This window comes from Chelmon rostratus, chromosome 9 (assembly GCF_017976325.1).
Source record: "Chelmon rostratus isolate fCheRos1 chromosome 9, fCheRos1.pri, whole genome shotgun sequence".
Lineage (NCBI taxonomy): Eukaryota > Metazoa > Chordata > Actinopteri > Chaetodontiformes > Chaetodontidae > Chelmon > Chelmon rostratus.
In genome coordinates, this window is record NC_055666.1 from 13,352,143 (window position 1) to 13,421,367 (window position 69,225).

Sequence of the window (69,225 nt, forward strand, 5' to 3'; positions counted from 1 at the left end):
CTGAGGCTTCTGCTGATGCGTTATGTTCCTATGTGGCACACTGTGACATTAGCTTCTGCTCATTTATAATCATATTTGTATTTCATATTCATTTATAGGCTATTTGCTGCCCTGAAACTGTTTTGTAAAAGCCAAGTATCAGTTTTTGTGCAATTCAAGATGCCATAAATATTATTATGGTATATTCTAATAGAGATATTCCATTCAAAAGATAATGAAAATATCCAATAAAAGTACAGTTTCATAGAATATCATAGCAGTACCCTAAGTATTGTGGGTCTCTACTTATAACATTGTACTATTAATATTATAGCAACAGTGGAGTGATTGTTCTCATTAGGAGACAGATTTAATTTACAGGATAATTCCCTTTTGGTCCAACACTGATTATGCATTAAAAATGTCTTGTTGCTTAATCAGCATGGTGTGGTGACTAATCATCACGACTAACCCTGAGCCCTTGTTCCTACATCATAAAAACTTTCGGAGTAATCCCACTATCACAGCGCAACTAATATATTTCCACACACGACATCAAGGCCACTAGAATGTCACCGCTGCAGAGCAGGGACGCAGGAGTATGATGGCATCGTGATTTCTTTTGAGGAGTTGTGTAGTTTGCATGTATGCGCATATCAAGAGACAAAAAAGTGCGGTGCTGGCGCCTCCTGTCGACAGTTATGGGCCACTGCCGGTGCACGGAGCCGCAGAAAGAGAGGGGCATTCTCAGATTTCCCGATTTCTCCCAGCCGAGTCCGCTGTGCCGCTTCCACATCACGGCCGACAGCAAGCCGAGACGACGACGACGACGACGACATGCGCCCAGCGTGCCTCAATCCCGCATTCGTTTCAGCGAGCCAGCGTTGTCTCAAATCCGCCTAGACCCAGACGAGGTGAGTACATCGACACAACACAAGTCTCGTCGCCGTGTTTTCGCACATGTTTGATACACGACCGAGAGCCTCGCCGCTCGGTCTCCCAGGCCAGGCTAGTGAACGCTGTCTGGCGCAGACGGAGAATGAGGCCAGTTTTTCGGCCTGACTCCCTCCTGGCTGGAAACAGAAAAGCCCCGGCGGTGGAGCGGAGGCTCGGTGTAGCTTTCAGCTCGCCCGTATGGCAGCACAGAAAGGAGGCTAACGTTATGTGTGTGTGTTTTTAAAGCGGGTCAGGTCGAAGTTTGCGCTCAGGAAGGCGAGCCGTGTCCCGGCTGCTGTGCCCTGTGATTTAATATCGGAATTCCTTCATCCAGCCGGATACCATAATGCAGCCCGGCACCAGCGACCCGCCAGCAACTTGTTTTTGTAACTTTGTGGCGGCTGCGGCGTGCGGAGTTTCATCAAATGCTCAGCCTCAAGTTAGCTTCAACAAATTTGCAACAACCTAGCGACTCACCCACAAACGGTGCTCTGTATGTGACGAGCCTCCCGCGGCGGAAAGGCCAAGCGATTTTGCGTGCAAATACGAATTAAAGCTCGAGACCAGTGTCTGCCACCGAGTCTAATAGCGCTGCGCGTGACAGAGGTGCAGAAGAGACCACCGCGGGAATGCAGCGGCCGCTTTCACGTTACTCAATTTGTCCGAATGATTTCTGGGAACTTGGGTTAATCATGAGCACTGATTGCAGGCTCTCTGTCATGACAGGCTGACAGAACGTCTGACTCTTATGTGGCTACCTGTAGGAATCATCTGCAGGCTCGTTTTTGCAAACACAGTGAGGTTTCAAAACTATTTTATCCCAAGCTTAAACTCAACCATGAATATAAACAGAAAGGGTACAGCTGACTGCACTGTCTCATTCTCAAGTTTGAGTTTTGGACGTTTAAGATTGCACTGACAACAAATATATGCAAGTGTTTCTTCTTTTAAGTGTTTTAATGTGATGTTTATATGTGCCCTAACGCCTGTTAACACAATGCACCAGTGATGCAGTGTCTTCTCTTCAGTAAGATCTGCCTTCACGGTGTGAGGCTGCTTTGTTGTTGCACTTGTTGTGTAAGATGGAGCAAACCTCTGTCTCCACCGAGATGGCAGCATCTATTAAATACTATAAACACTTCGCTCTGGAGCAAAAAAGGGGCAGTCCAGACCTGCCTGAAATCTGTGGCCTCGGGGTGTGTGCGCGTGCAAGCGTGCGCCTATAGTGAGTAAGAGATTACTAAAGGAGAATGACTCACGCTCCGAATGTATTTGGCAAAGTCATAAGGACTTTCCCTGCATTTCGCCTCAGCTGCAGAAGACATTCCTGTGACTGAAAAGTGCTGTCCGTCTGGTTTTATGTGTCATGAGATTTATTTGACCAATGCTTCGCACTTTTTGCTATTTCCAAGCCATGTGTTGTTTATCACATGCTCCATCCATCATTTGTAAAAAAAAAAAAAAAATGTAGGGCTTATTCCATTTGCAGATTAGATTAAAAAAATGTGTGGTTGCTGTCATTTGTTTGTCAAATTCGAGGAGAGCTGAATCTTAAGTTGCGTTCTGTTTATCTGTGCCAACTGTTTGTCTGGTTGTTCTAACCCTCCATCTGACTGCTCCCACTGGCTGCCAAACATGCTGTGATCTAGCGCTTTCAGTTGATGAAGGCTGCCACTGCTGCCGCAGCCATTTGATCATATATCAGCATCTCTTCGCTTAGATATATGCCTGTGAAATGCTGCGACTGGGTTACAATGCCTGCACGCGGAGGTTGCTAAAATACTGTCGGCATCACGGAGTATGACAGATCACGTCACCGAGCGGAGTTTGGCCGTTTATCAAGAATGAGACATGATCACAGGCGATTCGTCATTTTAGATTTTAGGCTTGAATGGGGACGAAGAGGAAGAATGTTGCTAGTTATCAATCATAGCGCTGACTGCTTTATTGCTACTTATCTCCACCTAGAGGAGGATGTAAGTGTAATTGTACTGCAGTAAATATACCATCACATTTAATTCAGCACAAGTTAACTGTTGGGAACTGCAGTGCCCAACAACATGCCAGCTCTTGTATTTTTCCATGTCAGTGCCCCTTGTATCCACACTCAGTGTGTGGGGTGCAGACATCTCTTTAGAGTGGGGCTGAAGCCAGGCATCTTTCCAAAACTCAAGTCCCCCCAGCCCTCTCTGCTGGGTATAAGCACTGCTTTGTGCCACAGTGCTGCTCCCTATGGTTCTTATTCATACATTACTACAACACAGCTGGCTGTGCTGGAATCTACAATTGGACGTGCACCCGAAATAGCGTGCTGTTTGACAGACAAACTCAGATGCTTCCTCATTAAATCAAGCTTTTTGATTAATATGCCAGAACGCAAGAGGCAGACTCCACCGTCGAAACCTGCAGAGTAGTTTATATTGAAGCGCCTTTTTCTGCCTGGAATGTGGCTGTGGCATTTTCTGGCTTAGGCCCTGATATCGTGAGGGGTATTGGAGAGCGGGAGCAGAGTAAATACATTTCAAACAGCACAGCACAACCGAGTATTAGCAAATGATCCGATAGCATCTGTAATCCTCAGGAAAACCTGGAGAGTTGTTTTTGAATAGTGCTAGCCTCCATCAGATAGTTGGCAGGCACTGGGGGTGTCCACATGTGTGACTGGCTGGCTAGGCTAGCGGTGCGGCTGACTACAGTATGCAGGCAGATCAGATTACTGAACGATTAGCCATGGCCTCCTGTCCCCGGCCCAGGGAAATGATTTTCCACTGTCATAATTCCCTAGACTGAATTACGCAGGCCAGTGACTCAGAGATACTCAATACAGGCCTGAGTACTGCACGGCGTAACTGTTGCTCTCTGGAGAGGGGAGATAGGTTGAGAGTGGTTGTACCATTGAGGACAAAATAGTTTTCTAATTTGAATTTCTAGTTGAGCTCCAGTGCTCGCTCTCAAGCATGGAAGGTATTGCAACTGAGCATCATTTGTGGAAAATGCCAGAATTCATTGTGGTTTTTACCCCTCGGTCGGGAGTCTGACACAAAGGAGGCAGCAGGCGGCTGGAAAACAGTCCCGAAACTCTAAACTGTCCCTCACATGTCCTTCTATTGTGAAGCTGTACGTCAAAAATGTGAGCACATGTCAAATGGGCAATGAGGCAGTGTAAATCAAGCAGGCCTCCAGTGGAATTCTGCTGAATGGAAAGATAGACGACGGGGGAGAGAAAGAGAGAGGGGAGGGAGGAAAAGTGGGAGAGGCTAGCCGGTGGAGGTAGGACCATGTTTCCAAGGTGCTTACCCCCTGAGGCAGGAATCCGATACATTCCAGAGGCTCCTGTGTCCAGACGAATAATGGTGACTAGGGTGTAGCGTTTCATCAGATGACACATGATTGGAGAGTAAGTGCTGGGAAAGTAAGAGCTATGTCATAGGCTCAGAGGTAGCCAGCTCTGGTTGCCTGAGGGATCGGGAAGTATGCCAGAGGAGCAGGACAGGTTATGTGAGATATGGATTTGTGCCCGGCCGAGGATGGCGTGGTTTTTATAGCTCCTCTCCTTATCACACCCCCCATGCCCACTCGCCACCGTTTAAATACAGACATTTACATAATTTTAGGCATTTAGGTGACACTCTGAGGAAACCGCTCAATTGTCTTTGTAAATTATACTCCGCTGTATGCTGATAAGACCCGTAAAGGCAGTTGAATTGAATAAGGACAGGCACTTAAATGGCTTCTGACAAATAACCAAAAAGTCAGTAGATCCTGCTTAGCCGCTCTCTAGACAAGTTATGGCATGAAGCCGTTTTCTTAGCTCCATGGGTTTCCGAGAACTGTGCGACATTACGCTGCATAAGGGGATTTCACAGCCTCACCTGAGCCTCGATGGACACCTGTGACGACCCAGTGTCAAGCAGCCCGGTCCATGAGCTTGATTTAATCCTATGGAGTGGAGTTTTCAACTCCAGAAATTTGTGCTCAGCAGCTCTTCAGCTAAAGGCTATTTATACTGCAGACACAGAAAAATACCCTGTTTTATTTAGTGGTCAAAAAACAAGCTGTCGAGTGTTAATGGACTTCACCTCAGCCATTCCGGCGGACCCTCGGGGTACAGAGCATTCATACACTCGGCTAGGGAGCTCTCGGCACTAGGCTGTTAATGAAGCCATTTCAAGAGATGGAGAGATGCAGTAATGGGAACGCACTACTTCTCTGCGGGATATTCTAACCCCGTCCTCATCATAAGTGCTATCAGTCATCGGATACGATTAGATTTTTTTTTCCTCCTTTGTCCATTTAGCCACTCGTAAGGCTCTTTTTCAGACGTACGTGGAGGTAGACACATACATGTGTGTTGTTTTGGCATTGACATATGTAGCATTTATACTGAGAAACGTGGAGCACGCGGTATTGGGGTCAAGGTTTTGTACTATTACTACTGGAGAACAAGAAATCTTCGTTGAAGACGGTGTATGTGTGAATTACACTGTCAGTTTGTCTAAATGTTAGACGTTAGCCTTACATCATTGGACCTGGGGCTCGGTGGTAAAAGCTCACTGATGTGAGCGTGGAGCGCAGACAGGTGGAGGCGAGGGAGGGGGGAGGGGGTCTGTATGTTTACCCAGTTGTCTGGTGGCCTCAGCCGGGTCTGGCTGCACTACAGATACCACACACATACTCTCACCTACTGCAGAAATTGATGTTTACCACCACACTCATGCACGCCTCAAGTTGTGTACCATGATGCTGTACATTGTATACAACATGTGTATAGTATATAAGTGGAAAGTATAAACTGTTTACATATTTTCCATTGAGAAACACACAGATTACGTATGGATTCAGGTTGAAATGGAAGGTTTCTCTGTAATATTTACAGATGTTATTACAGGCATATGTAATGTCAAATGCAACATATTCCAATCATTATTACGCAGTGTGTGCGGTGTATCAACACGTGTCAAAATAATGCTCTCTGTTGTAAGTTTATTGGGTACATGAGGAAATGATATAAATGGGATGGACAGAAAACTGGAAACACCTTTCTATATTCAGCAGCAGCACAGACTGCAGCCTCTGAAGGGACCATAAAGTTAAATCAGCGTCTCTCGAAAAGAGTTGAAACTGAACGTTATAACCTTCATGGAGGTAGGAGTCAGTGCAGGGCTGTTGTATTAAAATGCATTAGTTTTAGTTATGTGTACCCATTAACAGACAACTGAGTCAATAGTCCATGTCCTTATCTTGTTAACAGTTGCAGCTGTCTGTGCCTGCACTGTTTGACTGTTCTTCCTGAAGCTTAAACGAGGTCACAGCTGTGACCCGATGCCGTCAGGAAGACCGTGTTCGGTGTTTACCGACCAGAGTTTGTGTTTACAGTGCTGTCATGATGAGCGCTGATATTGTAGGAGAGTGAGGAGCGAACACCTACACAAGGTCACAGAGGTTTTGGTTTTCCTTTGTTAGCCTGTGATGATAGCGACTGTTGTTAGCCAGGACAGCAGTGCAACATCAGAACAGGAGCATCTGAGATGCCGTCGCCGCCGCCGCTCTGTTCACCGTCCTGATGCTTGATCAGACCAGGCCGGAGCATCGTGACATCCCACCAGGACAGCAGGGCCTAGTAAACTTTAGAAGGGCATCTGGTGCCCAGTGCCCCTGCTCCCTCCTCCTCCCCCGTCTCTTAGCCCCAGAGCAGCCCACGCCACCACACCACAGCAAGTCATCTGGTGTCCAGTCGGCTCCCATCTGTGAGTGCATTTGGCTCCACTGCAAACAAAGCATTGCGGCATGCGGACGTTCCCCGCTACATCTGACCAGCTCAGCCCAGCTATCGAGCTTAATCTTTGGGTGGAAACTATGAGTACATTGCCAGGGCTATGGGTCATCTCCATTTCAATTCATTAAATTGTATCGCGGCATTTAGAATCCACCGTAACAAACTGGCCACAGCTGATGGCATACCTCTTCTCCATTTTAAATTGGTGAGGTGGAAAGAATTGTAATGGTGCCGACCCGAGGTTTAGCTGCTGGCAGCTCCAAGTGTACCCCTCCACTGATCCGAGGCGGTGCCGTGTCTGCCCAGCCTGCTGTCTCTCATCCATCCTGGGTGGTGTGTGTGTGTGCATATATGTGTGTGTTTGTGTGTGTGCTCCCGTCCCTGTCTGTGCAGGACAGGTGTTGGCAACCCCGAGGTCAGTCCAGATGCAGCTGGGGCGCCTAGACAGAGGGACGGCTGGAGACTGCAAATGGCAGCAGGATGAATGAGCTTTGTTTTGTCAGGTTTTGGCCAGTTTTATTCAGAGGGTGCAGCTTTGAACGGGGTCAGTGGTGACGGTCAGGTGGTGTAACGGCTGGCTGCTCTCAGCGGGATGTGCTACAGCCGCAAGCAATTGGTCCTCGCAGAGAGGCTCCGGGGCTGTTTGGGTAAAGAAGCTAAACTAAAGGAACCATAGTGGGGCGTGCAAGCCTGCAAACACAAACACCCCCCTGCCCCTTCTGTGAAGTGTTAAGTGGCCGGATATGTTTGGTGAATGGGACACAGGTGTCGGGGCCGGGTTGTGTGTGCGCCTGGCCAGAGGTCTGTGTTTGTTTGCTTTCCGTAATGGCCCCCAACTCTTTGCTGCAGCTCGACCAGAGCTCATTGGGTCTCAATGGGCCAGGGTGGAGGCCCCCCCCCCCCCCCCCCCCCACACCTTTTTTTTTTTCTACTACTGTGGGACTGAGCAGCGGATGAACTAGAGTCAAGAATCTGATAATGAAATTCAAGACATCCCACGACACAATGTTGAGGCTACATGGTGAGCAGGCCTGGTGCTTTTCAGATTCCTCTTTCTTCCTTTATTCTTCCCTTTATCCCTCCGTTGCCTCTGATCTACCCCAGCAAAGCAGCCGTTTGAAGTTGTCAAGACTCTGGCTTTTACTGTTGAGTCCTCAAAGTGCTTATGTGACAGGTAGAGAAGAGCTGGAGGGGAGTAATGTGACTCCCACATAGTCCACAGCCTCCCCAGTCTCCATCCTCCACGCCCTTGTCTCCCACTCGCCTCCCGCGCTCAGGCTTCGTCTCTGTGGTGATGTCACTCCTCTGAGCTCCCTTTTGTTGAGCAGCAGCCCAAAGGTGCACTGTGGGCTCTGAAGAAGACACACACACACACACACACACACACACACTGCCACCGCAGCCCCCATGCTGTGTCTCCCCAGGGAGCACACTAGGGTGAAGTAATGGGTTGTTAACCCCCCAGCCACCTCCACGTTCAGACGTTGTGCAGTCAGCAGTGGCTGCTATCGGCACCGTGATCTGATTGTTTGAGTAACCCTGTGGCCTCCCCAGATGGCCAGGCCTCTGAGCTGGTTTATGATAACCATACAGTTAATATCTGGCCCACATAACGCTCTCCCAGCTTCCTGCCCCCCCTCCCCGCCCATCAGACTCTGCTCTCATTTCTCCCTGCCACCCTCTGTGCTATTGTCTCTGACGGCTTCTCCTGAGTGCCCTGTTTTATTTCTTTATTTCACTCGTCTTTTTAAATTCCAGAATCCATTTCGTTTGTCCCCAGGCACAAAGGGTGATGGCTAGAGACGGTGTCGCAAATTAAATTTGCTCCCCTTGGACGTGGGCACGATGGAACAGTACTAGGAGAGCAGGAGCAAAGAAAGCTGGAGGAAAAAGCCCATTTCCTATGCATTACTGTCTCTTTCCTCAGGGTCTATAGAGGAGTAACACCAACACCTCTGTCGTTTTTTTAATTTGCTTTTTCTTGCTCTCTCCACGTCTCGCTCTCGCCGCCGCTGTTCTCTGTTCTCACGCAGCCTAACCTGAAGGTCTCTCTGCTCTCTTGCTACCACTGCTAACACAATCTGACCCAGTTTATTAGTTTGGGTCTAGTGAATCATTAATCGAGGTTATCTAACTGTTCCTGTAATGATTCCGCCGTGACTCGTGTGTCAGAGGCGTTCGTTACCGATCAAGCTGTACCCTCACGCTTCTTGTTTTGCACATTTGTACTCGATCATAACCATCTTGCAGAAGAAGCATCGTCCCTCAAGCTAGACTTTATGTTTAATAGGTGTGCTATGCACTGTAATATGTCATTGTGTCAGAGCACAATATGAGGACTAAGTGCACTGAATGCAAATTAATCTTGTGGGATGGCAACAGCTGAATAGAGTGTGGTTTTGGGGAAAGGAGGGGAGCGAAGGGAGGGACAGAAGGAGGGCTAATAGTGGCGACAGAGAAGAGAGGGAGAGAAAAGAGCATGTGAGGAGGAGGAGGAGGAGGAGGGATGTGGGATGTAGGATGTAGTCATCGCCAGGCCCATTCATCATGCAATGCCTGCTGGGATGCGCTGGGGTCAGTCCCGCACAACACAATTACAGCCTGTTCTGGTGTGTTGTGCTCGGCTCCACTGTGTTCCGACTATGTTCTGTTGTCTTTTGTTAGATTTCCTCTGTTCTGGCTCTCTTGTTTTCCCCTCCGCGTGTTTTCTTCTCCGCTTGTGTTCAGTGGCAGATTTCTCATCTCCTTTTTCTTCTCTTTCTTCTTCTTTTGCATTATTTTTGAACTTGCTGCTCAAGCTATCACTAAATGATCTGCTACAGCACTTTGAGCAAAACATCTCAATTAGCCGAGCATTTGTTGTGTTTTTCTTTGTTTCTTTCAGTCTTAAACCCTCTACTTTGTCTTTTGCAATTAATTGCCATATTTTCAGTTTTTATTTATTTATTTTTTCTTCATGTGGCGCTGCCGCTTGCCGGGCTATTGTACCAGCAGCCTCCTTTCATCCACATCTGACTCGCAGCCACTAGCTTGATTCGTGTGATTGACAGGCTTGGTTAGCATGGGGGTGTGAGATGCTAGTAAGCATGTTGTTTACCCTGCCTTCCTGACAGTCCTCTGTGAGCCCACAGATGTTTCCAGAAAGCTGTAAATATCTGCTGTGTGCTCTAATGTCAACTGACAGCATATATCCAGTCATGAGGATGTCTCTTGTCTTCCTGTCCGTGTCTATTCTTCACGCGGCGAGGAAGAGTTTTCCCTGCCAGGAACCCTTTTCAGGTGGTCTGAAGGCCTAAATGAAAACGTCACGCAAGGTTTAGGCAGCGTCAACTTTTGAAGGCCGATCCGGATATTTTTGTTTACATCATAGCACACGGCGGGGCTTTATGTTGTCATGGTGACTTTGCTGAAAAACAATACATGGGAGAAAGCGTAGATTTCCCATATAGACGGATGGATGATTTGATTTGACTTTGGATTCCCTTGCTGCATATATTTAGATTTAACTCTTTGGTGCTTTAAGGAACAAACTTTTACTCAGTCTGCCGTTTTCTTAAAGACGCAGTAAGTCTTTTATTTTAGATAGTATACTCTACAAGTGTAATCACTAGGTCAGAAGTATTGGATGCTTTTTCCATCCCACATGGTTGAAACGATCCACTCTCCCTTAATTATTCAGTCCATAGTATCAAAAGGACCAAAGTTTTAAAAAAGTAGATCTACAATCAGATTTTCAACTCAAGGCTGCACGGATGGAACATCGGGGAAGAAAATCAACTGGTCCTCAACCATTATTAATAACATCATCGCAGATGTGTTGGTTTGTGTTCAGGCTTTTTCTGTAGCAGCACTGAGTGCAGCTTGTTAATAATAATAACAATAATAATAATATTAATTTTGTCTTTGTGCTGTGGAAATAGGTTTCAAGTTTAAAATTGTGATATCGGGACAACATTAGCAATAACAATATAAACTATTAGAGTTTTCTAACATTTGAAAGGGGGAAAAAAAAACATTTTTATGTTTCTTTCATGATTATAATTTTAAGGATATTATACTATGGCTACAAGTAACAGTTATATTCATTGCTTATTAATGTGATCATTTTTCGATTTAATCAGTTATTCATTTAGATTATGAAATTATATGTTTGGTAATGTCCAATCAACAGTCCAAAACATCAAAATGTTCAATTTACTTTGTGTGTGTCAGAGAAAAGCAGAAAATCTTGACATTTAAAAAGCTGAAAGTAGCAAAAGTTTGGCGATTTTTCTTTAGAAATGACGTTTTAAAAAACGATCATAAAGGCAGTTGCCATTATCAGCTATTAACTGATCATTCCAGCTTTTTATAACACAATAAGTAATATATTCTTTGTGATGATGAAAACAAAATGGTATCAGCAAATATTAATCGGTTAGACTGAGCTGCTGTCTACTATAGTTTATGTACGTCTTGTTAGTTAATGAGTTTTAATAGTTTAATGATGGGCTGCAGCTCTTTGGTTTACATTTAGATGACAAATTAGGCCCTTAATTAATGACATCATTAGTACAACTGGTCATATTTTGTAATACATCATGTTGATTATGGTGGAATATTTATGCAGCTAAAGATCTTTTCTGTGTTTTCAGATTTTAGTTTCTAAGCCTCATATGTAATTTTGATGATTAATCTGCCAAAAAAAAAAAAAATCATTGAAATGACAAATACTCAGTGTTCTGGTAGAAATGTATTCTTGGCATAAACAAACTGTTTATTAAACAGCATGTGGACCGTGGGGAGTTGTGGATTCTTCCTCGGTTGTGTATATGAGCAATAATTTCCGGTAGTTGATGAAAGATTTCTTGTAACAAAACAGAAGACAAACGCACCCAAAAGTCCCAGAGGTTCACTTGCTCACTAACGATGTATTTGGGTGGTGGCCTGGCTGACGGGAACTAATAGGAAGCTCCAAGATTGACTAAAAGAATGACAAACCAGGGCCAGAAAATGCAGCAGCTTAAAGTACGGACTAAAGCATCTGGAAACTATTTGAAACAATGGATTGTCTTCAGCAGGCTCCATGTTAGACTGTATGGATGCTTCTTTCTCGAGTTTCAGCCTCCTGAGACAGCTTGGGAAGGATTTGGATGACATGGATAGACTGACATTCTGATTTGACACTCACCTTAAAAGTCATACCTGAAAGCTCGCACATGCTCAAAAACTTCCGGATTGGCAGGACGTTGAAGCACAATGAGTTTTGTGAAGACTCCCACCTCTAAACCAAATCTTCATTCCAGTCATGTCAGCTGTGGCTAGCATCGGCATAATCTTATTGGACTTTCACTGACTGATCTAATCTAATCACTTGCATACAGCGTAAAGGTCTAACCCTGATCTAAAAGATTCATGCACCCTTACAAAGGTTATCAGAACTTGGCTAAATTAAATGAAAAATATGTATGAGAAAGTAGACTTTTTATCATTTTGAGACATTCTGGTAGTCATTGCTCTGCTCTAATCAACAGGAGTCCGTCTTTAATTGGAAGTGGCCCTTTAGCTCCTTTTATAACGTCTGTCTCCAATAATAGACCTGGCCATATTGTATTATCTAGGACAAGTTCTACCCACATCCCCGGGCGACAGTCAGGGTTGCTAAGTACACCTGCCCAGCGCGTCCCCGACCTGCAGACGCAGCGGCCTGTCCGTCGTCAACTCGTATGCCCTAATGAAGCCGGGGAGACGCGATGACACGCCTTACATTTCACTCCTCACCTAATTGTGTTGACGCGGAGGCCGATATTGGTGTTGTGGTGGTTAATCTTCCCAGCGAGAGGAAATGGCGGAGTCATCAAGGGATACGACACAGCTAATTAGACTTGTGTAGACTTCCATGTGTGGAGGGGAGAGGTGGGGTGGAAGTGAGGTGGAGCGAGATGTAGTGCCAAAAAGACAATAGCCTTTTGTTTTTTCTTTACCCCATTCAAGTTTTTTTTTAAGGTACTGAAAGTTGCTTCAAACAGCCGTCTTGAATATGTGGCGTGTTCTTTGAATGTTGTGCCGTTTAATGACAGCACTTTCTGACGAGGGACAACTAGGGGAAGCCTCAGCATTCATTACTGCCTGACATTTTGCCCGCTCCACAAATCACCATCTTTGGAGAGTCTGAAATTAAAGTAATTTGAAGTTGCACACATAGCAAATGACCTCCCGGTACAATAACGCTGTTTTTGCCTTCATTCTCCCCCGAGGAGAGCTGTTAGTAGGTTTGACTGATTGGGGCCTGAAGCCACTGGCTCTCAATTAGGCAGAAGACAAAGCTTCAACCCTTGCTGCTGGAAAATCAGAAGTAATGAATTAGTGATAAAGGTTTTAAAGACAACACCATTAGCGGGGCTGTCGGGGGGAGGTGGACTGCTTTTGCCTTGCGATTTGCAGAGTAGGTAATTTGGAGTCTGAAGGAATATGAGTGAAATGCTTTGGACGTCTTTTTCCGTTTTCTCTCCTTTACTCCTCTGCTCCTCCGTCTCTCTCCCTCTGGCAACCGCTGACAGTAATATTAACCTCATCTACACGGCGCCGTCCTCATCTGACCTGGGAGCCATCTCTTGTGAGGAGTGGTCAACTGCTCTGCCGCTCGGGGTCTCAAGTCTCGCTGGAGCTCGTAATGCAGCACGGCTCCCATCGCTCGGGGATGGGAGGGTCAAATAATACATTAAGATTATGTTGCGAGCTGTCACACACCACTTGAGAAGTACTATGCCAGCAAAAAATTTTTGCAGAGTCATACTTTGAAAAGTTTTTTTTTTCTTTTCAAAGGCTGCCCGGGGCCTCGTTTGATTTAGCTTTGGATTCTGACCTATTGCCAATGACATCCACACCGCTCACCCCCCCCTCATATTGACCGCCATTAGCACACACACACACATACACACATACACACACACACACACACACACACACACACACACACACACACACACACACAGTGCCCATATCCATCAGGCTGATGGTGTCACTGTTGCCACCGCCCAGTCCGCCTGAGTCCGTCCGTGTCGGTGGAAACTTGTATCCTCTGAGGTATGCGGGGCAGATGCAGACCCTCCGTTGGTTCAGCTGTTGTGCCCCGTGCCGACAGGGAGGGCCCAGCATGTCTCCGTCTTTGTTATTGGAGGAGTTATAGAGCTGGGTGAGATATTTACTGGTTTTCTTTCCTCTTTAAATCTGAATTTAGAGTCACGGTGGTCCTCGTGCCAGGGTGATTTTAGTTAACTATGCATTTACTCATTTGTGTTGATTATTGGTTTGTAAACATCCAATTTCGACCTGAAGGATTTATTGCATCATCTGTTCTGCAGCACAAAGAGGGAAAAAAAAGCACATTTCCCTCAAACAGCCTGTCTTTAACCTCCTGTGTGACAGTGGTTCGTGGTTATGGTTTGGTTGGACGTGGTGGCTTGAGGTCAGCCCACTTGCACTGCTGGCGGCAGGGCGCCAGTTTTCTTCCACTGCGTAAAGCTCTTCAGTTGGTTATTTTCTGACCAAAAACTAATTAACAAAATGTTTTTTTTTGCCCACACACATTGGACAAAATCAGCCAATGATGAGCTCCCTGGAGTCTCAGTAATCCAATTCATGCTGTGCATAAACAGTTTGACAATATGAAATAAACAGGATGAGATGAAGTAAATGAATCCACCAGTTATTGCTGCATTTGTAATTTCACCGGTATTTTAGGAACATCTTTTTTTTACCTGATTCCTGTTCATGTCGGACCACACAGAGAAAAGGAAACTTTTAGCGTCTGCTAATGTGTGAAGTGTTTGCCTCACATTGCTGCAGAGGCAGTACGTTGTCGTTGTACCTTGTCTCAGAGGTCACTTAGCCTCGTCACGTGGTACGGACCCGGAGGCCCGGTGAGGACGTCCCGGTGACCTTGGCGTGACTCTCACAGCTCCTAACCTGCTTTCGTTGCACTGGCAAAACGCAGTCACGGCGAGCAAAGTGATGGGATCTTCCAAGTTCCAGTGAGTTTGACAGTGAGAGCGTCGTTTCGTGACAGCTTGCTAACGAACGCCATGCCGTCTCTCCCACAGCTGTCGCCTCACCTTTCTGCGGCCCATTCAGTTGAAACGGCGGTGACTTCACCCTCGCGTAATGGAATCCAGCCTTCCTCACCATCCCTCTCTGCTCTCATCAGCTGCTCGCTCTAATTAGATGAGGGTGATTTCAATAAAGTTACTGTCGTCCTCCTCACTCCATTAGTTATATTAACACTCGGATTCCTGCCCTGGAGTCGTCTATCTATCCTCTGCCTTTCACTGGGGGGGCCAGTCCTCTTCTTTTCATGGATCTGTGTAACCTAGTTACTGAGGCCCAGCAGGGGAGGCCAATCAATTAATGAACAAAGGAGCCCGCTCACTGAGCAGCGGCGCGAGTCTGGGACTATAAACAGGGCACTCCCAAAACATGGTCGCTGTCAGTTTGGCGCTCATCTGATGGATGTTGGTTCGCTTTGTTGTCTTGCGTTCGTGTCTGCAAGTACAATTTCTGAAGAGTCTAAAACCAGTGGATGCTGCAGCCTTACCTGTTTGAACACACTCCCAGCCAGTGTTCAGGTGTCTCTTATAGAGAATGTCGAGTGAAAGAAGCTGGATCAGAACATTTTTGTCTGAAAAGCACAAAACGCCTTCCAACCACCATTATGTGTCATCATATGTGAGGTGTAAGTAAATGGACTGCAGCGATTTCTGCCATTGTGCTGTGAAAAGATATTGTATAAAACCTCAGACAAAATGTAGGTCTCAGCTAACAAGTGAGATGCGTGGTCAAAGGTTAAACGTCCATATTCAGCGATTCTGATCAGTCTCCCGTGGCAACAGGCAGATTTGGACGGGTAGCCCTCCTCCTCTGTCCACCTGTGCGCTCTCGCCATCTTTCACCACTTTCTCATCCTTCCCTTTTCTCAATACCTCTTTTCATCCTATTGAGTCCCTTGTTTTTTCCACGCCTCGCTTTTTTCCACGTCCCTCAGGTCCACCCCTCATTCTATTCCTATCTTTCTTCTCTCCCGCCGCCCGGTCTCTCTGTCATCCCCTTTTCTTAATCCGGCTATTCGTCCCTAGCGTTCCCCTCCCTGAGGTTTCCAGCTCTGTCTCCCTGTGTGTGAGATCAGGGAGCAGGCTGTTGTAACAAGCTGTTGAATAATGTAAGCACAGGGCTATAGGACAGAGTTTCAGTTAACCCTTTGATCTCTGATCACATAGTGGGCGAGGCGGACACATCATAAATGACAGCTTGACAGCAGGCCAAAGCAGCCTGAAGGCCTTTTTCTCTTCCATCGTCCTCCAACCTCTACCTAAAGGCTAAAGTTTCCCATCCGGTTTCATTGTCATGGCCTTTGTAAGCAGGAACAAACTGAGCGTCCCTCGTCTTTGTTATTCTAACATTGATGTATAATTAAAGGGTTAGAAAAGGCGATGCTGAATAATTGATATTGGAGCAAAGATGTCATGGCATCCTGAACCTTATCGTACTCAGTATTTTTACTTGCAGCGCAGATAAAAGATTTACCAGTATGCTTTCTTTCTGGTCATCTGGTTCAGTCTGCACTGATTCACTGTGGCAAGGCGCTCCCCTCTGACTGAGGAGCTATTATCATTATTTCATTCAGCCTGATTTCACCTTTGTGTACATTCTGAAGTGTCAAAACACAAGGCCACGGACTGCAGACTAGTCGCATTAAATCCTCGACAGCAGTCAAGTTTGTACGTTTCTTACCAATTTGTATCAATTAACCGACCGAGTCACGCATTTCTAATCTCAAAAAAAAGCACAGCCAGCACACAAGGTCCCATTAACCCTTTGTAATCAATACAGATTCCCCTCTCCTTAAGTGCTTCTAGTTAGCTTTAGAGCCTCATATCCTGAGGCTAGGGTGTATTGATCTGCTGGACTGATTGGAAGTTACCCTTCAGGAGGTGAAGGATAGCAGTGGGACAGGGGATGTTTTGGCAAGAGAGGGGAAGGAGTGGGTCTTCATGGCTGGATCACCTTACCACTTCCTACCCCCACACACCTGTTACAGCCGGCGGGAGGGAAAGCACACCACCAAATCTGTGTGTGTGTGTGTGTGTAATTTTTTTTGTTGTTGTTTGAATTTCTAAAATATACTTATTTTGTTTCATCGATTCTTGATGCTTTGGCAGTATTGTTGTTGTGAGATTCATGCCAATAAAGCCATTTTTAATTTGTGTGTGTGTGTGTCTGAGAGAGTGAAAATGACTGTTTGTGTGCTGAGAGAGAGAGAGCAAATGGCTGAGAGGCGTAGCAAATGAGAAATGTGTTACATAGGGTTTATGGTGACGACGTGCGCCTGAACCGCAGTGACTCTGGCAGCTGCTGGCCTTTAATGGATGGGTGGCAGGAGACAGATTTTAGATTTTACATGGCTAACACGCTGCGTGACAGTCTGCTTTTCAGATTGGGTGTTTGGACCTGCAACCCACCGGCGAGCCACATGTGCACGGCGGCGCGTATACGTGCACATATGAGCAGCACACGCATATGCATCATTAAACTGTCATGCACGCGTGTGTGAATGTGTGTGTGTTTAACTGTATACGATGCAACACAGTGGCATTTAATCCATAACTCTGACAGGCTTTCCTTGAACTGACAGGGAAAAGCATAGCTTTCTTCCCACGTAAATACACATACACCTCTCTCTGTCTCGCGCTCTCTCCCCTGCACCCCCCCGGCCTGTTTCCCCCTCTAAAAAAATAATGAAAAATCGCTTTGATTTCAAAGTGTTGTGTTCCGGGACATCCACCATGCATGCAACCCCGTGGAGGCTTGACCCTGCGCACAGGCCGCAGCTACCCCCTTCTGTAAACTGATACTGTGTGTGTGTGTGTGTGTGGGTGTCACGGTAGGATACACAGCAGCTGTAGAGGCGGCATTGAAGAGGGGAAATGGGAAGAGCCGGCACAGTAGACAGAGCCCAGATAGACCTGTCAGCTCCGTGACACCCACACATGCCTCACCCTCTGGTCCAGAACGAGAACAGGGGGAAGGGAACACAGCTCGGCCGTGGACAGGTAGAGCCGAAGAGACACGAGTCTCGACCAGTGGCAGAGTTAAGACCAAAGCTGTGAAAGGGATATGGGTGAGCTGCGGCAGTGCTGTGTTTATTTTGGGGAAGCTTGAGGGAGAGAGGATAAGAGACATGGCAGGTAGAATGTCAAAAAAGTGTTCAACGCTTGACGCGTACAGAAGTGCGGAATTGCACAGGCCCCGTCAAGTTTCATGAAGTGCAAGTTTGAAGTCCAGCAGCTAATTCTGGATCGGATTGAGGTCTGGACTTCAGGACATAAACAGTGCTGTGTTAATGCAGTTCCTGTGTAGCTTTTGGCCAATGTTTGGGTTGATGTCTTGCTGAACCATAAATCTTCTAAGTCTTCTGTTAAACTTCAGCAGTTTGCCTCCATAAGTCCTCCAGGTCCTGCTGCAAAGAAACATCTCCAAATCATCAGACTGCAACCTTCATGGTGGCGATGATGAGTTTCTTGGCTTACACCAAACATAGCATTTAGTTTGATGGCCAAAAAGCTACATTTATGTCTCATCACGCTAGAAAGCCTACTTCAACTTTGTTTCAAATTCTCCCACATGCCTTCTGGCGAAGAATAGCTTAGATGTCATGTGAGTTTTTTTCAACATTGGCTTCCTCTTTGCCGGCGTGCTATAAAACTGCAACTGGTGAATACCCCAGGCAGCAGTCACTGAATGCACGGTGTCTCCCATCTCTCAGCCGTGAAACCTTGTAAATTCTTCAGAAGTGCTACAGGGCTCTCGGTGGCTCTCACGCTGCTGTCCTTCAGTGCAGAGACGCTCAGTTTTTGAGAGCGGCCTTCTCTTAGCAAATGCACAGCTGTGCCGGATTTGATCCCTCTTTAATGGCTGACCTCACTGCACTGCAAGGGATATTTCTCTTCCATTTCCCTTGTATTTGTTTAGAATGTCTTCATAATGTAGTTTCTGACGGGAAAGTGGTGGCTGTATCATCCACATGTATGTCGGCTTCACCCTTTCATTACATGTTGCTCTCTGTGCAGATTTGTTATCTAATTAATATTAACATACCACATATGGAGTTAATATTTAAGCAGTGCCTCCCCGCCAAAGCTCATCATGGAATTGCATGCAGTCTTATGCTTGATGGTAATTTTGTAGAATTCCGCTGGAATTAATGGCGAAGAAACAGACTTGGGAGGGGGGGTTGCACACTGCCACGTTGGAAAACCAGGGAGTATCACGGACCTCAGCTGTGGATTCTGCTTTAAAAACCGTGACCAAAGCAGAAAGTGTGAGAGAGGGAGAAGAGAAAACTGGAGCTAAGCTTCAAAAAACACAGGATTTGTAATAGGCCGGGGCTACAATTGGGAACGTAATTATTGTTATTGCGATAAGCCAATCATGAGGCTGGGTGTTTCTCTGCAGTCGGAGCCTTTGCACATTTAGAGCCTGAAATTACCACGATGGGGGCACGTGTCGAGTGTGTACTGTTTGTTTATGCAAAACATACTGTACACAGCCCTCCAGACAAATTTCCACTTCCCTCCATTTATCTGCTCTTGATTGTGCTTTGAAAGCAAGCTGATGATTAGGAGTGCGTTTTCATGCAGGAGGAAAAATCCTATCCGTTTGATCTGGCGGGCAAAAATATGGGCAGCACAACAGAATCTCATCTCTTGTGTCAGCTATTCTTCCGCGCCGCGATATTCCCATGGGAACGCATTTCTGCTGCGCGAATCACAGTCAGATCAGTGCGGGCCGTTTCTTATCTGGACATGAAAGAAGGGAAGATGGAAGAGGGAGGTGTAAAAAGGGGGAGAGAGGAGGGGAGAGGCAGGGCTCCCCTGGGAATGATAATACCTGAAATTCACTGGGCGGCCTCGTGAATCTAGCTCATCATCATTTCATGAGCAGGTATTGTACTTATCCCTATTACACTCCAAGATACATCCTCTGCTCGGCTGTTTTCCCTCAGTCTCTCCCAGATTGACTGAGCAGATAAGACAGTTATATTGTTTATGTGTGTGCCAAAGCCCGTGCTGCAGCGTGCCCGGGGATTTTATTATTAGTTTGATCGCTTTCCTTTATTCATCGGCGGTCATCGTGAGCGTTGTTGTTGTTTGATAGCATCTCTGGTTCACGCCAGGTCAGCAGATCTGTTATTGCTGTTCCGCTGCAGGTGTAAAAGTCTTAATAAGTCTGTTGTGCTTCAGTCAGAGATGCCGTGAAGCTCGGGATAGCTTTTCTCAGCTGAATAGGCAGTTGATTTGATCGGCGGACCCGGCAGCATGAAACCGCACTGACAAGTGCTGTTATCTCTCCTTGCCCCCTTCTACTCCGAACCCCCCGACTCCCACGCTTAGTCACACACTCGCACCCGGACGTGCCTTATCCTCGAGCAGTATGACTTTCACCTCTGAGTGATGTCCATTGTTTGTATAAGGAGGGGCCCATTACGAATCCTCGGTCCCAATGGAGACATTGCGCTGCCCGCCATGCTCCCCTGTCCTTCAGCGGCGTCCTGAGATGACAGTAGATAAACAATGAGAACAAACAGTCACTCCCACCAGCATTGATCTGGCTCCCTCGCACCCCCCTGCTCTCACCAACAACGCCACATTGATTCCACCTACACTCAATTTATATGAAAGCCCCCCTGCCCCACCTCCCTTCCCTACCAGGACTGACAAAAATGATAAATGACCAGCCCCTTCCTCCCTCTGCCGCCACCTCCCCGTGCCTCGCATTGGCTGTCCGAGGCACTACAAGACTATTTCTCCCATCAGAAATCGAATAGAGTGAGCTCCCTCTTTTCTCCAAAGTGTACATTTCTAATTTTTTCATGAGCGTGTGTGTGTGTGTGTGCAAGGAATTGCGGGTTATTCGCTGCTTCAGGTCCTTCATATAATTTCCACACATAAACATGTCACTGGCGTAATTTCCACCCTGCAGGACATCCATATGCATGATGTCAAACCATCAAAAGAGACCAGCGAAGGAAATTATTATGCATTTCAATGACATACACCGTAGGATCTCCTCTCCTGTCGCTGCTGGCTCAAAGTCTGCAGTGTCACTCAAAGATCAAATCATATGCAGTGCCTCCGAAGTGGGGTCAATTATTTCCCTCTCTCATTGGCTTAATCAGTCCATTCTCTCGTTATGTATCTCATTAATCTGTCCACCATGTAATCATATGAATTAGATTGCAGTTAATTCAGACATGGCACCTTGGCTGTTCGGATCTGTTGTCGTTTGTGGGCCATAATGGTTCGACTGCCCGTCTAAATGGAGAGTTTCAGCTCGCTGCGGAATTTTCTGGATGCATCTTGGTTCCGTCTCGGCTGCTAATAACGGTCCGCAGGATACAAATGATGTCTTCCATAGTCTCAACTGTTTTTATTGTACAGATCCAGTGTCCCCATGCCTGTAAATGGGGCACAGAGTGTCTATAAATAGATATACTGTGGTAGCGAGCTGCCGGTGGTTATCAGCAGGGGTGGAGGGAGGGGGCGGTGTATATGTGTGCACGGTGCTTTTTATGTGCTACGTGGAGGTGATCGAGGCTATCGATCAAGGTGTTGCTTCCATTCTGCCCCATCGCCCAGGGGAGTAATACTGTACCTCTGAGGAAAGTCTCCATTTCACATCCCTGCTCCACTGTTCCCTAATGACCCTTTCCCCGCTCTGTCTCCGGCCCGCCACAGTTTTCCCATGGCTCCCACTGCTCATCCACACTGCTTCACACTGTGAGGTAATCCATTTTACACTTCCTGCTTCTCTTAGATCCCTCCTGCCTGAGATCCCAGATCTAAAAGAAGATGGGAGATTTGGGAACTGAGTCTTAAGATGAAAAAGACTCGGAGAGCGGCATGTATATTTAATCTTCTGCCCTCTGTGTTTTTATTCATCTTGATCCTAATCGGCCCCACATAATATGAATGAGTAATCATGCCATTATGCCTGTGCCTGCTCAGGTTATCTTCATGGAGGATGATATCTGTGTTGATGGAATCTGACATGATCCCTCTAAGGGAAGTCTAAGGGGAGGTGGATGTACACTACTGTATAGAAATGCCCCAATTCTCGCTAATTGTCATTGAACACACTTTAGTTTTCTTCCCATTCTGCTCATAATTGGTCTTAGGAAAAGATTGCACTCCCGTGTCTGGATTCGAAGATGAGTCTGCCTGTTTCTCCCATTACTGTGTCAACGAATAGCATTGCAATCATTTCAATTACGACAACGCTGGGACCAAGGTCTTCAAGTAGGGCCTTGAGATGTAATTGGAGGGGCACCGGCGAATTGAGGGAAGGCATTTTTCTTCTGTGAAATTGCCTCAGTCTTGGGGACAGTAAATTGAGGTGCTGAAAAATGATGTGATAATTCAGCCGCATGGTTTGGTGGGGGAAATGGTCTGAAAGTCACTTGCTGGAGAATTAGAAGGCAAAAACTACATTTCCCTCCCGAGTCCTCTGTCCTTCACGCAGTGGCATGAAATGAATTGATGAGACAGAGGGAGAGGGAAGTGTCGGTGTAAATGTTTGCAGCTGAAATGAAGCTGCCTGCTTGTGCATTCAGACTGGCTGAAGGGTGGGAGGCGGAAGCCGGAGCGAGAATCCGGCGCCGCGCTCCACGCTATTTCACGGCCTAAGCCTTTAATCGCTGCAGCCACAATGGATGCATAAAATGGAATTCAAATTTCAGATTGATTGATTCTATATTGATGAATGCCAAGGCTGGCTGAAAGAAAAAAGAAAAAAAAAGAGACCCTGCGACTGTGGCTTTTAAATGTAACCTCTCTCCTTGCTCCTCTCATGTGCTGTTTGTTGCTTTAGATGTGCTTCAAAAGAAATATGAAAATTTTCGCTTTTTGAAGTTTAATCTCTAGCAAAAAAAAAAAAAAAAGGGTAGGAGGCTGAATGCAAATACAGAAATTTGCTTTAGCTTTGCTTCGTGCTGCTTGTGATGGAGAATCCAACCGCAGTGGTCGCAGCACCTCTAAAACCGCAGATTCTAAATTTGTCGCTTCTGGATTTAGGTTAAGTCCTCTAAATGAGTAACACGTGCGCCATTTTCTGACGAGGCTAGAAGGAACGATACATAGCATTAAGACCTCTCTCTCAATAACGTTCACTCCTCGCTTCCATCACTCCATTGTGTCTCATTTCTTAATCTCTTCAAGGCATGTCGCACAGTAACGGAGCCGGCATAAGCACATTTGGTACTGTTTGCAGTGTCGAGATTAACAGGATTACAGATTAGGGATTACATTGGCGTCATTCTTACCCGTTTAACCTTGACCCATGCCCTGGCGTACGATTCATCCGGCCAGACCAAACTTGTTTTTGTCTTTGTGAGGCCCGAGTGTTTGCACAAAGGCTCAGTAATATTTGTTCAGGAATAGATACAAACAAAACACTTGTGCTTTGTAGTGAGATAATTTGGATTGTAGATCTTCTAATGAGTCTCTGGGGTCCGTCTCTGCTGTGATTGTGCATTGATGTGCATGCACCAAAGTGGCTCCGGCGAAGACCGAAAAAGTGACAACAACAGTAGCCTTTTGATGAGCGTTGTATGGATTACTGCCCTCTCTCTTAGTTCCCTCTGCAGACTTTCCAAGCCTCTGAACTCAACGTAACTCCGACGTTTCCATGGAGAACGTGCAGTTGCCAAGGCCTGTGGTGATTGAACACAGAGGGTCATCATTTATTTCTGTCAGTCAGGGGTGAGGGAACGGATTGGCGAGGGGGGCAGCAGGGGGAGAACGGGGGACACTGTTTGGTCCCGAGGGCCTCAGAGGATTCAGCTCCCCTTTTAAAAGTTTATTTGTTGAAGGGATCACCTACGGCTAGTCCAGCTCTGGTCGACGGTGTTAATGTACTGACTCTCCTCACAAGCCCCTGGACACTTAGTCTCATTCGCACCTCAAAAGAACTGCAACAGCAGTGTCGGGGAGGAAGGGAGGGTGGGAGGGGTGGAGGGAACAGGACATGCAAGGCTACATATGGCCAACCTTAGCGTTGTTTATCCAGAGAGTTGTTACAGCTGAGGAGCAGGCTCCAGCCCCCTGTTCCTCATCGTCTCTCATTAATCCAGCAGTATGGTTCTGGCCTGCCTCCCATGATGGAAAGGGGGCAGATTTGAGTGACCACCCACCCTGAGGAAAAGCATTAGTCTGTCTCCTCCGCCATCACCTGCTATTGTTTATGCCTCCACTTCATTCTGTCGCCATCTTTCAGCCGCTATGAAATAACGAGGGGAATATTTTAATTGATGTTTTTCAAAGCCGTGAGATTGATGGTCGCCTTAGGGGTGAATGTCTCGCTCCTTTCTCCCTCCAATCTGTTTCTTTGTTTTGCTTCTCTTTTTTTCTAAAGGTTTTGTAGTTGATCATCTTGTCCTTTTCTCTGCTTTTGTCCCCCTTTCCACTCTTGTTCTCTACTGCCTCTGCAGCTCTTTTTTCCTCTTATTCGTCCATTTATGGATACTATTAGGCCACATGTGCAGTTACAGAGCTCATATTCAGTCCGAGCTCTTGCCATCAAGGAGAATGAAAAGGTTAGCTATCAGGTACACATTAGTCTCCATCTGCCTCTGTTAAACGCTGGTTCTTTTCTGCAGACTGAAAAACTTTGGTCTCTCTGCACCTTCGGCTGCTCTGCACCTTATGGATACGTCTGCTGACTCTACCGTTCGTCAGCTCCTGCTGAACATGAAATATTTATGTTCTCTTTTCTTCTTCCTCTCCATTTTTGTGTCTCTTGCTTTGAAGGAAGGAGGATGGAGATGTTTGCAGTTGTATTCTTCTTCTAAGGTATGAGCTGCACACAAAGTAGAAGGCACATTAGGTGAGATGGGTGTGCAGACATTTGAGATCCATTAGCCGTTATTCAGTCAGTGCTATATCCTCATCTCCATTATAGTCTAATGTATTGTATACTCCGTTTAGCTGATCTCAAAGCTGTGGCTTCACACTCGGGGCCTTGAGCCTTACCTCTCTCTGTGCCAGCTGCTCTCTCATTCCCCCACTCAGGCCATCACCCTCTCCCTCTCCCTTCCTGCCTTCAGTTGTAGCTCTTTGTATCTCAGTCTGAAGGTCAACATTGGGAGGCGGTCATCACCGCTGCGAATTGGGCAAGAAGTGAGGTTTTCTGTGGCCCAACTCTGTTTGCGTTGTGTCACCATTTATTCGGCTTCCAAGCCATGTCAACAGTGTCATTAGAGCCATGCCAGAGCTTGTTGTGTCCCTGCGGACAAAGATAACATGTCTTCATTCGGATTAATATAAGCAAATGTCTGTCTTAAAGATCGGAGCAGGATGTTGTGTTTGAAATCATTACTGCATTATTAATATCCGTTTTCCTGTGTCAGTATACAACACAAAGGGGTAAAGTGTTAAACTGATGTTCAGCAACTCAACACTATGAACATATTCTTATGATGCTGGTGCAGATACAAGTCCTTTCACTAGTGGGTACTAGAGCTGCAGCGATTAGTCGATTAATCGTTCATCCAATACTCGATTACTGGTTCCAGCTTCCTAAATGTTGGTGCTTGTCTCTGTCATTTATGGCAGCAAATGAAGAATCTTTGGATTTTTGACTGTTGCTTTGCCAAACGAAGCAATTTGAAGACATCATTTTGGGCTCTGGGAAGTTGTGATCAGCATTTTTCACAATTGTTTTGACTTTTTGGATGAATTCATTAATCGAGAAAATAATCAGCAATAATCGTTAGTGGCAGCCCGAGTGCTTACCTGTTTCGCTTGTCTCAACACGATGCACATAGGTAGCAGTGCAGCATTGCACCGGCAAAGGCAGAGATAAACAAGACTGCTACCACGTTAACAATGCATGGCTTTGAATAATAATAACAAAAAAGAAAAATCAGCAAACAAGGAAGAAAAATGCGTTCGACCCGTTTGTGAGACGTGAAGAATGCATACAAGGGCTTTGGTGAGAAGCACAGAGCGTAAACACGAACTTTGTTTATTTACAAGAAAAATCCACAGGGCACCTTTAATGATAGAAGATTGCTGGTTGAACAAAACAGGCACTTTGAAGATGTCATTTTGGTTTTTGGAAACTTCTGATGGGGTTTTTTTCATTATTGTCAGACACTTTCTAGACTAAACTAATCAATGAGTCAAGAAAAAAAAGCAGGTTACTCAATAGATGAAAGAATCATTAGTCGCAGCCCTCGGCTTTGAAAGTCAGTGAATGATGGCGCTGGATTGTTTCTCAGCCCTGATAACTAGAATATGGCGACGGTTTCTCGGCACTGGAAGTTGTCATTTATTTTTATTTTGTAAGTGCCAACACAAGCCCTTCATCCAAAAGGCCTGAAAAGAGTGTTAGGCCTGGGTGTCATGTTAAGAGTTGTCTCTCTGCTCCTCTCTTCTGCCTTTACTGTTTTCAGCAGCAGTCACTTCCTGTGGCTAATCATACTTTGATATGCCGTGGCACGAACCCTGGCTTCCTCAGAAACGAACAAACAAGCTACTGGGGGGGCGGGGGGGGATCTTCAAGCGACCAGAGCTGTTGGTTTTTGTCTGCACTGCTGCGATACATTCTCTGAACGCCCACCGTTTTTTCACGGCCTGTCTTTACATTAGACTCTGCCTCACTGCGAAGAGGAAATTTGGACACGACTCACAGAAAAAAGAAGTGTGATTTCTTCCACCGCACTCGCAGGGAGATTTAAGGCATCCTGTTAAGCTTAGCTCGAAGGCTGGAGGGGGCAGAGCTACTTGCCGGAATGCTGACCTTGATAACATTAAAGGGACAATATATGGGCTTGATTTTTTTGCCCCTGTGTAACACTGTGTGTGCGTGAATGGTGAGGTCAACGATCAAAGGATTATCTTTATAGAGTTCTGTTAGAAATAATGTATGGAATGATCTGAAGTTTATATCCTATCAGGCTTTGAAGAATCAATAATTTATTGATTCTGATGCTATTGGATGGAAGATTGTAGCCCAGAGGATTCACTGTGCTAAGCATAGTACGGCCACTCTTGTATTTTTAATGTTCCTCACCTTTAATTAAGCCTTGGTTTATAGTGTTGCTGATAAACCCTTTGATGGCATCAAATCCATTTTATGTCTGATTTGCGTCTGATGAGTCTTGATGGGGTTGGCGGTCGCCGTTTATTGTCCTCGGCTTGAGGGGGCGGTGACTCTGCTCTAATGGTTATCTAGGGTTTTATAAAGGGTTGTGTGTGCGCACACCTCGATAGCTCTCCGGCTTAATGGTCGGAGCATTTCCATGCAAAGGTGGTGATGCCCTGTCTCAGTTCTCCACCAGGCCCCTAAATGGAGAAACGATGTTTTTGTAAGAGACTAGCTCACACCGTCCTCACGCCGCATATTGTACTTTTCGCACTTGGCTTGATGGAGGCTGGCTAAAGAATCGGTATATTATGATAGGTATGTGGGGGTGCGTAGTGAGTGAGATAAGGGGCTTTCTCCCAGAGTAAAGGGTCCGACTGTTGCCAGGCCTGTCTGTCACTGTCATCCACTCCTCTGCTCTTGGATCGCTTCCCCTCCGTCAGCTTTCCTCTCTCCCCTCTCCTGTGCTCGGTTTTGGTCTCGATACTGTTGTGGATTTGAGAGAAATAGACGGCGAGCGTCCCTGCGGGTGACGGCTTCACTTGTATGCAGTCATGCAGTCCTGCTGGACGGAGTCGTGAATTGGCTCGCCTCGAGGCTTTGTTGTCACTCACATTCTGACTATTGATCGTGTGGAGGCTGCGTGAGCAAGTGATTGTGTGTGTGTGTTCACGTTTGTGCACACAGGGGTTAGGTGTGTGTGTGTGTGCGTGTGTGTGTAGGGGAAAATTGGCAGCTCTCACTTCGTGTAGGTGAATGCAAGGACTACTTTGGAGTGAACTTGTGGATTGTTGGCACTAGCAGTATACACACTCTCCCACACACGGCTAAACCCACACAACAAAAGAATATGTTGTTTGTTCTATAGGAGCAGATGCGGTGCGCTCAGATTTTAACATTACTTTCTTCTGTTTGCTGTTTTTCTAGGTCATGAGAGTCCATCCTGAGGGAACGGTGCTGCTGAGATGACCTGCGTGACCTTACTTTTCTCAAGAGATCATTCTCCAATCAAAAGAGCGGAGCGAAATCTAGCCGGGACATGGTTGGCAGGTTCACATGATGGACAGGTGATGGGGTCTTCCATCATCTTTCTCCACCAGTGACTTGGCCTGCCAGCCCTCCCTCTGAGACATAAGTGTGTACCAGCAGTCCAAGGCCCCCTATTCCTCTGCCATGGTGACATAAGCAGCGCTGCAATATGAGGGAGAGCCAACGTGAGACCGTCTCATTTCTTTCTCCAGTAGCTGCTGCAGCTGCTACCTTGACGCCGTTTGTATTTAGCTTCATCACAGGAGTGACTGTGTTGTGAAGAACCCTTGCTTGCCGTTTTCTACCCACACTGAGAGAGACTGTCCCCGAGGCGCGTTGCTGGGCCGGTGGGGCGGAGCGGCGCGGTGTGAGACGATGCTGGGATGCGTGACACGAGTCCGTCGGCTGGTCCGTCTCCTCCCCCTGCAGACCTCCCTCCTCCTCCTCTTCCTCTTCTGCACCATCAGCGTCTTCATCTCTGCCTACTTCCTCTATGGCGTCAAGCGGGAGCTGGAGCCGTCGGGAGGGGGAGTGTCCGGGGCCGAGGGAGCATCCGCCGACTCCGACGACCCGAGGGTTACTCCGTCCCGGCTGCTGCCTCTGCGGAGCGTATCAGGGGGCCCCGGGGCGGATCCCGGAGGGGCCAGGACAGATCCTGTGGTTCTGGTGTTTGTGGAAAGCCAGTATTCTCAACTGGGTCAGGAAATCGTGGCCATCTTAGAGTCTGGCCGGTTCAGGTACCGGACTGAGATCTCTCCCGGTAAAGGGGACATGCCCACACTGACGGACAAAGAGAGAGGCCGTTTCACACTAGTGATTTATGAGAACATTCTCAAGTATGTAAACTTGGACGCCTGGAACCGAGAGCTGCTGGACAAATACTGTGTGGAATATGGAGTGGGCATCATTGGATTCTTCAAGGTTAGGACAACACCACACTCCCTCTACCTCCCCTCCCTCCTCTCACTCACACCTTCTGCCCTGTCCATCTGGCTCCACCGTCTCTAAGGAGATGGGATTCGCAGGGTTGGAAAGACCTGCCTGGTTCAATATCATTCAGTCCCACTGCTCTGTTTCTCTTATGTTCTCTCTCGTTCTTGTTTTTCTTTATTCTGCAATCTGGCCTCCTTCACTCTTCGCGCTCTCCTTTCTCTCTTCTTGTTTTCTCCTCAGACTCTTTGCTTCTTTCTTCCTGTATATCTTTCCCTCTCTCTCTCTTAGTGTCTCTCTGTCTCTCCCCCAGTAATCCCTAGTTGAGCCTGTTTGCCCAAGGCCTGTTTTCAGGTCTTATGGTTTTAATCACCATCTCTGAGCCATGGAAAGAATATAGAAAGAGATGTGGAGGCATGGACGGTGCAGTGATGTTAGGCGGTGTAGGTGAAGGTTAGGAAAGAAAGCCTGGTGGGATTTACTGGCTATTGGGAGAGGAGGAAGTGGAGCGAGGGTGTGCATCCCAATGACCTGGACAAACAGTGCTGCCCTGCTATCTGAACCAAGCTGTTTGCAGGAAGTGATATCTGTGTGTCAGATCCTGCCTGATTACAAACATCTGTATCGGCCTTTGTGTTTGCTGATGAGGAGGAGATTGCAGTGCTAAAATGCAGGAGATGTTTTTGAGGAAATTGATAAACATGTGGCCATTACAAGTATATTTCTCTGCTGTAACTTGTTGCTGTGACTGCATAGCCTGGTCACAATTCTCTAAAAGCCACATTTAAGGATCCATATGAATGAATGAGTATTTGTTTATTTTGTACAGTATTTACTTAAATTGAATATTCAGTTTGGTTGTAGCTCAGAAGACATACTTAACGTTGTTTTATCAGCTTGAAAAGATTTTTCTTTTTTTGTGAGAATTGGTTATAAACATGATTTTGAACTGATTACATGGTTCAGAAGGCCACTACAGAAAATGACAGATTGCGTCTGTTTGAGATCTGAGACCTGTGATATAGATTTTCATTTGCTCTCTACCTGTGGTCGGTGTCGACACGGGTATTTATGCAGCACTGCCTCCCTAAAGCCCCGCTACGTCTATCTGGATTTCAGTTACAACAGATTGGTGTTTTATGACAGTTTGTTAGTAGGAGTTAGAACTGTCTTGTCTCTAGTGACCCCACATTTGGTTGATTTCTTGGTCTGTTAATGACCTTTTGGGGATCAAAAGGAATATACATGCATAGCCCACAAAATATATAAAAAAAAAGAATGCATTTGTATGTATGTATTCTCTGATTTGGTCGAATAATACTTTTACTTTTCACCTTCATCAAATATCCAAACCCAATTTGTGGCCAAAGGGCTGTAAATAAAGTGAAGCACTATGTGGACACCACACACACTGCAAGTTAGTGTTAACTTTATGATCCTGTATCTAACACACACACACACGCTGGTGAAATTTTAAGTAAGACTCAAGTAAAACTGCAGGAGGAAGCGGGGGTTGTGTATCCATGGCGGCAGAGATATGAGCGAATTGGAGAAATGACAAATTTAGGAGGAGGTATTTCACTGAATAATCACTGAACCCTCAGTCTTTGAATCTTAGAGGACACAGCAGGAGGTTATTTCATTTTGACTGCAGTCTCAGAACATAACATATGGAGCATAGCAGGTAGAAGCTGCCTCATGCCTTCACGTTTGAGTAGGCCTGACATTCCTTATTTCCCACATGATTGGAGAGATGGGGGAATTATATCCAATATACTTCTGTCTTCATCACTCTGGGTTATGATGAATCTGTGTGACTTCTCTCTCTTGTCTCTGCCTCTCTGTTGATCAGGCTAATGAAAACAGTCTGCTCAGTGCACAGCTGAAAGGCTTCCCCCTCTTTCTTCACTCCAACTTGGGTCTGAAGGACTGCACAGTCAACCCCAAGTCCCCCCTGCTCTTCATCACTCGATCCGGGCAGCCCCTGCCAGGTCCCCTCCCTGGGGACGACTGGACCGTTTTCCAGTCCAACCACTCGACATACGAGCCCGTGTTGCTGGCCAAGACCCAATCGGCGGAGAGCATCGCGTCGATGGGGCAGAACGCTGCTCTGCTCCCGTCGGTGGTGCAGGACCTGGGGCTCCACGATGGCATCCAGAGGGTCTTGTTCGGCAACAACTTGGTCTTCTGGCTGCACAAGCTGGTGTTTGTGGACGCTGTGGCCTTTCTGACAGGGAAGAGGCTCTCGTTGTCCCTGGAGCGCTACATCCTGGTGGATATAGACGACATCTTCGTGGGCAAAGAGGGCACGCGCATGAAGGTGCCTGACGTAAAGGTGAGTTTGTGCATGTGTTTCAGAGTGGAAAAACTTTACCAGAATAGAGACTGAACCCACTTCCATATTCATCAACCAGTGTTTTCAACGGCCCTTTGCTCAGATATAAAAATTGCCTCACATATAGCATGTGCTATCCTCTGCCAGTCATACAGAAACCCCTTCTTCTCGCTCCTCTTCTCCTTTTGAATGCGTTCGTCCCAGTAGGCCGCTCAAAGCTGACAGGCCCCACTGCTCACACTGTCACAGAAGCTCCACAGCAATGAATATTTCAGGGGCCCAGAGACATACAAAGAATGTTGAAAAGCTCCTTGCTTGCGTCCCCTCAGAGCAGAACAGACCACCCTCGCATGTGGAGGCAGAGGGTATAAGAAAACATTATGGAAGAAGCATCAAGGCCTCCTCACTGGCAGCGCAACGGCAAGCTTTTAGGAACAAATCACACCCCGACAAGACGGAGAAATCTGAGAGAGTGAGAGAGGGTGTGTGCTGGGAGTCTCATCCAGCGTGGAGATCAAATGAAACAAACACCCCGAATCAGAGGAGAGAAAAATATCAAACAGAATGACGGAGAAGGAGTGAGGCAACTGGGAGTGGATGTTGGATGTTTACCGAAAGAAACTTGCAGGATGAAATATGTATGTGGGCACGCGTGCGCCGGGGCGTTCACGCTTCCTCATTAATGCACTCGTGCACCAGTATGAGCGCAACGTGCATTGACTCACCCTCCTCTCCTCCCACTGTTTCAGGCCCTGCTGGAGACACAAAGGGAGCTGCGCACTCATGTGCCCAACTTCACCTTCAATCTGGGCTTCTCAGGGAAATTCTTCCACGCCGGTAAGACGCAGCCTGCGAAGACGACCCCTGCTCCCGTTAACTCGAGCGGAGATGAGAGCATGCACTAAACTGAGAAAGATTGCGAAGTTTTGATTCACATTATTTTAACTTCGCTACTCCCTCCCATGCCCTGACTTTATTTCTCCCTGTTTGTCTCCCACATGCTTCACTCTAATATTTGGCCTTTTTCTGCCTTTGCCTCTCTGACTTTCATTTCCTCCCCTCCTTATCGCTGACCCCATTTCACCTTTGCCTTTGTCCATTTTTATCTCCTCAATTTCCTCTTCACTCATCACCCCTTGTTCTTCTACTGTCCTCCCTCGTCTCCCCCCGTCTCCTCCCTCCTCTCCGGATCTGACTGTCCTCCCCTCTCTGTCATGTCCAGGATCTGACGAGGAGGACCTGGGAGACGACCTGCTGCTTTCCTATGTGAAGGAGTTCTGGTGGTTCCCTCACATGTGGAGCCACATGCAGCCCCATCTCTTCCACAACCAATCCGTGCTGGCCGAGCAGATGTTGCTCAACAAGAAATTTGCCATGGTGAGTCATGGGGGGCGAGAAGGTCGGATCACAGCTTCGGGCGAGCGCTGTGATCACAGCTATCCTCGCTTTACTCCTCGTTCCTTGTTCAAATAGACACTCCTAGGCAAGATGTTAATGCTGAAGTTGTAATCTGTAGGATTTCTGTCCTGCTTTGGCAACAACCGTGGTTACCAAGGTAACAGCAAGTGTGGCTTAATACTGCGGCAAACACTGGTTTCGTACTGGTGTGTCTGTTTACAGTGCAGCCAAACAAATTCACATTGTTCTGATTAAGAGGTCAAAAACAATTCGCGCTGCACACAACACAAGAAGGTTTCCACACACCAATGAGGACACAGTGGAGTTGGTTACCTTGCTGAGGACTTGGAGGTGTGTGTCGCCTGCGGCGCCTCATCTAACAGCTCACTGTGGCTATTAAAAATGATCCGCTGACAGAAAAACACTGAAAGTGACTGTCAGTACGGCATTTTTGATGAAACGTTGCCATCGGCTCAGGGACGAGCATGTTAAATTTATGGGGTTTGTTTCACAATAAAAGCCACCCTGTGTTTCACCTGTTAACACCTGTAGTGTGAGGCTGTGGCAGCCGGATGTCCTGTTTGCATTATCCGTAATTTAATACATGCCTCTTGTGCAAAACATGCTCACATAAGTAGAATCAAAAATGTTTTCTTCTTCTTTACACACCTTCTCCTTCTGTCATTTCTTGCCTCCTAACGCCCACTCATGTATTTCCAACCTCTAGGAGCATGGGATCCCCACTAACATGGGCTATGCTGTGGCGCCCCACCACTCGGGCGTCTACCCTGTGCACATGCAGCTGTACGACGCCTGGAAGAAGGTGTGGGGCATCAAGGTGACCAGCACAGAGGAATACCCACACCTGAAGCCTGCCCGCTTCCGGCGAGGTTTCATCCACAGCGGCATTAGCGTAAGACCGCTTCTCATACACACCCGGCATCCACAAGGCCTCATTATCTTGTTACCTCTGGCCTGTTGCTTTCCCTCTACATCCATTACATTTCCAGCCAATAATCCCTTTCAGGGTTCTCTTTGTCCTCTACATATGCTATCCTTCATTCAATAATTATCACTCCATATGCACCTCCTCCAGTTCTTTTGTGTTCATCCTTCTCTCATGGCTGACGGTTACTCTCTCTCCTCTGTGCCCATCATCCTCCTCTCCTCTCTGCCTCTGCAGAATCTTATTTATATTTATACTGTATGTCACAGAGGCAGCTGAAGTCCTGAGAAAGGCAATCATCTAATTAGTTTTGTCGGGCTGTTGTATTCCTCTGCACAGTGGGAGATGATAACGTAGTCAAGTGAACCAGTCCTGCATCAGACACCTGTCTGAGTAGTGCTGCCTAACAGGCCTCAGCACCATAACGAAGACTGACATCTCTGGCACATTACCAATCCCTGAAATGTCAACATCCAGAAAAACTCCTCTTTATTCAGCTTCACAGCGCTAGCCGGTGCCGAATAACATAGTTATGAGAGCAGAATTAAAGTTGAATAGATTACATTCAAGAGGTTCAAAAGAAGGGGGGAAAGTCTATCTGTGTGTTTCCCAGGTTGACCTTCAGCGCTGATAGGAAACAGTGCAGCCTCAGTCCAGTTCCTTTGTAGTTTTGGCATTCAGTCAGCCTGTGTGGTCTCAGAGCTATACTCCCGTCCTTGAGATAGTGCCGTCTGAATGGACAGTCTCCACTGCTTACTGATGATTGATATTCAGTTCCCCAGACACTCCAAACTGTAAACGCATTTCCATGAATTTCCATATAGACTCAGAGTGAATAAGAGGTTTGCTTTGGCTAGATGAGCTGCATAATATGAATGTTATTGAAAGCAAACAATGTGTGGGGTAACTGCCTGGAGTACTGACAGCTCCGCTCTCAGTGGAGGGCCAGTGGTGTGTGTTCATTTGTGTGAATGCTTATCTTTTTTTTTATTTGAGTGTGCGAGTGTGAGAGATCCTTCTTTCTTGTTTTTGCCCTTTCGGTATGGTGACTCTGTGTTTGTTTATATCACAGGTGCTGCCCAGGCAGACGTGTGGTCTTTTCACACACACCATCTTCTACAAAGACTATCCAGGCAGTCCGAACGAACTGGACAAGCTCATCAATGGAGGAGAGCTCTTCCTCACTGTTCTACTGAACCCTGTGAGTCAAGTACACATCTGCACATCCCAGCATTTGTCTTGCACAATTGGAAACACATTTAACTGGTGGTGTAAATTGAAATATCAACGAGGGAGAGGACAATGACTGGTCAGTGACTCACGCGGTGATGTCTGCATCATGCCTTCTCTTTTTACACCACTGTGAAAGCTTCTTTCATTTGAGCCGAAATGCAATGTTGAAAATTTCTCGTATTTGTCAACATGTGTTGTTCTGAGATGATAAAAAAAGGTTACTTTTATTACCATATCTGCAACAAATGTCACCCGCCGTAGGCTGCAGATAATTGTGTCCGTCTCAGTGTCTCACTTTTTAAAACGGGGCCCTGTCCAAATTATTAAAGCAGTTTCATGACTATGTTTCAGTGCACACTGATATTCCACTGTTATTCCGAATGTGACAATATTCCAGATTTGATACGGGTCATGTAAACAGTGTATTTCCATTTTGATTTTCCAAATTAGCCGTTATTTCTAATGGAACATGTTCTGATATGTTGACATCGTTCAGGTTTTAGGAGCACTGTTTGGACATGCACGCAGCACATTCAGAATATGCGTCTCAGTTGGGGTTTTTACCGCAGTTTGCGTCTGCCTGTTTACAGTCAGCTCAGTGCGTTGCCTAGCAACGGTTTGCAAGGCTGGGGTAGAGAAGCATGCACAAAAGAAAAGCCCACATTTCTGGTTGGAAGGAGAAACACCTACTTTTAAACATTATGAAAGACTTGGATATCAACAGGTTTTTGGATATGAACAAATATCTCAACGCTGACCTTTTCAAGAAGAAGGCGGTCGAACACATGAAAGAGGGAGGCTGTGTTTGTTCATCAGAATATGCACAGCTGCATGTAAACAGGAATATTAGTGCATTATTTGTTTTCATTAGCCATGTCAGCAGCTAAGTAGGAATATTGTCTTTTTCAGAAAAAGGGCAAAAAACTTTTTGTGAAAGTGCGTGTGTTTAAGGCAGAAAAGGGAAACATTCTCTCATGTTTTGGAGACTTACCAGTGGCACAAAAAGGAGTCGAGTCTGTCTTGAAACAATAGTCTGGTGCCCATATGAAAGTTGCAACAGGTTTTGCTTGCTGTGATCATTCTTCATGTTCATTCTGGCCCTGAAGGGATCTGTCCCCAAAACAATCTCAGTGTAGGTGATGGGGGACAAAGTCCAGGCCTCAGTCTGTGCAGAAATGCATTCAGAAGTGTAACTGAAGTTAGTATCAGGCTTCAGCAGTCTGAGTTAGACAAATCGAGTTTTTTTTCTTTTTAGTATGAAATTCCCTCTTTATTTTTATTTTCCCTCCGCCGCAGCTCATCAGGGAAAGACAAAGGGGAACAGAAAGGGGGACATTTGTATTAAAGAGACTTAAACTTTGGAAGATATCCACCTGATTTGTCTTACTCAGATGACTGCTGAAGCCTCATATTGACTTCAGATAAACTGGAATATATTTTTGCACAGAACGAGGACTGTGGATGTTCTCCGCCGTTGAAAGACTTTCCATTGAAAGTGCATCAGGACGGGATCTTTTTTATGAACACGAGGAGCAAGCAAATCCTGTTGCGATGTTCACATTAGCGCCTGACTATTGTTTTAAAACAGACTTGACCTTTAACAGCTGTGCTGCCCTGATGCTGATGAAACCATTAAAATCCATTATTTAGTGATGCAAATGGTCAAGTCAAATTTAAGGCTGCAACTAATTTTGTTTTGGCAGTTAATGCGCATACTGATTAATCAAGTCATTGTTTAGTCTGCAAAGTGTCAGAATATAATGGAAAATATTGACAATTACCTTCACGAGTTCACCCTCATCCCCTTTAGTAAATGGTTCCTTCTCGTTCACAGATAAGTATCTTCATGACCCACCTGTCCAACTATGGGAACGATCGTCTCGGCCTGTACACCTTTAAAAGCCTGATGATGTTCGTCCAGACGTGGACCAACATGAAGGTGCAGACCCTGCCACCAGTACAGCTGGCTCAGAAATACTTCAGCCTGTTCCCCTCTGAGAGAGACCCACTGTGGCAGGTAGGAAGAAGATGTTGATGAAGATATGAATGATTTATGTATTTATTACATTTTTGTTTGTTTGGCAGTCGAGGCAAAATTTGCATTAATTAGAAATGGCTTGAATCCTTTGCAGTACATACTGTATGCAGACACAGCATGTGTATGACGTTGGTTATGAGTCATTGTTTTATCAGTGGCTGGAGACCAATGTGTTACGTATGTGAACATATTTTATTAAATGCATGTCCTTTGTTAGCTGTAGTGCCTGACCAACGTTTGATTAAACAAAGGTTAAGCTGCATTTCCTCCTGTTTTCAAATTGACGTATTTGTTGTAATTCTGTTGGAACCATGCTAAAAACAAAGGATTGTTTATCTTTTTCTGGCTCCATCAGAATTCTAACAAATACGTCAATTTGAGTAAGCAAAGGTTAACCTGCTTTCTCTCCTATTTTCCCCAAATTGAGATATTTGTTGGAGCTCTGTCAGAACGGCGCTTAAAACAAAGGATCGTTTATCTTTTTGTGGCTACAGGATCCTTGTGAGGACAAAAGGCACAAGGACATCTGGTCCAAAGAGAAAACATGTGACCGCTTCCCCAAACTGCTTGTCATCGGGCCTCAGAAGACAGGTGAGACGCAGTACTTCAGCACCCCCTACAGGGTGAATCAGGAAATTATTAAATCTGAAGCGTGTCATTCAGTTCCAAGCAGACGTGTCGTGTTCTCAGTGGTTTGAATGAGGTTTTGGTTATTTCTTTGAAAATCAGACATGGTGGCAGTAGAGTAGATTGTGATTTGTTTTTAAGGGGTTCCTGTGGTTTTACATTGTGTGTTCATCCTCACTCATCCTTTCTCCAATCACTTGTTCTTTCATTGCTCTCTCAGGGACGACAGCGCTGTACTTGTTTCTTGGCATGCACCCTGACCTGACCAGTAACTATCCCAGCAAGGAGACCTTTGAGGAGATCCAGTTCTTCAATGGGCACAACTACCACAGAGGCATTGACTGGTAGGAAGCCTCAGACACCCCTCAGTCTTTTGTAATGAAGCAGTGCAGGGCGGCAGTTTGCTACCAGCCACATTTAACCAGCTACATATTCAGAAATGTCCCCATCATGTCATTACTGAGTCTGTAAAAGCTCTTCATTATTTTATGGCATTGTTTCCTTTGGTTTGGTCTTTTTCTACATTTAATATGGCCAATTCATTCACTTTCTTCTCTAACTTTTTAGACGTTAACATCTTTCCATCTAGTACATCAGCTAATGGATTTGCAGCAATTTTTCCAACACTTGAATCAGGTTATACACAAAGTCATCATGACACACTCTCAGGAAACTTGTTTTTTCTGTTATATCCATTTGTAGGAATGTAGGTGAGATATTGTGCAGAGCATTTAAAGCGTGAAACCGTTAAAAACAGCATCATTCATTCTGATTTACTGATTAAATTTCAGACCCCAAGATGGCAGGGCTGGTTCTTTTAATGCAAATGGAATCAAGGCTCAAAATGCAAATAATGCTGAGACCCCCCCACAACAACAAACCTGCTCATTAGTGAAATTCCTAAGAGCAAGACCAGAAACACAATTAACACCTGTTTGGTTTGAAATTCCCTATTTTGAGTTTCCTGTCGGTTTAATTGATTTGAAACCTGCATCAATGCGAAGCTTCATGCATCGCAGCATAAAGAGTCCAACACAAAATTGACTTGGCAGGAAATTTATGTGAGTGGGCCGCCCAAATATTAACATTGAGCTGCGTTGATAGATGTTTTTTTAACGAGCTGTTGCACATGGCCGATCACCCACACAGCGCACAGAGAAGTTCTCCTTATCTGCAGAGTGCAAACTGGAGCAGATCAGCTATGGCTGTTTGTAACACTTTGTATGTTTGTGTTTGTTGTGTGTTAGGTATATGGAGTACTTCCCTCTGCCCTCCAACACCAGTTCAGACTACTACTTTGAGAAGAGTGCCAACTACTTTGACTCTGAGGTGGCTGCTCAGAGGGCTGCTGCTCTCCTGCCCAAAGCCAAGATCATCACCATCCTCATCAACCCTGCAGACAGAGCTTACTCTTGGTACCAGGTCTGTCACAGGCAACCCTAAACCACATAAACAACTCATAGTGTAACGCCTGTTAGCTCTTAAAAGTGTGGGATTTCACACCAGCTACTGATCTGTTCATCTCTGCACGAGCAGAGTAGTGCAGCTAGGAATTTATTTAGACTCATCCTCCTCACTTCTCCGTCTGCCCGCAGCACCAAAGAGCCCACGATGACCCGGTGGCGTTGAAATACTCCTTCCATGACGTCATCACCGCGGGCCACGACGCTCCAGTCAAACTGCGGGTCCTCCAGAACCGCTGTCTGGTGCCAGGCTGGTACGCCATCCACCTGGAGCGCTGGCTCAACTATTACCACTCCAGCCAGGTACCATGAGTGTGTTCATGCACACAGTGATGGACAGTATGCAGGAAATGAGCAAATAACAATGTTAGATATTTCAGACCAGTCGAGCTTTCTGGGCATCTGATGGTATCTATCAGCAGCAGCATTTAATTCATACTTTTCAGGGAACCATTGTGGTAATAAAAAGAAAAGACCTGGAACATGTTGAACAATTTCCATTTTGAAAATTGTTTTGCGTTCACTGCTTTCACACAATCGCCCATCCACTTCCTGACATTTGATCCTGTTTGTGCGTCTTACCCAGTTGTTAGTCTTGGATGGACAGATGCTGAAGACCGAGCCTGCGTCAGTCATGGATAAAATCCAGAAGTATTTGAGTCTGGCCAACATCATCAACTACCACAAGATCCTAGCGTGAGTGTCATCCTTCGCCTTGAATCAGTCACAGTGTCATTTTCCAAGTTCATGAATCTTTTTTTTTTTTTTTTACAGTTCCATTTATAGCGTCAGATGCCGCAGGTTACAGATGTTGTTGTTTGGTAGACACCGGTCACTGTACACCAGTACACCATATGCTGTGTATGCCACATAATCAAGCAAGTTAGGTTTCACGTCAACAAATAACACAAAGCAGATCTGCAGGGCTTCATTTTATTCATCTGGCAGGAATCAGTTTTTTTTTCATATTTTTTTAATATGTAACTTTTACAAGGTTGTGACTGTTAACAGTAGATTTGAATTCTAAATTAAGTGTGTATTCTGTTGTCCACAATGCATTGCATTAAGATGCAAGGAGGCTCGGCTATGGGACAGTTATATTGAAACTGCATCTCTGTCTGTCTCTCTCCCTCTCTCCCTCTCTCCCTCTCTCTCTCTCTCTCATATAATGAGTCTACTGAACACTAGTGTGCTTCAGCACGCCTGCACACTCCCATACGCTAAAGCACACACACCCTCATTACATTATTTTATTTATTTCATGTGTGTTTGTTTGTGCTGCCTGCTTTCTATTTGCTTTTTGATCTTATGCTTGCGTGTGTGCTTATTTTTGTGGATTATGTGACTTGTATTTGCTTGAGGTGAGATTCCTTCCATGAGCCTCGAGGGGTTTTCTTAATCTCGCCTGCACAATTTGCTTATTTTCCTTTGTTGTCGTGTTTTTTCTTTTGTTTGTTTTTACTGTGCAAATAAATTAATAGAAATTGTTTTGTGTATGTGTTTTGTACAGGTTTGACCCCAAGAAAGGCTTCTGGTGTCAGCTGTTGGAGGGAGGGAAGACCAAGTGTTTGGGGAAGAGTAAGGGGCGCAGGTACCCTGACATGGACCCTGAGGTATGATCAATTAATATACTTTTGCTAAAACATCTTACCTAAACATTGTTTTATTTTGTATCATATTTGTTCCCATGTGACTCATCTTGCCTCTTCCGTGTGCTTCAGTCCCAGGGGTTCCTCAGGGAGTACTATAGGGATCACAACATTGAGCTGTCCAAGCTGCTCTACAGGATGGGTCAGCCGCTGCCCAGCTGGCTCCGAGAAGAGCTGGTCCACACCAGGTAGCAGCACCGCAGGGGGAGCCCGCAGCTCCACACACTGAACCACCGCTCGACCCTGCTGGGGGACACTGGCCGAGGGGCCTGAAATGTCGAAGATCCCAAATAGTTTTGAAAGAGACTGAAATATGAGGACGGGATGCCCAACTAGAACTCAAAACTTAACTGCGATCTTCTCAAACGAACAGAACAACAGTGGATGTGAGCAGGACGAGAGCGTAGTTGCTTTCAGCGGCTGACGGCTCTCCCCTCTCTCCCTGAGCTTCGAGATCCCGTTACTCCCCTGCGGGACAGACCGGGACCATGGAAGCCCTGATGATGGCCGCCACCGTGTCCTGAAGAAGAAGGAAACGCTCAGTGATGCACAGGAGAGGCCTTCAGTGCTCGATAATCACACCCCTGCTTTCCTTAATCAAACCTTCTCCTCTCCGCATGAACTTCATCTTAGAAAACAAAGCAAGAAATGGACAAAAGAGGTCTTGATACATGAGCAGTTAGTCTCAGTTCTGGAAAACGGGTGGAGATGAACAACACCTGTGTCTCCAACTATGAAGTTGCAGTGTTTGGAACAGATTAAAACAGGCAGCGTAACATTGACTAAATGAATGACAGCCTGATGGGCAGAGAGACATTGGTTGCGAATGCCTTTGACGTAGGTGAAGTGTTAGTATGAGAGGAGAGCGGGACATCTGGAGTCTCGACTCAGGCTGCATGTTGTAGCCTCACTTGCTAGGCCTTGGTAGAATCTAGTTATTGCATTTACAAGTGCCAGCCAGGACAGAATCTTCATCAAGATATTACCACATGGACTTTTGAGGGTTCCTTTTTTTTAAAGTTTTATGTTTTGTTTTCTTTACTCAGTTTGTTTTAACGTTTCTATAATGCTGATGGCAATGCATTATTGTAGAATGTACCAAAACTAAACATCTTAGCTCAGTTTTCTCGTAAAGGTCAGATGTACAGTAGACTGTTTTGTCAAAGTGTTCGGCTCAGCCTCTTCTGTAGTCAGTTCCATGACCATTAAATTGGCTAAAGCAGGAACAGGAGGATAGATGTTGAAAGCACAATATTTAAGGCACTCGCGTGAACATCGATTCTGAACATAACAGGTTACTGGAAAGCACACTAACGATATGGATCCTGCTACAATCTGTGAAGAAGATCATAAGCTAGCTATGTTTAATTAAACACTCTGGTCGGAGAGATTCAAATAGTGTACAGAACAAGATTGTGCATTTCAAATCTGTTTTCAGCATTGGGGTTTTTTGTGTCTGAACTGTATATTTTGTCTTGTATTTTCTGACATTTCATTTACTAGAGGAGTTTGAGTTTGGGAGGGGAAAAAAAAAAAAGCTGTCTCTGGGAAAAGCGTTTAAAGTTGCCAGGAAAGCCAACAGTATGCCCAGTGAGACCATACGGATGTTGGGTTGTCGGTCAAGGTGTTACCACTGCAACTAGATGTCAAGCATAGATAACAAAAAGCTGCTCTTATTGCAATAGTTTTGTACAATGTCCTGATGTAATAACAATGCACATGTCGGTCCTTTATTTCCAGACTTTGTAATGTACATAATACGCAACCCTCAGTAGACCTAAATTATTGAATGTGTTTGGGTTTACACTCTCCATCAGCCCATTCCCATAGTGTGAACTGTCAGTGTTGTACTGAGGGGAGTTTGGATCATTTCATTGTGCCGAGGTGTGTCGCTAAGATTGTTTCCTCTCATGTCCTCTCACTGCCAACTATTGAACACCGGTACTGAGTCTCTCCATATAAAGTATTAAGTGATAACACATAACAGCAATGATGGTACTAATCTCCTGGACTGTATGATAAAGATTTGTAATTGTTGTCAATAATTTTTACAGTGTAACTAATATTGTCGGTGCTTTTTAATTTGCAAATAAAACACCACTGTATTTTTCAGTAGTTGGATCTTTTTTTGTCTCCAACCTGTTTGCTACGGCATCAGAACAAACAGACTTTTATTTAACTGAGCGTCACTCTAAGTTCAAAGCAGAATGATGGCGACTGCTTTTGTGCAGAGATTTCTGGAAGCTTAAATCACCGTCTGGCTTGAATATGTCTGTAAAGCAGAGATTAGCTTGTCATTTGGTTTCACTTCTTGGTGAGGTACTTTTGAGACCAGAACAACCCGAATCTCACATGAAACACTGGCCTGTTCAACAAAATAAATCTTTTTTTGTGATTAAATTTTGTCCTGATGTTTAACCTAACCCAAGGCTGATTCACATACAGCTCATGTTACCTTCATTTTAATTCACTAAGTCCTGTCTGTTGTTCCAGGAAGTAAATGGTGCAACATGAATTAAAATTACATGCTGCATTTTAAGACTACAGCAGTAATAATACATGCAACAATTCACATGTTCTCTTGGTTGCTACTCACAAATATTTCAGAATAAAAGTGCAGCAAGTAAAGCTAAGTATTCACAAGTAGTGAAAGTGCAATTTTGTCTAAGCAGTATTGTCAATATAGTATTTAAAAACACCTATTAGTACTAATACAATAATTAATCAATTAGAAACCTACTTAATAAATCTACATGAATGGAATAGAACATGTTAGAATTATCATAAGCAGTTGATATTATCACACAATAGAAATAAACCCACTTCTTCAGTATTGTCTGCCTCTATCAACAAGTGATGGTGGTATTATTTGACCAATCACAGCTCGCACGCTCTCGCAGCGCCACTGAGCCGTCCCACCGCTGCTTTAAGACGGGGGACTTTCCACACCTCTTCACCTTTCTCTGGAACCTGTCTGCTGGTCCTTCCCTAATTTGAAGACCATTTATTTGGTTCATCTGCAAGACATTCTCCTGTTTGTTTCTTTGAAGAAGCTGAGAGAAACTTCTGAGACAGATGGCCCACTCTCCGGAAGATGCTCCCCTGGCAACAGAGAGCCTGGCAGGCAGTGAAGAGGCCCTTGTTCTCCGCACCGGACACGGAGGGTGAGAGGGGAGCTCGTAATATTAATTTATACTCATAACAACAGCTGTATGCTAATAAAATGCACGTTTTTTTTGTGTGTGTGGAAGTGAATTAAGATGAAAAGTAAATCTGAAATGAAACTTTAAATGTCTAATTGTTGCATTACAAATGAGCGGCTAACATAGAGGAGTAACATCTGTTGAGCATGGCTTAGTTTAAATTGTGTTTATATATCGTGTCATTTCTAAATGGGGTGGTATCGGTTTCAGGATAAAAGTGTCACTTTTCTGCTTTTTATGCATCACAATTAGTTAATAACATATTAAGTGGATTTTCTTATCGGTGAACAACATCTTTTATGTTTACATGTTCATTTAACGTGTTAAAAAGCATCTTCACTAACCCTCGGATACTTTGCAGCAAGAGAAGGCGTCTGCCTAGTAACTGGTGATACTGTCCTACTATTGGCTCGTACTTAACCACATAGAAAAACACTGGCCAATGGTCTACATTTCATCTTAGAAATAAATATGATTCATTAGTGTTAAAATTCAAGTGTCTTATTGTTGATATCTAATCTCTAATATTTTATGTGTTAGTGGGATAACCCAGGCTAATTGTTTCCATCAAACCCCTGACTTTTTTGTTGTTGTTCTACATGGATTTATTTTGATACTTCTCTCTTAAAATGAACTCGAACTAACAGACTAACAACTTAATAAAAAAGTATGATTAGATATAATGGCATTGATGACATACAGTACATGGGAATACATATTATACCAGATGCTTGGTTGAAATTTCACTTTTCGTTGCAGCAGAAAAATGAATATAAAGTTGTTGTGGTACTTTTTATGAGAAAAAAAAGACATTTTACAACGGTTTATACATCTTAAATAGGCTCTAAATATTAGTTGGATGGTTACTTCCTTACAGCAGGGGAAGGTGTCTGCCTAGTAACAAGTGATGCTCACATTCTATTGGCTTATAATTAGCAGCGGAGATAAGGGCTGACTGTACTTTTCTCTAAGGACTTTTAGAAATATTACTATAAAAACATCCTAAATTCAAAGGGATGATAATGTTGATTTGTTTTACTTTAGAAAATGGATAATACCATCAGATGGTTTACATTAGGGGCCAGATAGTCCAAAACAAAACAAAAATGCCACACAGAGCAGTTTTAATACCTTGGAATATTTAATAAAATGTAAATTCCCACTTTTAGTTTTTCTGAATTTAACTGTGAGTCATGCTTTCCCCTCTGCCCTGCTGCTTTTTCCTCTTCAACACATGTTTATATTTCTCTCTCTCAGGGGTTCCAACAGTCGTGCCCTGAAGATAGCAGGCCTGACAACCCTGGCATGTCTGCTGCTGGCCAGCCAGGTCTTCACTGCCTACATGGTGTTCGGCCAGAAGCAGCAGATCAGTGCACTGCAGACGAACTCGGAGAGAATGGGCAGACAGCTGACCCGCTCATCCCAGGGTAAAGGAGACGCCTAAGACCAAATGATCAGACGGGGCGGTCTGAGTAGGAATGTGTTGTTAATGAGTAATAGTCTTCCTCTGACAGGAGGAGGGTGTAGGAATGGGAAGGTGAAGAGGGAAGTGAGAGTCAGCTTTAAGGAACTTGATCTGAAATCTGGGCAGAGAAATGAAAGATAGGCAGGGGAATCATAGGGAAGAGAAATCAACTGTGTGCTATTATGTCGATGTTATCATTTCAATCAGTGTCATAAGGAAGTACCATAATATGCTATATAGCATTGAACGCATCCAGTGTAGCAGCAGAGCTGTTGTGGTTAAATGCATCCTGACTCATTGGTGTTGTTGATGTTGAGCTTCAGGTGATTGTTGTCGCCCCATCAGTCCTCTGTACTCTGTGAGAATAGTCTCTGAAGACGGCGTGTTTCTAACTGGAAATAAATGTCAATCTTTTTTTTTTGTTTTTTTTTTTACAGCCGTGGCTCCAATGAGGATGCACATGCCCATGAGCAGCCTTCCCCTGCTGAAGGACTTCTCTTCTGATGACTCCAAGACACCAATGGCTGTAGGTGTACACCCGCCTTCTGGAAAAACTTTAATTGTATCTTGGTGGCAGCAAACTTGTTAAAAACAAACATCCTGCCTGTATTTGACTCCTCTGTCTTCTCCCATCAGAAACTGCAGGACACTGTTGTCAGTGTGGAGAAGCAGGTGAAGGAGCTCATGCAGGTATGTTACACAACTGTATCCTTCGTGTCCTCACATTGCAGATTGTTGTGTTGTCTCTAAACTCTGGCCGTGTTTTCGGCAGGAGTCCCAGCTGCCGCAGTTCAACAAGACCTTCCTGGCCAACCTGCAGAGCCTGAAGCATCAGATGAATGAGACTGAGTGGCAGGTAAAGCCGCACACACATTCACATGGAAACTGCTGAGACTAAAACAGAAATAAATGAACTTTTCATTCATGCTTGTTGTTTTGTTTTGCACTCTGCAGAGCTTTGAGTCCTGGATGCGTTACTGGCTGATCTTCCAGATGGCCCAGCAGCAGCCTGCAAGCCCAACAGCTGAACCAGGTTAGAGCAACTTTCTCTCCTTTACATCTCAGTATTTAGCTGATGTTCTGGTCCAGACTGGTGCTTTGACACTAGATACTGGTTTTCCTATGTTTCTAGTAGGGGCTTTAAGGATCATGGCTGGAATATTTTACTGTGTAAATAGACAGAGAGATATGCTGAGCAGGGATGCAGAGTGTGGAGCTCAGCAGTCCACAAAATGAAAACCATTGGCTCATTTAAGATAACTTTTACTATAATTTTCATTATTTTGGTGCAAAAGGGTCGACACCAGACGTTAATATTGCCACTGTCACCGAGGGTTTAGGAGCGGTTATTGAGGAAGTTGTTTCATCTTGCAAACGGTTACATCACCTTTTTGACCATGAGTGTTATTTTATACACTACACATGGCAAAACGTGAAACAAAGATTTGGCCTAGTTTTAAAACAATAGTTTGACATTTTGGGAAATGCATGAGAAGATCAAAACCGTGTGTCTGTTGAATATGAAGCTATAGCCATCAGCCTGTTAGCTTAGCACAAACTGGAGACAGAGGCAAACAGCTAGCGTGGATGAGCCTGAAGATAACAAAATCCACCTACCAGCACCTCTAAAGCTCAGTAATTAACACATTGTACTCACTTACTGCTCCCAGCCTAGAGACAGTCCTGTGCCTGAGTTATCTTTTTTACACTTTTATACTGATTAAACAAACTACTGCTTTAAGCTGTGCTGCAGTGATTTATACCAGCCAGGCCCTTAATGTCCCAGTGTTCTCAACTCTTTCCATCACTCAGCCCTTTTGATCAAGACCAAATGCCAGATGGAGGCAGCACCTGGACGCAGCCGCATCGGGTCCTACAAGCCCCAGTGTGACGAGCAGGGCCGCTACTTGCCCATGCAGTGCTGGCACGCCACTGGCTACTGCTGGTGTGTGGACGAGAGCGGCACAACCGTCGAGGGCACCACCATGCGCGGCAGACCCGACTGTCAGAGAGGTAGAGGACACAGATTAAAGGTCTTTTGCACCTGTAGCTTTTCAGGCGAGGCTGTCATGGATGAAAGTAGCTTAATTTTTTTTTTTCCTTTTCACTTCAGGCTTTGCTCCCAGTCGTATGATGTCTGCATCCAGTCTGATGCAGAAGACCATCAGCACTGTTGATGGTGAGTGCCTTTTTTAGTGGCTAAAAGTTTATTAACATACATTTGTTGGCAGCTACACATCGTCACTTGTTGTGTTTTTCTTTTCTTCCAGATGAACAGTGAATAAATGAAGAAGAGTAATGGGTGTTTCTTTTCATCAAACAATCTTCGCAGACATGAGAAATCAATGATTTTCAGATGGAGTGTGTTGCAATTGTTAATCTCTTGATTTTAACTATTTTGCTGGCTGCTTGAAATCACATCAATAGAGATCTGTTACAGGTTATTGCTTTAATAGTTTCTATTTTTCTCTTTTATACCAGAATAATTTTGGGGTGACTTTTTAACCTAGATGACTATTTCATCTACAGTATATTAAAATATTTGTGTTGAATGTGCTTATATCCGAAGAATGCTTAATGGGTTGGTTCACCCAAATTACATATGTTCTCCCTTACCTCAACTGGTATCAAGACATGGATGTGGTTCAGGTTTTTTTCCTTAAGATACAATTTCTGAAATGTCTGCCTCCACCCCATTGCAATGGACGTGTTTATTGTGCATCCAGCATTGACAGATTACATTTTAAAATGAAATAGAATTCTGAATAATCCACAGACCACACTGGGTCCAGTGGTAGACAGTTTTTCCTATAAGGACTGAAAAAAATAAATAAATAAAACCCAGCCAAAAAAACTGTCTGCAGCAGAGAAATTTAATGAGAAGATCTTTTGTAATTTTGGTGAACCGACCCTTTAAAGGGTGCGACTGAATGAGGAAGTGACTTTTCTATGTAGCTGTTCGTGTTAAGAAAGCTAAATAAAGTTCTCCTAACAACACTGTTTTGCATTGTTATGTTCAACCCTGGTCAAATTCTACTAAGATCAACTAATCAACTAAGGCCTAAATAAACTAACCTGATTTGATGCAATGACACTCGAGCTGATTTTCTGGCATTTGTTTCTGATCAACTTTCACTTTTCAATGAAGCACACTACATTTGTTCATTTTTACACTCATGTCATTTTCTGTTCATGAACCTGAACATGTAACAGGTTCAATAGCACAAATAATAAATACTGCTGTGTTCCGTAATTCTTTTTCTCCTGAACATGATTGATTTTACAACCACCTGTCCTCCCTCTTTCCCCATACATCTTCTAAGATCATTATTAAGGAGAGACAGGCACAAAAAAAAAAAAATGCAGAGTTAACAAGCTGGCACAGTCCCTCAAATAGTCAAATTAAATTAATGGTCTGGTGGCAAAGCCAGAAAACCATGTTGCTCTCCTAAGTGGTGGAAGGTGTGTATTAAGATCTTTTACTGAAGGAAAAGTACTAATACAATACTAGAAAATACTTCACTACAAGTTAAAGTCTTGCATTGAAAACCATAGTTCAGTGAAGGTACTTAAGTATCATCAGCAAAATGTACCTAGAGTGTGGAAAGTAAAAGATGAAAGAAGATAAATGATGTTTTTGGATGAATGCCCTGCTGCATTAATGTGTGTGGTGCAGTTTACTGCTGTTGATGTTTAAGGACAAGCTCATTCTAACTACTATAAATACTGTTCGGTAGTTTAATCTGCAGTAAAGCGTCGTATTCAATGAGCTCCTCATACGGTTGTAGTGTTGCTGTCCTGTGAAGACCATGCATCTCTAAAAAAAGTCAACTTACTATAGGAAAAACAGGCCTGTTCTCAGCTTTTTCCAGCTAATTCAAGAGGAAGAAATGTCTTAACCCGTGAAGAAACACTTGATCAGAATCAGTCCTTCAGAAACATTCAAATTCAAAATCACCATAGTTTGAGATGCATGGTTATCACAGCTGACACCCTCAGTGGTGTTCTCACAGTCCTCAGAGCTGCTAGTGGGAGCATCATATTATCTGCTCATATCTGCCAGCATGATTTGGATCAGTTAAGTGCTGATTGCTGGTGTCGTCCATGGCGGTGATGATTATTTTGAGAAATGTATCCCTGCTTTGAGGAACTACTGTATTCACATGGGTCTTCGCCTTTTTTTCAAGCCGTAAGCAAAAGTACGGGAAGTGGGAACAGATGGAGCAGAAAACGGGAAGTCAGGTCAGAATAAAGACACATTATACTTTCTTGGAACAAATGGTCATTATCCGCAGCTGAAGTGATGAGAAGGTAAGAGCTTGACTTGAAGGTGTCTCGTATTGTTGAATTCATGTTCCTCTGATGCATTTTCAGGACCAGTCATAGCTGTGGCTTTTTGAATTACAAAGAACTTTTATATCATGAACCCAACATTTTAGTAGATTTTAAACCATTTTAAAATCAGCCAAGACAGCAGTGAAAACCATAGTTAGAAAAATAATCATTAAAATAAAATAAAGATGTTCCATTTTTGTTTTTCCAGAATACTGTATATACTGTGAGTTTCTTTTAGGTCACATTTGAGGCCTTCTAAGATCTCTTTAATGTTACCAGGATGGCTTTCTTTCATTAAAAGTCATGTTTAGTTCTATTTAAAGCCTTACATCTAGGCATTTAAAAATGTTTCTTCCTGCTAAACCCATGATATACTGAATTAAACTCCCTTCTCTCTGGATCTTGGCACTTTCAGGTCGCTGACAGTCCTCCTGCCCACCATGACGCTGAATCAGCGATTGATTCTGCTCCTGCTCTTGGGGCTCGCCGGCACCTCAGGAGTGGCCACTTCTCTCTGCGTTGTAAGCGAGGACATGACTCGCTGCGTGTGCGACGTTATGGTTATAAGCAACCCACAGAGTCTGGTTTGTTTCCAGGCTTTCGAGCTGGAGCTGAGAGACGGGAAACTGGATGAGCCTAGATTCAATTTAGCCTCGCATCTCACTTTTGCTTTTCAGTTAGCCAAGATGAATAAATTCATTTTCAACAATGTCACAATATCCTTTTCGTTCCTCAGTGCAGTGATACCTCTTCTGCCGATGTCACAGCTGAACGAGATTAGCTTCATTTCCTCCACGCTGGAAGCTGTCGCGCCTTTACGGCCTCCAGTCTTAAGAGGCACATCTAAAATTAAAACCCTTCTACTGGAAGATGTAACAGTGGATCCCTCTCTCCTCCAGCCCTCCTTCCAGCCTTTCCACCACTGGTTGTTTGACTCTCTGAGGTCTCTTGGTCTTGTCCGTTCCGGCCTGGCTGAGATTGACTGCAGCTGGGCTCGACGGGTAGAAAACCTGACTCATCTGGATCTGTCAGAGAACCTCGTCTCCGACCTGCAGAGTATCTCACGTTGCCCCTCTCTTTCGTTCAAGTCCTTGAAATCTCTGCATCTGAGACACAGCAACCTCACCTCCCTCGAGTCTCTCTGCACGCCCCTGAGCCTCGCCCCTGCCCTCACCCATCTAGATGTCAGCAGGAACGATTTCTCCACCTTCCATTATCCACACTGCCTGCAGGCACAGCCACTCAGTATGCTCAATCTTTCCCACTCGGGGATCACAGAGGTTAACTCGTTACTGTCTGCATCTCTGGAGGAACTGGATCTAAGTTATAACTCTCTGGAGGTATTCGATAACCCACTGCAGAGCCTGAAAAAACTTTATTTGTCTAATAACCGCCTCACACGTCTCCCCTCTCTGGATAGCTTGTCTCATCTCCAGCAGCTGAGCGTGGACGGTAACCAGCTTACGGTCTTGATTAGGGGGGCAGGTGCTGATTTGAGCGCACTGGAGCAGCTTGACAGTCTCCATGCAGCAAGGAACCCTTATCAGTGTGAATGTGGCCTTAAAGAGACCATCACCTTCCTGGATGACACAGACAGTGTGTCCGTGGAGGACCACCCTGACTTTCTGTGTGCCACACCACTGGCCCAGCAGGGGGCTCAGATAATGAATTTGTCTCTTGAGGCTTGTGATAAGATGAGCAGTGGGACGCAGCACCACAGCTCCCTCCTCTGTCTGACACTCTTTGTAGGTTTATTTTGGCTTTATTAATAGCTAAGAAATGAGTTACTAAAATTTATAGATCAGTTCTAAGCCATTAATGAGTTTTACCGACATTTCTAATTGCACCGTTACCAAATAGAAAATATAATCATCAGAAAAATGCATGTTCACAATCTGGCAACCCAGAATTTTGCTTTATTAATGTTTTATAACTGATCTATAAAGCATTATACATTATTTAACCATAAAAACATTAATAACATTTAATGGTCATTAATTACTAACAATACGACTTAATAAAAAGTCATTTAGATCCAACTTATAACTCCCTTTAAGGGATGCCTTAGTAGAAATGCACTGGACACATAGAGTAGAGGATAAATCAGTTTCTAATAACACTGTCATAATTCCTCTTTATCTCACTACTGCTTAAAATTGCAATATCTTTCTACATCTTCATAATGTAAATGATCAAATAAAACTGAGAAAATCATACTACATGCATACTATATCTCTGTCTGTCACATGTTCCAAAATGACAAAATAAAGTTGTTCAGGCCAAATGGTTTTAAAATTAACCCCAGTTGTGATCTTTCCGTCTGTCTTGGTAAACGCACCCTGATCACTTAGACCAGTGAAAGCAGATTCTGGCTCATTAATATTTCAGGGTGGTGTAATGAAACCCAGCTGACCCGCTGGCTATGGTGCACATACGCAGGGGATGGCCTCTGTGAACATGAACGCACCTGTAAGTACCTTCTTTTTACAAACGCAATCGTGTGTAAAGACAAAAAAAAAAGGTGTGTGTGTAGGGGGGGTTAGGACTGGCTTGTTTGATTTGGTCATTGTTGCCCAATTTCCATGTTTCTCCAGCTGTGTGAGGGAGCTGAAACAGTAAGAGTGGGAATTGTACTCACCACAAGCTCAGGTAAAGCAAGGATGAAAACTTCAAATCTCTGAATTTGTTATGCTGTCGTGCGGGATTTGTGTGTAAATGTGTTGGTTTTTTAATGCACAGAGGGTAAAGAGTGTGTGGTTATTGGTGAGGACGGCCGTGGTGTGGACTACAACTTGGGCAAGGATGAGGTAAAATGTTGGAATACACTCACTGCTTCAATCAACATTCAACAGCTCTCCTTTTGAAAGCTCTCACTGCTGTTTTCCAATTAGGAAGCAAAGTCCTTCTCCTTTGACCAAGTTGTGACTGCGGACAACATCCAGGTACAAAAGAGCTCCTTTATACTAATGTGACGTCTATTTGAGCTGTAGACCACTAAGCCTTTTCATTGACTAACACTGAGAGACTAAAAGTCTGAACATTAACCTGCAGAGTTTCCACCATGAGCTCCTGCAGCCTCTAACTGAGTCCACATCCAGCGGTTCTAATGGAGCGCTGCTGATATGTGGAGCCTCCACAGAGAAGATTAGCACTCTGATTGACTGCAGTATCATTAAACAGGTGGACCCGAAACAAACCTTTGCTTAATATTGGCAGATCTTTTATGTTTTTCACCACTAACCTTCCTCTTGACTCTGTCTTAGACCTTGGCGAATCTGTTCAGTCGTGTGTTGTCACGAGCGGAAGAGGAGTCGTTCATCTCTGTGTCGTTCCTTCAGGTTTGTCCTCTTTAATGAAGCATAACCGTGAAGCGTATTAGACGCAGTATGGTGCAGGATAACATCTGATGTTTGTCAATGTCAGTTTTACCCAGATGGCAGTGCTGTGGATCTCCTGAGCCCCAACAGGCACACTCTAAAACTTGTGAGACACCCTGTCCTTGGAAGGTGAGTCCAAATGATGACTATTAATATATCAAAACAGATACAACAGACAGCAAATACACCTTGAGATGGATCATCAATGCAATGCTTGTCGGTTTAAGCGAATTAAGTCTTTGTCTTTTGTCTCAGTCTTGTAGGAGGTTTATGTGAGGTGTGTGTGTGTTCAGCAGAAGAAGCCTTCACTCTGTATGAAACATGCAGGGAGACACTGAAGGCCAGCGCAGGCTCCATTTCCAGCAGGTGGATCAAATAAACTCTTGCCATGTAATCCATTAACTGAATTACTCTGAATGGATTAATTACAATGGTTGATCACAATAGAGCTAAGTGTCTTACTGGCGTGTGAACGATTGGATTGTCATGCAGCTGATTTATCTCATCAGGCTGCTGTATGCTGTGTCACTCAAGTTGCCCTTTCCTGCACTTCACGAACAAACATTTTATTGTCGCTCCATCTTTGTGGCGTGTGCTTCCTGCAGATGTAGTTCCCTGTTCTCGGTGGCCATTGAGCGGAAACTTCATCCAGAGGAGGTGGAGTCAGAGGTCTGCCGCAGCAGACTGCAGCTGTTCAGCCTGGCAGGTGGAGCCAGCAGGACTGACCTCAGAGGGTCAGTCATAAAATCACATACAGAGCTACCTATTACATGGGCCAGAGGAACGAAAAATGATATCCTAATGTTCAGCTGAGCGTTAAAACACTATTCAGCCACATTACATAATATCTGGATTGGTAACAGTGTCATTTAATTAGCTCTCACCATGGCTGGCAATCATTCAGGACTCCTGAAAACAGTATCTGAGTCCTAATTCAAGACCAAAACCCATTTATTAATAACTTACTAACATTTACATACAACTGCAGACTTTAAACATACTTATGTTTGTGTCAATGGGCCCATTTGACGTGTACCACTAGCAAAATTAGGCATAAATAATAAAATGATGATGGCTTAATTCAATTTAGCTGCTTTAGATTTAGGGTCCTGGAATCGTCCACATTGGCTCACTGTCACACTGTCATGACTTACTGGGACCCCGGAACCGAATACAACAGTATAATGTAAAGATTACTATAGAGCCTGCTCTGTATACATTCCTATGTGGTGTTAGTAAATGGTAATACTCTCCAGAGTCAGCCCACTGGTGAAGATTGTGGACCAAACCCAATGTGAAGCCGCAACAAGTGACAAGCTCCTCCATTTCCTCCTGAATGAGGCCTTAACAGGAAACAGTAGGACGGTCCTCATCTACTGCATCCACCCTCAAGGTAAGCACTCCACCAGCACCAACTTAACCAGGATCCTTTAAGCACAGCCATGACTCTCTTCATCCAACAGGTCTTCTCGATGACGAGACCCCCTCTGCATTAGCTGTGGCTCAGAAAGCCAGAAGTTTGGTAACGAAGGCCAGCCCCGATCGCTGGTGTCCAAGGGCAACCGAGCAAGAGATCAGAGACGACATCATGGATCTAAGAAAGAAGATGATGTCACAGGAGGACAATGAAGTTCACAACACCTACAGGCTGGCAGAGCTGACCCAAAACCTGCAGGTAGTTCGTTAGAGGAGCCTTATTAATATTAAATAGTGCTCTCTCACCATCTTGTGTTGGGACTAATGGAGTTCACAGCTGAAATACATTCTGTGGTCTGTCCTGTAGATTGTTAAAAATCAGTCATGGGAGAAGAGGAGGGAAGAGTCAAAGAAGATAAAGGACAAAACACAGGTTTCCACCTAAATTGCTGACCAGATGTTCAGCAAAATTATAACAAATTACGTGTGTTCCCAACATAACAAGTACCGTGCTTTGATTTGGCAGAGCTGTCGGCCCTCACGTTGCATCAGAGAGATTACAGACACAATGAAATACTTGCAAGATCAGCTGAAACAAGAAATGGAAGAACACATCAGAGGTAATGTGAGAAATTTTTCAGTTTTTCCAAGTAGGGATGTGACCAATATTGTGTGTCTTTCTCATATCCACAGAAGGAAAAGGGAATGCAGAAAAAGTCCAGGAGAGAGTAGCAAGAATCCAGCAGCTGAGGGAGGCTCTCAGAGAGGAGACACTGATGAACGGGGCCGCTACAGAGAAATCTGACCTCTGGCAACAAGTAACACACCCCATCCAACTGCTGCCATTTTCAGTATAACATCGTACATCTGATTGGATTGAATGTGTTTACAAGGCTTTGTGAATACCTTATTAGATATATAAATAAGATTTATGTGTGCGAGAGTGGGCAAGCCACACTGAGACATTTACTTTGCCAATTTAATGCTCAGTCTCAGTTGGAAAACAGCAAAGCGCAGGAACGGAGGCGGCTACTTAAGGAGGACCATGGGAGATTAATTCAGGAGGAGGTGGAGAAGATGGAGAGAGACTTGGCACAGGAGCTGGTGAGATAATGAGATACACTGTTGTTTAACATTATTCAGTTTGTGATCTATCTCAGCAGAGGATGCTGAGTCAGTTTGAATTAATGCAAGGCTAGATTTATGGTGGGCTGCGGAAACCACTGCATTTGCAACTTAATTCTGTTATTTCCGTGCTTTTTTTTAAAGCTTTCATCCATTCCTCCTGCTAGACAGAAGGCCCCCAGAGAGAGCTGCTGGTGCTGACCAGAGAGAGGCAGGTCCTGGTGCTGCAGATAGAGGCCCTGCGCGCTGAGGCCCAGCAGGCCGAGAGAGACCTGCAGAATCAATATCACCGACACCAAACAGAGCTGCATTGTCTAAGAGAAGAGAGCCTGCAGGTGAGGGTTTGACGGATCAGTTGGAGAACACTGATTGCAAAGATTATATGTCACATTTTAATGTCATCTGTTCGTTACTCTTTTATCAATAGGTTTGCAAGTGATTCAGTCTGCATGCAGGAAGTGAATGTGGTTACATGAGACGCCTGCACTTTTTCAAACACCTGGGCCAGTATAGTGTAATAAGTATAATTTAACAAAGCTGCACAAGTCTCCTAAGTCAGGTAGGAGCGACCAGCAGAGGCAGCAGCCGTACACTTTGCATGTTTTGGAAATGCTTCCTAAGTTGGGAAAAGATACAAGGTGTATTCCAGTACATACGCTTATTTGCAAGAGGTCGACTCCTGCATTCTCTGGAAAAAAAGAAACAATTAAATTCCCAGGTGATTCTAGCATAAAATGACCCCAAAATCCCTCATCATTTAGGATTTGTATGAAAAAGATCCCCTCCAGCATATATTGATATTTTACAACACTTAGCTTTTAGAGAAATGTTGATGTTTGTCCAAAAAAATTAATCTAGAAAACATGACTGTGCAAAAATAGTGAATACACATGATTTTGCAGATTGACGCCTGCTTCTTAGCTGCCTTTCCTCTTTCACTGCTCTCTAGGTGTTCAGGGTGTTTCGTCAGGTAAGTGAGGAGCAGAGGAAGATGTCAGAGGGCAGATACAGAAGTGTGCTGCTGGAGGCTGTGCAGGACGCCGTCTACCTGTCTGCCCAGAACCAGCAGCTGCAGGCTGACAACAAACAGCTCCGTAAAGGTCAGTATATGTTGTCTAAGCTCTACCAGACTGACTGCTGGAACTTACCCTAACACCTGAAGATAAAATGTTACAGGAATGTAAAAACAGCTGATTTGTCCTCCAAACAGCATTTAAACAGTCTTCTTTTTCTTTTTTCAGCACTGGGAGAGTTAAAGGATACTCTAGCTGTGCGAGGTGATCCTAAGGCTGAACTGACCCAACAACAATGAACATGACTAAAAGATGTCTATAAATCAGTGTGCTGAATGTAAGTCATGAGAAATAAAACTGTATTTGACAATTTATTGGTTTTCAGTAACTCTCTATAACACTTATTATTGACATTGTTCTTGGCAGAGAATGCAATACCAAACAAATCAGCAAGATGACAATAGCAGCACTCTTCAGAAATGTTCCACTGAAGATATAATTATCTGGACTTGCATTATTTTAATTTATTTGCAACAGTGTAACAGGTTTATAAATCAAACTCTAAAATATGATGTAAATTGTCAAATTAGGCATCAGCTGAAACAACAGTATATGGTTACAAACCAAATACGTGTGTTTGCACTTGCAATCTGCAAGGCAGATTGATAAAAAGGCAGAAAACAATTCACAACTGAAACTCAAGAACTAGAAAACTGAAGTTCCAGTAGATTGCAATGAGATCTTTATGGGTTCAATGGGCTGCGTGGTTTGTTTGGTGGAGACTTTACTATGCGTAGTAAAGGTAAGCTGCCAGTCCAATCATAGAAACAGGAAGGAGGAAAAATGGTGTGAGCTGCAGCCCTAAGATGGCCCAGGACAACAGAGCATTAACCAGCATGGAGCAGGAAATAACAAACAGTCTGGTGATCCCGCTGCCATGCTTGAGCACCACAGACATCAGGAGTCCGTTAGCTGCCTGCCCTGCGATAATGACCCAAACCACCCCCGAGTATCCCTCCAGAAAGCTCCTTTCGCTTCCTGCAAAGGAGAAGGAGGAGAGCCCATTGATGGCCACACCAAACACATAGAGGTAGAGATTCTGCAAGCTAAGGGGCAGCTTCTGGCTCTTCAGCACCCTCTCTGTGTAAACTGCTGCCAGGCCTGAAACAAAGCAGTACACCAGCACAAGGAAAAGCCCCCAAGCTGTGATATGAAGCCTGGGACCTTCCTCAGCCTCAGGCCTCTCAGGGCCGTCTCGCTCCAGGCTGCTGTAGGTGTGGCACACCCCTGCACACATGAGTAGCCCCAGAGCCAACCACTGAGCACGCCGGAGCCTCTTGCCCAGGCAGAGGGAGTACAGCAGGGCAGTGGAGGCAATTTTCAGGTTAGACAGGACTTGGTATGAGCTTGGGTCCATGTAGGCCTGCATGAGCACCACCAAGTTGTTGTTGAGAGCGTAGAGTATGGCGGGGACTGCATAGGGGGCCACAAGGACTAGAGGTGGAGGAGAATGTAAGGCGGAGGTACCCCCAGTTAGAACGAGAGTTGCTAGAGAAATCAGGAGTTTGGCTAATTCAATCATGACGACACATGACGAGGGGTTGAAAGGGACTTGACCATCTATCTTGGTGAGAGTGATGAGTGGTGCATGAGAGCCATAGATGAGGACCATCAGCCCGAAGAGGACGCCCCACCGAATCCTTTTCACCCACTGTCTCCTGATCCTCGCTGGGGAACTGGGCCCCATGTTCTGGATCACAATCATCCTCAATCATGCAAAATAAACATTTTCTGACAAATCCGGATACTAACTAAAGAGCAAAAAACCCTTCACACTTTGGTTGTTTTTCATTAAACAGTTATAAATCTCAACAATTTAAATACCGATTATAAAATACTTTGATGCATTATTCTCTGTAACACTCTGTATATTGACATGAGATGAACAACAAAGGTGTAGGAAACATGTGCAGGAAGTACTGCCTGTTTTAAACATGAATGATTCAAAATCTAACAGGCTTCAATAACTGCTCCAGGCAGTAAACCTAGGCCACGTTATGAAATCTGATGGACCAAACACTAAAACCTTGTTGGTAAAAAGTCTTACATCTTGTGGTCAAGTGAATCAGATACAAATGGAAATGAAACAGCAGCATTTAACTGAATATAAAAGCAAAATGCAAATAAAAAGTCTTTTACTGTGAGTCCCAAAAAAAATTCCAGTTACATCATAACATCCACAGCCCAGTCTACAAAGACGTCTTGAAGGCTGATCCGTCATGAGCCTGACACTGACAAGCAAGCAGCTGCAGAAGTATTTCCTCCTCTTTCGTTCGTTATGTCAGAGTACCAGTCAGTCGAAATTACTTTGGTCCTTTTTTGAAGGTGTTCATATACTCCTTCACGGTCCTTTCAACATTGGGCACCTGATAGTTCTGTGCTGCATAAATGCCAGTGACTGTCCCCAGCAGCAATCCCAGGATGGCAGAGGAGCGCAGCCTGGCCACCACATAGCCGGCCAGAAAGCCCTTCAGGAACGGAGATCCCAGCACTGAGCCTCCCTACCAGAACAAAAAGTCATAACTGCAGGATTTTCAGCAAGGTCCAGGCACAGAAAAACTACACAGAGATGGGTAAATAAAACTGAACACATTTACAGAACTAGTGGGGGAACTTAGCACGATAAAACATGATTTATTTGCCCTGAGAATAAAAGCAACATTACTTATGAATCAGCCCACGCCAATCAACACCAACTGGAAACAACTTAAACTTCTATAACAACTTACCTGAGGAATGCCTACAGACACTTCGCTCTCGACTCGCCGCTGTATTTCCTCCAACTGATTTTTGAGCTGCGTCAAATCTCTCAGCTGTTTCAGTGGATCCTAAAAGAAAAGCAATGTGTCACATTAGTATTAGGAAACATTGTGGCAACGTTGAAGTAACTAATGGTGGCTAAAGTCGCTGTAACGTTACAGCATAAAGTACAGTCAACGTGAGATAGAATTTTCCATTAAGAGCGTCTTTAACAAAGCAGCCAGCGTTCATTTTCTCGAAGTTTGCTGGTTAGCAAACAGGAACATAACTTAGCCAGCTCAAGGATATATTAATTTAGTTTACAAGCAATCGCCGCCACGGTAACTTAATCTTATAGCCAACCGCTGCTGAGAGCAACAGTTTTACTGTTCACATAGAGCAGTTGCTGTCATCTGACGAAACACTTGAAATTAATACATTTAAAGCCAGAGCACAGGAACTCACTCACCTTGTCATCCGCCATTTTTGCTCAGTAGGATTATCAGTGTTCGGCTCATAAGCCTTAGCCTTTTTTTTTTTTTTTTTTTTTTTTTGGCTTCTGCTCGATTAATTTGGTCTGGGTCTGTTGTTTATTTGCGGAGTTTTGTTCGTATTCGTATTTCAGCGCCAATACTAAATATATATCAATATAGCTCTCCTCATCGATAAGACGATGTATCTGTTTTTTCTTTATAAATAATTAAAAAAAAGACATTGTTTTCTTTGTTCACAGATATCTGACAGGGTCATCTTATCTGAGTTACAGAGAATTTCACTTTCATTCATTTCATCAATTTGTTTGTACTGACTATAGCCTTGTAAAGAAAGCTTTGCCTCTGTCTTAATGCAAAAATGTCCCCTATCCTACTGATTCTGCATTATTTTGCCCTGTTAAAAATGTGAAATAACATCAATTTTTCGATTTCTTAAAAAATATTCGATAGATAGATAGATAGATAGATAGATAGATAGATAGATAGATAGATTTTACTGTAGTGTTTTGGGTTTTAAGTTACGTTAAGGTACAGTATACGTCATCTTACTATTTTGGCAAAGTTTTACATGTAAAATCACTCACAAAAGGCCTGTCATTTCCGCATGTGACTGCATTAATGAGAAAGCTGTAATAGACTAAAAACAAATAATTTTGCTGTCAGGATCCCCTATTGTTATTATTATTATTACTACTATTATTATTATTATTATTATTATTGTTATTATTATGTTTTATTTCATCTATTCATTTACTTATTGTATTTTTATGGGCTTGGCTTTATGCCACATAAGCACTGATCCTATTTGTCATGTTTGTGCCACTTACGCAGTACTTTCGAGGGCACTTATCTGTGTAACCTGCGCGCGTCTGTGGCCACAATCTGCACTATGAAGGTCTATAGGACGCGCACGTTACTTTCACGTGTCAAAAACGTCTTCCGTGATTGGCCTCATCTTGTTTATTCGGGCGTTTGATTGGTTGAAGAGCATAGCAACAAACCGCCATGTTTTCTACAAGTCGACGAGAAACGAAGCTTCTTTACAGACATTTATTCATCGCAAATTCTCGATTTAATATGAAGCATAGACAAATCTCAGCATGAATTATCGTCGGCTCAATGCCTGACTTATTCGGCGGCTTCTAAGGGTTGTTCAGAACAGATTTTAGAGCATCGGGCCATCGTAGGTAAGGCTTCAATAAGAAGACATTTCATTGGATAACTCAGTGACTGTGCTGGCAGTATAAACACACGCCATTAAACCTACTTTTAAAGCATGGAAGTACCAGTGTTTGTAACATGTCAGTGCTATGTTAGTCTCCCTAAGAGCCTTATGAATGACAGGTTTCCATGATGTTTTATTTTGAATAACACACTGTAGTGCTTTATTCTCTCGGTGAGAGGCACCAAGCCGGAGCCACACCGTCCTACTTTCTGTTTACTTACTATACAAAGCATATGTATGTACCTCTCATTAGCTGATATATAGCTACCCCCTGAGCTGTAATAAATAAAACTAGTGTTTTCAGTAAAGCACAAAGCAGCAACGCGAGATGCTCATCCGTTATTTCAACTTTACTGTTGAAACATTGTATAGGTAGTTTGTACATCAGGGTGTAAACAGCACAGTATTATAGAGTGCAATATACATTTAATGATCTCAAACTAAACAATAAATCCACCTCCATGAGCAACAAACTTATCTCATGCTATTTTTCACGTTGGGCCTAGATCTTTGGAAATCATGGAGAAAGTGGAGGTTTTTGAGGTTGTGAAAGTAACTGAGGAGGTGGAGAGCTGCTACAACCAAATGGCAATGACGACCCCCAAAAAGAGGAAGAGTAAAGGTCAAGAAGACAATGTTGAGAAACCTAAGAAGCCTAGGTAACGTACACAATCCAAAGCACGTTCACACACGTCTTAGTACAAAGCATGGCTCTGTTTTAAACAGGGATTGAGCCTGTGAAAATTAAACGTTCTGTCTGTTTTAGGTCTGCCTACCTGCTATACTACTTTGATGTGCACCAGGTTATGCAACAGGAAATCCCTAATCTGCCACAGTCAGAGATCAACAAGCGCATCAGTGAGAGCTGGAAAAGGCTCAGCGTAGCTGAGAAAGCCTACTATCTGGAGAAGGCCAAGTCCGAGAAGGAGGGCATAGACACTGTAAGATCCATCCTCAAGTTTTTCTAGATAATCATACCAGTGCACCCGTACAGAAGCAAAAAAAATGGCCATGCTTGCAGTTATTTTTTAATGCTGTTATCTCAGGATCACTAGTCAATTATTTCATGATCTCAAGATGAAGCTGGTTTTCTTGTGACAACAGGTTAATTGATCTCATTTTGAGAAAATAAATAGCCGATGATTTATCAAGAGAAAACAACTTTGTTAGATTAATAAGAGTGGGCCATAACATACACACACTGCTCTTTGGGGTGGCTTCAGTTGTTTCAAAGCAAATCATACCAACTTTACATACAGTGGTCAACTTAAAGCAGATGTGTTACTGTCCGGTCGGCTACAATCAAAAGAATTATTATTGGCAGAGGGGAACTGGGAAAGAAACTACCCACATGGGTGTTTGAATGGTATAATGAAATATGTGTACAAATAAGTGATATTGAAGTACTGTCTGATGGGTTGGTGGGTACTGGGTACTCCTTGATGTGGCATATTCAGTTTGCTACAGTTGTTAAGATGCCATCTATGCATTTTGGCACTCCTGATCTATGACAAAAATTAGCAGTAATAAAAAACATCCTGTTATTTTGCAATAACAGGGTGATTATCTCATTATCTAGAGCACTGTTTCTCAAGCCTGGTCCTGGAGTACCACTGCCCTGCATGTTTTAGATGTATCCCTGCTCCAGCACACCTGATTTAAATGAATGGCTCGTTATCAGGCCTCAGCAGAGCCCAGTAACGAGCTGAGCATTTGAATCAGGTGTGTTGGAGCACAGAAACATCTAAAACATGCAGGGCAGTGGTACTCCAGGACCAGGCTTGAGAAACAGTGCTCTAGAGGAACTGAGCTTTTTTTTCTCCAGATAGCGGTATAAATTAATCTATCATGAGAAAGCAGCTGTGTTTTCTCAAGATAACAAAATAAGGAACTCACGATCTTGAGATAACGGCATTAAAAAAACAATTGCATGCACAGCCGCTCTCTGTACATCCGAACATGTATGGAACCTTTCATTTCACTAATCCTCAGAACTAAACTTCCTCTTGTAAATACCATCAGAATGAATTAGTCTTTTTGAAGGGAATTTGAATTTGAATTTGACAAAATGCTTGTTTAGATATTTCTCCATGGTCAGAAAACCTGAACAGCTAGACTGCTCTTGTGCACAGAGTGAAATAATGTTTATTTGTTTCCAGGAGAATCCAAATCATGGTCAACAATTTAAGGCTCACTGACCATGAAAATGCTCAAAAAGTATAAAATGAGTAATAGAAAAGTCTGTGATAAGCTGAATAAGGTCAGAATTTACGTCATCCCCCCATTTAATAAACAGTGATAAAGACAAGGATAGTATATTCTGCCTAAACTGTCGCGTCAGTGGAACCTGCTGCAGTAAATTAACGACACAGTCGAGCAGTCACCCCAAGGCAATCTTTTTAAAAGGTTTGCCCATGATGGAGTGCTTGATTATAGGTTTAAGCTGTTGAGTATATCAGAGCTTTTCTATATGATTACGCACTGCAGAGCACTCATGTAGTCAACTCGACTGATTTCATTTGTAATGATTACGTTTGGCTCATGTAACGACTGATAAAGTCAGAATGAAGTGACCCATTAGCATGAAGTATCACAGCAGAGATAAAACAGCCTTTTCCTGTTTTATCTCAGAAGTGGCCTAATTCATTGGTGTCAGAATGATTTTATGGATAGCCATGAACAATTTTCTCATTTGTGCTTTTCCCTCAGTCGTCCCTCAGCCCTTCCAAAGACCTGCCAGGCTTCCGCAAAATCCTCCCCAGAGCCAGTTACTTTCTCTTGTCTAAAGGCTGCTCTCCAAACCACCAGCCGGGAGCCTCTCAGTCAGAGGTGACCGTGGAGTCTGTGGACCCTCCAGTGGAGGGAGGCCTGCCCTCTGTCTCTCTCGCCCAAGAGCCCCAGTTCACACCTCTTGGGTTGGCCGGTGAGGTGGAACTTACCGAGCAGCCTGTCGTCGTTGATGACATAGCAGAGGAAATGGCAGTGGTGCCTCATCTCACGTACCCCCAAGGAATCCCACCCTCCTCTTCCTCTTCGGCCTCATTCAAAGCCCTGGCTGCCACGGATGTCCATGTCTCACAGGGCTCTGCCGACCTTATGGCCGGTGGGGTCACGCTGAAGGGAAATGAGACAAGAACTGCTGGCGGTGGTTATGTTGGGCCGACGGTGCAGCAGATACAGGGAGAGGCTACGCAGGTGGTTGCCATCATACCCACCCAGGTGAGAAATGTCCTTCTGCCAGTCAGCAGAATGAGCTTCATTTATGTTATATTAGTAAAAATTATAAGGGCTTTGCAGGTAAAAAAAACAATGTCGGTAATTATTTTAATCGCAAAAAAGTGTTTTAATCTGTCCCTCACTTCAGAACCTGCTGGAGCCCAAGCCTTTGGCAGGTGTCAGCACTATGGGCCCAGTGATGATGGTCTCTGTAGGAGCCAGCATTGAACAGAGTGCCAAACCTTCATATAAGATGGTGAGCAGCCACATAAATTTTCCAGCAGAAAAACACAGGAAAATCATTGTTTAGATTTAAATAATGTGATGATTTGGGGTGGTAATAGCAGTTGAGAGACAGGAGCTTTCATGTTTTTCTCTTTTTGTCAGTCTGTGAAGACATACACCAGGAGAGGTCGAGGGAGGTGTTTAAATCCTGGATGTTCATTTGTTTATGTCACCCGCCACAAGCCACCAACGTGCCCTGAGTGTGGGAGCCACTTAGGCGGAAAGTGGATACCTGCTGTAAGTGTCAAGCAATATCAGTGATGTTCAATCTTATGTCAACACCCAGGCGTGATACAATGATTCGGCCCTCAGTTTTGACCTGCGGTTCAAGTCAATTAACTGTGCCCATGTTAGGAAAAGAAGACACAAGAGAAAGAAGCTGCGTCCAAGCCACACAAAGCTGAGGCCAAGCATAAAGACAGCTGTCAGCCCGCACCTCCTGCTGCTCAGGAGGGAAGTGCCGATGTCAGTAAAACAAACGCCACTGGGAGCAAAAAAGAAGGGCGAGTTCAACGGTGCGCCAGGAAGCAGCATGCAGTTCCTGCAGGGAAGCCACCAGAGGGCAGCAGCACCCAGGAGCAGGAACAGACGAAGTGAGCATCCATGAATTTTTACTGCCACACGACGGGTGTGCAGTCTGCCCATTTGAATATGAAGCATGTTCTGTTTGCTCCATGGACCCAAAACAATATTGACCACCTGAATTGTGATGGTTGAGTAAAAATGGTCCTTTACACCATTTGCAGATTGGGGCTTTACTGCTTTTTTAAGTGCATTAGGTATATACACATATCTAGAGCTTACAATATGTACTATAGTAATAGTAAATAGTTACATAGTTAAAGTTTCTAATAATTATTTGTAGTATATATACAAAATGGCCTGCAAACGTTTCTATTTATTTGAAAGGCTGAACTGTAAACTAGTGTAGGATGAAAACCTTTTAGCCTGAAAATATGGATGAATACACTGACACCTGTGTGTGTTGTTATAACAGCTGGTTTTATTGTAACTTGTGATTATAGTGTGTATCTCACTTGACATACATTCCCTTTGTCACTGAGTAGACAGGTGAAAGACAGTCTTAAGGGTGCAACAGTCCCAGGTCAAGACAGAAGCAGTGCCGCTGTTCAGAAGAGGCCTGTGAGACCCATCCTTCCTGCCTACTACACCACAGGTGAGATCGAACATACAGCACACAGTAATCAAAATAAGCTGTCACCATGTGGATTTACATCTCGGCTTGTGTTCATGTTTCCAGGCCGCACTGTGTTCCAGATCTTAACTGTCCCATCTGACAAAGGAAAAGTTCAGAGTGCAAACAACAATAAATCATCCGCTGGTACGGTGCATCATTTGATGTGATTTGTAATTGCACTTAGTTTAGGTACAGTTCTATTGTTTGTTCAGTGGCTGGTATTGACAAACACAGACTATCTTTATTGCACAGAGAGGAAGTGATATGTTTATACAAGTGACTCCTTGAGGTTTCTGCTCTCTGCTGATGTGGTCATTTTCAAACCACAGTGCCTCGAGAGAGCTTCTCAGGTCTCAAACCCAGCACTTTAAAGCAGCTTGGCCAGACGGTCCCGACAACCACAGCCAAGCAGGTTCTCTCTCTCACACACACACACACACACACACACACACACACAAACAAATGGAAACAGTGAATATGCAGATTTGGTCCATGATACTCGCTTTCTGCATATCATTCCACAGGATTCTTCTGTCCCAGCAGATGCAAGCCAGCCTGTGTCTTCTTTGGCTGACAGGGGAATGAATATCCTGTCATTGGTGCCTTTCAAACAACAACACACTGTTTCCAGCTTTGTCAGTATAACACGACTGTGCAATTTATCCTGCTGTGTTTTCTTTTTTTATACTTTAAAATTGTTTCCTGATATCCTTTTGTTTCTTGATTTATGGGTAACTCTTGCTCTTCTTCATTCTTTTAGGATTTGGGGCTGTCTACAGCACGAGGACGGGGTCGGTGCAAGAACCTGTCCTGTGACTACATGTATAAGAACAGACACAAACCTGCAGTGTGCCCTAAATGTGGCTGCGAGTTGACCCAGAAGAATGCCAAGGGAGCAAAGGTGAGAGCTGACTTCCTTTAGATTCCTCTTAAGTAAAGATACTGTAGGATTAGTTTCCAGCTTTAACTCTCACCCCTTGACCCCCTTTATGAGTCTCAGCACTGCCTTGGCTCCCTGAGCGGTTGCTTCTTAGCATTCATAAATCTTGACTTCAAACTGATGACAACTGGCCTTTGATGTCAAGTCATTAATCTTCACAGTTTTCACTCAGAGGCTTGCAAGCATGCAGAACTGGTGTAAAGCTTTTTGGTAAAGTTCTTGTAGTAGTGGGACTGTATTTTTCTGCTCTTGACATCAATGTGTGTCCATTGCAATCATTGCTGGAATTGATTTAACCTTGTAGGAACTCATGAACAAGCCCTCGTCCACAAATCTTCCTCTTATCTTTATTTTATATTGTGGCAATGAATCACTGTCACTTTTGTGGTTATTAAAGCTGACCCCTCACTTGGAAACTCTCTTTCATGCTTATCACTCCTTTTTATTTCCTTTCTTAGGCTGTGACTCTGCTCGATCCATACAAGGCCCTGAGTCCCGCCCAGAAGGACATCCAACGGCAAAATACCTTGCAGTTACTGCACCGTTCCCTGCAGATTCCTGAGAGCGAGACTGAGCTCGAGGAAACGTTGAAACTCATCCAGGAGCTCAACTGTCTGCAGATCGTCCTGGTTCAGCCGGGCGACCAGGACCACAAGGACAGCGTAGAGACAGAGACGCTGGTCGAATCTGGATGGCCTCGGTTCTACGAATCCGCTGCGACTCACTGTGGCCTGTGTAACTACCCTCTCTTCAAAGGAGGTCAGAGGTGAGAAGATGGGTATTGGGATGGAGCGGAGGTGGTTTAGTGTCTGTTGTTTATTGTCGGTTTGTTTCTGTCTTCTAAGTATCCTCCTCCTGGTTTTACTTGCATGTTGTGTTGATGTCCTCTTCCCTAATGTGTGCTCTGATATATATGCTAGTACTGTCGCAGGACAAGAGGACTGCTGGCTGCTCACTGAGACACTCATCCAGACTGCCTCCCTCCAGCTCAAGGTGTGTCTCAACGTTCAGTGTCTGGCCCTGCACAGCTTCACTGACCTTCATCCAGGTAAAGAGCCCCACTTGCAACAGCATGTACATCGTTCAGCTGCTTTTTCATCAAGCGTCGGGCATTGAATCAGATTTTCCTTCCTGGCTCATTGTCTGCCATTGTGTACTCAGAGGCGACACCACACAGAACATCTAACACACAACAGATCTGATCATGGGTGTCTTTTGGAGTGTGTAGCACTTGTTTTATCATTTTCAGGAATACACTAATTTCTCTGGGATGGATACATCTGCATTTATTTAGGTTGATTGTCTGAATATCAGACACAATGAAAAAGAATAATAATTAATTAGAATAATTAGAAAGACAACTTAGTCTGGTGTTGTAGCCGTTTAATGTGGCAAGCAGACACAGCGTGAATGGCACACTTTGATATCAAAATGCTAAAAACTATCTTTATTATCATTATTTATCTCCGGTGTTTTAACAGAGACTTTCTGTTGCTTAGTATAATAAACAGTAAGAAGTTATTGGCTGCCGCTTTTTACACTGTTTTGTTTTTGTTCGTGTGCAGAAGACCGCAGTTGGACAATAGCTTGCTCTTGTATTCCTGGTAACAGCAATGCTCTTGTGCTTGCACTTGTCCGAAGAAAGATGTTTTTTTAAACTGTGGTATGGCCTGTAGCCAGCTTCCTCTGTGAACTAAAGTGTGATTCCTTTTTTGACAGGTTTGTTCAACATTGGTAACAGACTGCTGGTTAGCATCGACCTCTTCCTGAAGGTCAGGGCCAGTATCAAACTGGGCCAACCCCCCTCTCAGGCAGCCAGGTTTATATTAGACCACATCCCCAGTCACCCTGGTAAACACTGGATTCAACTCTCCATGCACACGTTCTGCAACTGTGTTGAACTAAAGTTTGTCTGATCTTGCATTTTCTCTCATTTTCATTGTGTCTTCCTCTTTTGCATCAGTCCACACCCTGAATCCAAAGGAGTTATCTCAAATTCAGGAGCTCCTCCTGAGTGGCTACTGGGCCTTTGAGTGTCTGACCGTGCGCGATTACAACGACATGATCTGCGGCATTTGTGGTGTTGCTCCCAAGCTGGAGATTGCACAGCGCTACTCGAACAACGTACTGGAGCTGCAGAACGTGGAGGTGACAGATGTGGGAAATAAAAGCCCAAAATAGAGTCCTGACAACATGCTTAGACCCGTTTTGCAAGGACAGAGTGATCTTTTACGTGTGAAACCTACAGAAAATAAGTCTAGGGACGTCTTCACATGCTTACACGCATTCGGTTCTGCCCACAGTTTACCTGGCCTGAGTTTTCAGTCTCCGACGAGGTGCATGTGGATGATTTCTGGCTGACCATGGAAAGTGAGGCCATCGAACAAGCTACTTTCCCCACCGACATCCCCAACACACGTGTGGACGCGTCTATCATCGCGCCCTTCATCCCCCCACTGATGAGGAGTCCCACTGTTATCAACACAGAGAAGGACAAGGTCCTGTCGCACACGCCGCCGCCCTCAGGTACTTGTTTCTACAGCTGAATTTCCTATTTTAGAGGTGGCTTCTGTAATCTATATGAAAAACATTTTAAGACAACGATTTTCATCGCCTGCTT

The 69,225-nt window shown here is 44.5% G+C and overlaps 6 protein-coding genes across 6 annotated transcripts in view; 4 read left to right on the forward strand and 2 right to left on the reverse strand.

The window, feature by feature from the left end:
• Positions 1 to 765: 765 nt before the first annotated feature.
• LOC121611969 (bifunctional heparan sulfate N-deacetylase/N-sulfotransferase 1-like) lies at positions 766 to 42,626 on the forward strand. The gene is made up of 15 exons (XM_041944714.1): positions 766 to 893; positions 27,794 to 28,816; positions 30,678 to 31,160; positions 31,910 to 31,997; positions 32,383 to 32,537; positions 33,286 to 33,471; positions 34,577 to 34,705; positions 36,572 to 36,754; positions 37,270 to 37,366; positions 37,623 to 37,746; positions 38,650 to 38,824; positions 38,998 to 39,168; positions 39,452 to 39,561; positions 40,376 to 40,478; positions 40,587 to 42,626. Exons 2-15 carry the CDS (start codon positions 28,271 to 28,273, stop codon positions 40,704 to 40,706), a joined length of 2,670 nt encoding a protein of 889 aa, XP_041800648.1. The 5' UTR covers positions 766 to 893; positions 27,794 to 28,270; the 3' UTR covers positions 40,707 to 42,626.
• An 834-nt stretch (positions 42,627 to 43,460) lies between these two features.
• cd74a (CD74 molecule, major histocompatibility complex, class II invariant chain a) lies at positions 43,461 to 48,036 on the forward strand. Its single transcript, XM_041944715.1, has 9 exons — positions 43,461 to 43,678; positions 44,975 to 45,144; positions 45,620 to 45,708; positions 45,819 to 45,872; positions 45,955 to 46,038; positions 46,137 to 46,215; positions 46,995 to 47,195; positions 47,296 to 47,361; positions 47,453 to 48,036. The coding sequence occupies exons 1-9, from the start codon at positions 43,590 to 43,592 to the stop codon at positions 47,461 to 47,463; spliced, it is 843 nt and encodes a 280-aa protein (XP_041800649.1). The 5' UTR covers positions 43,461 to 43,589; the 3' UTR covers positions 47,464 to 48,036.
• Positions 48,037 to 50,764: 2,728 nt separating this feature from the next.
• Positions 50,765 to 56,806, forward strand: LOC121612029 (osmotic avoidance abnormal protein 3). Its single transcript, XM_041944774.1, has 17 exons — positions 50,765 to 51,218; positions 52,257 to 52,324; positions 52,409 to 52,459; positions 52,569 to 52,697; positions 52,781 to 52,855; positions 52,941 to 53,023; positions 53,150 to 53,260; positions 53,500 to 53,628; positions 54,151 to 54,287; positions 54,358 to 54,569; positions 54,678 to 54,743; positions 54,837 to 54,930; positions 55,004 to 55,128; positions 55,301 to 55,414; positions 55,603 to 55,770; positions 56,385 to 56,535; positions 56,677 to 56,806. Exons 1-17 carry the CDS (start codon positions 50,765 to 50,767, stop codon positions 56,745 to 56,747), a joined length of 2,238 nt encoding a protein of 745 aa, XP_041800708.1. The 3' UTR covers positions 56,748 to 56,806.
• On the reverse strand, positions 56,807 to 58,220 carry slc35a4 (solute carrier family 35 member A4). The gene has a single exon (XM_041944837.1). It carries the CDS (start codon positions 58,211 to 58,213, stop codon positions 57,236 to 57,238), a length of 978 nt encoding a protein of 325 aa, XP_041800771.1. The 5' UTR covers positions 58,214 to 58,220; the 3' UTR covers positions 56,807 to 57,235.
• A 588-nt stretch (positions 58,221 to 58,808) lies between these two features.
• On the reverse strand, positions 58,809 to 59,731 carry LOC121612090 (SLC35A4 upstream open reading frame protein). Its single transcript, XM_041944838.1, has 3 exons — positions 59,717 to 59,731; positions 59,238 to 59,336; positions 58,809 to 59,009 (listed from the first exon to the last, which is right to left on the reverse strand). The coding sequence occupies exons 1-3, from the start codon at positions 59,729 to 59,731 to the stop codon at positions 58,812 to 58,814; spliced, it is 312 nt and encodes a 103-aa protein (XP_041800772.1). The 3' UTR covers positions 58,809 to 58,811.
• Positions 59,732 to 60,772: 1,041 nt separating this feature from the next.
• hmgxb3 (HMG box domain containing 3) overlaps positions 60,773 to 69,225 on the forward strand; it is an 11,298-nt gene continuing 2,845 nt past the window's right edge. The window contains exons 1-17 of the mRNA XM_041944016.1: positions 60,773 to 60,928; positions 61,473 to 61,625; positions 61,733 to 61,907; positions 63,676 to 64,185; positions 64,331 to 64,438; positions 64,570 to 64,704; positions 64,822 to 65,060; positions 65,535 to 65,644; positions 65,729 to 65,809; positions 65,995 to 66,077; positions 66,190 to 66,300; positions 66,426 to 66,566; positions 67,064 to 67,371; positions 67,526 to 67,653; positions 68,325 to 68,456; positions 68,569 to 68,753; positions 68,909 to 69,131. Of these exons, the coding sequence (XP_041799950.1) occupies positions 61,486 to 61,625; positions 61,733 to 61,907; positions 63,676 to 64,185; positions 64,331 to 64,438; positions 64,570 to 64,704; positions 64,822 to 65,060; positions 65,535 to 65,644; positions 65,729 to 65,809; positions 65,995 to 66,077; positions 66,190 to 66,300; positions 66,426 to 66,566; positions 67,064 to 67,371; positions 67,526 to 67,653; positions 68,325 to 68,456; positions 68,569 to 68,753; positions 68,909 to 69,131 (2,809 nt within the window). The 5' untranslated portion in view covers positions 60,773 to 60,928; positions 61,473 to 61,485. The remainder of the gene's footprint in view (positions 60,929 to 61,472; positions 61,626 to 61,732; positions 61,908 to 63,675; positions 64,186 to 64,330; positions 64,439 to 64,569; positions 64,705 to 64,821; positions 65,061 to 65,534; positions 65,645 to 65,728; positions 65,810 to 65,994; positions 66,078 to 66,189; positions 66,301 to 66,425; positions 66,567 to 67,063; positions 67,372 to 67,525; positions 67,654 to 68,324; positions 68,457 to 68,568; positions 68,754 to 68,908; positions 69,132 to 69,225) is intronic.

Bases quoted from the DNA above. Each gene is read 5' to 3' on its own strand.
- LOC121612090 (XM_041944838.1), bottom strand. The intron at 59,010-59,237 runs GTAAGTTGTTAT...TTGTTCTGGTAG, and splicing joins TGTCTGTAGGCATTCCTCAG to GGAGGCTCAGTGCTGGGATC.
- slc35a4 (XM_041944837.1), bottom strand. From the start codon at position 58,213: ATGATTGTGATCCAGAACATGGGGCCCAGTTCCCCAGCGAGGATCAGG.
- LOC121611969 (XM_041944714.1), top strand. From the start codon at position 28,271: ATGCTGGGATGCGTGACACGAGTCCGTCGGCTGGTCCGTCTCCTCCCC. The intron at 33,472-34,576 runs GTAAGACCGCTT...TTTATATCACAG, and splicing joins TCATCCACAGCGGCATTAGC to GTGCTGCCCAGGCAGACGTG. The intron at 40,479-40,586 runs GTATGATCAATT...CGTGTGCTTCAG, and splicing joins ACCCTGACATGGACCCTGAG to TCCCAGGGGTTCCTCAGGGA.
- cd74a (XM_041944715.1), top strand. From the start codon at position 43,590: ATGGCCCACTCTCCGGAAGATGCTCCCCTGGCAACAGAGAGCCTGGCA. The intron at 43,679-44,974 runs GTGAGAGGGGAG...TCTCTCTCTCAG, and splicing joins CTCCGCACCGGACACGGAGG to GGGTTCCAACAGTCGTGCCC. The intron at 47,196-47,295 runs GTAGAGGACACA...TTTTCACTTCAG, and splicing joins CAGACCCGACTGTCAGAGAG to GCTTTGCTCCCAGTCGTATG.
- LOC121612029 (XM_041944774.1), top strand. From the start codon at position 50,765: ATGCTCAATCTTTCCCACTCGGGGATCACAGAGGTTAACTCGTTACTG. The intron at 51,219-52,256 runs GTGGGACGCAGC...TTTAATGCACAG, and splicing joins GGCTTGTGATAAGATGAGCA to AGGGTAAAGAGTGTGTGGTT. The intron at 56,536-56,676 runs GTCAGTATATGT...TTCTTTTTTCAG, and splicing joins CAACAAACAGCTCCGTAAAG to CACTGGGAGAGTTAAAGGAT.